This window comes from Hetaerina americana, unplaced genomic scaffold (genome assembly GCF_022747635.1).
Source record: "Hetaerina americana unplaced genomic scaffold, ioHetAmer1.1.p SCAF_2, whole genome shotgun sequence".
In the NCBI taxonomy this organism is placed as follows: Eukaryota; Metazoa; Arthropoda; class Insecta; order Odonata; family Calopterygidae; genus Hetaerina; species Hetaerina americana.
The window spans coordinates 15698241-15770329 of record NW_027286763.1 but is presented as its reverse complement, the minus strand read 5'-3'; positions in this window follow the sequence as shown (position 1 = coordinate 15770329).

Genomic DNA, 72089 nt, shown 5'->3' with positions numbered 1-72089 from the left:
CCAAGTGGACATTAATTGCTTTATGGTCACTCAAGCCCTCATCAGTTGATACACTAATAATACGTTCAGGCGTGTTTGTAAGAAATAGATCCAATATGTTCTTTCCACGGGTGGGCATGCGTACTGCTTGATGGAGGGAGTTTCTTTGAACCAATTTTATCATGGAATTGCAAGATTCGCGATCGCGGGTCCCAGATTTAACGATATTGTTGTCCCAATCTATACCAGGGAGATTAAAGTCGCCACCGATTATGTTTATGCTGTTATTATATTTACGTGTAAAATTGTAAATTTGATCGTTGAGGGTGTGAAGTGTTTTCAAATCTGAGTCTGGAGGTCTGTAGAAAGAGCATAAATTTATGTTCGGTTGATTGGTCCGTATTAAGGTGCACCAAACACTTTCTATGTTATTATTTTCAAATGAAACTTGCCTGCTTTCAAAATGACTTTTAACTGCCACGAAAACCCCTCCTCCGGGTCTTGTATCTCTATCGTGTCGGTAAACTTTGAAATCTATTGGGAAAATTTCTTGGTCATTAATATCATTGCACAGCCAACTCTCTGTGCCTATTACTATATCGGCAGAATGAGTTTGGATTATGTGTTCTAGATCCGCTGATTTGTTCTTGAGGCTTCTGCAATTTATAACTAATTAATTTAGGAGGTAATAAATTAGGATGGCTTTATCCAGGTCCCCTGTTGCCATGCTCGAAGGCACTGGCGAATGCGCGGCTTTAAGGGCCCGTATCGTCATGCTGGAGAGAATGGTGCGGGAGCTTCGATCGGAGATCGCCGGCCGGAGGGCTCCCCTAGGGAGAGATGGTGCTCAGGGTGGGAATACGAAAACCCGCCACGCCCATAGGGGTGCACGGATTCGTCCGAATGCAACACATGGCTGGGCGATTAGAGACCTACCCCGTGTCCCATCTCTCAACGAGGGGGTGTCTCACGTCCGTAGGTCGGACGATTGGAGGGGTCGTCTCTCGGGGATAGGGGAAGGTAACGCTGCGGCGAGGATTGGACTCTGCGGAGGCAGATACCATCCCCGTCTCCAACAGGTACCAGGTGCTGTCGGATGACAGCACCACCGTACCTGCAGCCCCTATCCCTACTCCGAGGGCACTGCCTAGGGTAAGGCATCAGCGGTCGGGGAGGGAGGGAACCGTTATATTAGGTAGTTCAAATGTCCGGCGTATAATGAACCGCTGCGCCGCAGAGTCCAACAGGAGGGAGGTGTTGGATTTCTTGTCGTCCTGGTGTATACCGGGCGGCGGGGTAACCCCAGGCGACGCTGGCGGTGAAGGCGGCCGTCAGTAATACGGGCTGCTCCAAGCTACGCATTGTGGCTCATGTCGGGACAAACGACGCCTCGGAACGTGGATCTGAAGAGATCCTGCGCTCCTTTAAGGAGATGCACTCGGAGGTGAAACGAGTCGAGGCAGAGTTGAAGGTCCCAATTAAATTAAGTATATGTAGTATTGTGCCGCGTGTAGACCGCGGAAGGCTCGTTTGGAGCCGCATTGAGGGTTTAAATCAGAGATTGCTGGGATTTTGCCGGGGAATCGGAGCGGACTTCGTTGATCTGAGGCCCGTCCTCTCATCGTGCCGGGTACCCCTTAATCGCTCCGGGGTCCATTATACTGCCGAGGCATCGCAGTTGGTAGCGCGTAGGTTACACGAACACGTTTCGAGGGTTTAGCATAGCTGGTAGGCAAGAGCGTAGGTCATATATTGGGAAAAATAAAGTAGAATCCAGCGCTTTTTGTCAATTCAGTTCAGGTAATGCCTCTCATATCCCCAAAAAAATTGAACAAACAAATACTTGCGTTAAAACAACATATAACCCACGTAAATTTAATAAAATTGGTGCCTCTACACACATAACAGATAGCAATGCAAGTGAATGTAATTCTTTTGTCTCTGTTCACCACGAATCGTCTCAAAACAGTTTTGTTAGCGTACATAAAACCGAAAAACAAGAAGTTATTAGCCATATTAAAATTATAACATTAAACTGCCGTAGCATTAGAAACAAAATATCGGATATTGAACATATTTTTGTCAGTACAAACGCAGACATAGTAGTTGGAACAGAAAGTTGGCTCACGGGAGATATAGCAAACAATGAGGTTTTTACAAACGGTTTCACAATTTACAGAAGGGACAGACCAAATAGGTTGGGTGGGGGAGTATTCATTGCAGTAAAGTCACATCTTAGTAGCCAACGATATGAATGCGACGTAGATGACATAGAAAGCGTTTGGTGCAACATTAAGGACTACAACGGCAGAAGCCTATACGTGTGTTCATTTTATAGACCCCCAGATTCTAACACAGATGTCCTACACAAGCTCGACGAACAAATATCCACTATCAGCAGCAGACAAAGCAACAGTATTACTATAATCGCTGGTGACACAAAACTACCGTCAATTGACTGGGACAACTACTGCGTAGGAAAATCTGCCAAAAACAGAGATTCATGCCAAGAACTCCTTCATATATTCACAAAACACTCCTTAGAACAAATAGTTAAATCACCAACACGGGGCCAAAGCATACTAGACATCTTTGCGACTTCTATGCCCGAAATCATTACTAACATTGAAATAATAGACGGAATCAGTGACCATAAGGCTATTCTTGTGGAGTTAAAAACGAAGTTCGTCAAAATAAACAAAGAAAAGCGTAAAATATACCTATACAACAAGGCAAATTTTAACGGACTAAGAGAATATCTAAAGATAAAATTACCAGAATACAAGACAAAAACACTGACAACAAATACAGAGAACACTTGGAATTATTTCTTAAATATTTTACGCGAAGGAATGAAGACGTACATCCCGTCCAAACTCAAATGCGACAGTAAGGAACCTAGATGGTACAACGGGGAAGTCAGATCGGCATTAAGAAGTCAAAGAAAGCTACAGTCAAATTTCAAAAAGAGTTTAAAAAGTGACGATATAATTTATGTGAATACAACCAAACAGCTACTAAAAGAATGTCGTAGTAAGACGAAAAGTATTATGCGCACAGCACTACACTCTTTTAAATCTAAAATGCTAAGCGAATATCTTGAGGAAAATCCAAAGTCATTCTGGTCCTATGTTAGGGAAATACAGGGTAAACGTCCCACTGTTCACTCTTTGAAGACGGAAAATGGAAAATCATTACAGATAGCGTGAAAAAGGCAAATATTTTAAACCATTTTTTCCAGAGCGTCTACAACAAAAACACAAAAGCACCAAACGATCCTCCACGCCCACCCGGGGAACACATGAGCGATCTTAAACTGACCAAGCAGGGAATAGTACATATGCTCCGTAGTATCAAAGCACACAAGGCACCTGGTCCGGAAAAAATACCTGCTAGAATATTAAAGGAATTAGCTGACGACATTGCCCCATTTTTACATATTGTTTTTCTAAAATCGATAGAAGAAGGCTCAGTGCCTCGCGACTGGAAGCTAGCCCATATGACTCCCATCTATAAAGTCGGTGATAAAAATAAACCAACCAATTACCGACCCATTTCTTTAACATCGATCTCTTGTGTAATATTGGAACACATTAATGTCACTAACATTATGAAATTTCTTGATAGTAGGAAAATACTAATCCACAACCAGCACGGATTTAGGAAAAGCAGATCTTGCGAAACACAACTTGGTCTCTTCATTCACGATATACTTAGATCGGGAGAAAACAACACCCAAGTCGATGAATTATTCCTGGATTTCAAAAAAGCCTTCGACAAAGTCCCACACAATAAATTGTTACATAAACTTAAATACTATGGAATCAATGAGAAAATAATTAATTGGATTAGAGACTTCTTGTCAAATCGCAAACAAATAGTAGTCATAGATGGGTTGTGCTCAACGGAGAGAGATGTTACTTCGGGCGTCCCCCAGGGAAGTGTAATAGGGCCTCTTCTGTTCTTAATATACATAAATGACTTAAGCACACACGTTAGTAGCAATCTAAGGTTATTTGCTGACCACACGGTAATATACAGGGAAATAAGGAGCCAACTAGATCGCGAGCTACTCTCTAGAGACTTAGACAATATCTCGGAATGGTGCAATAAATGGGGATTAACACTTAATATAGATAAAAGTGCAGTTTTGAAATTTTGGAATAAAGGAAGCGAGGAACAGGATATAAACTACAAAATAGAGGGTTCAGTATTGACTACGGCAAATCAAGTTAAATATTTGGGGGTTGTTCTAACACCACGCCTTTCATGGGGAGCACATATCAGGACAATATGCGGATCAGCTTTAAAGAAACTTGGCTTCATAAAACGGGTGTTGGGGAAATGTAATGAAAAAGTTAAAGAGAGGTGTTATTTTGCTCTAGTTAGACGTCATTTGGAATATGCCGCAAGTATTTGGGATCCGTGGGAGAAAATTTGGCAAAAAGAATTAGATAAAGTCCAGAGAAAATCCGCTAGATTCGTCAAAAATTCTTATGATAAGAGAACAAGTGTGACAGATCTCTTAGGGGATTTAGGCTGGGAACCACTTGAAGTGCGGAGTGAACAAGCGAGGCTTAGACTTTTAGAAAGGTTCAGAACAAACGAGTTTAAATATGACACTGAAGGAATTATAATGGCCCCACACTACTTAGGTAGATCAGACCACAAAGATAAACTAAGGGAGATAGATTCCAAGACAGATAGGTACAAATACTCATTCTTTCCCCGAACAATCAGTAATCATAATAGCAAGAAACCGAAGTCACTTTTGAAATATTAAAAACGTTGAATTTACAAGTCGGAACAAAATTAAACACTATAGAGATGTTAGGTATACTTTCAGGTGCATGTGTATGTTAGTTGGTAGTTTGAGTGTTTGCATGTGTGTGGGGTGTAAGTGTTCATGCATGAATGTATGCCATGTTTTTTTTTATAAATGATTTTGTCGTTATTGCATGCGGTTTTTTTTTTCTTTTTCTTTTCTAAATTATGGGTGGTGTCCTAGCACCCCCCGCCACACGCCCTTGCGGCGGCTTGCGGGGTATTAAGTAGATGTAGATGTAGATCACCTTTCTTCACGGAAGGTAGAAAACTGACCCTTTATTTTGTGTTTCGAAATTTGTATTTTTTATTTTTTACACTTATAGTATCCCTATGTCGGATCACTGCCTCAAAAACAAGACCATAAACCGGAGAAGGAGGCAGATGGGGAGGGTTCAAAAAATCTGGAAAGCATTCGAAAAATTGGAACAGCGTATTAACAGCGGGGGAGCCGAACATTCCACTTGTCGGCGTGACGTTTGATGTGAAAAATGCTGTTCAGGGCTAGAGTTTAGCTTCCTTGTAGGGCACATTTTTGCCACACGGAAATCTTTTATCCGAATGGAACCTCGACTTTTGCTTGCTTTCAATATCCCTACTTCGACTTTTGTTTCCCTTGGTTATTTAATAGATTGGTAAAAGATTAGGTGGAAGTCAATTACAGTACTTAGCGAGATAAGCATTTGAGGCTGTGAAGTAAAAAGATTTTATTCCGCCAGAGGAATAATATACTTCATTTTCACTCCAATAAACCGGAATTTACCGGAAGGAGTGTGGCAACACTCAGAAACCCGAAATAGAAAATTCAGAAACCGAACAGAGAGATATGCTTGTTTGATTGGACCGATTACGACGGTTTAAGGCGTAAGTTGCAGCATTCCTATTGCAGAATTATTTAAGGATTGTAGTCGCAGCAGCCGAAACAGTGAGAGTTTCTGGAGTGCTTTCCTCGACTTCGCGCGGTCTGCCGTAGAAAAGGGCATGACTTGTAAATTGAAAAGAGACTGGGCGGAACCTGGATGTTAACATGTTTCCCTATCCCTCACGAATTAAATACCCTCCCTCTCCCTCATGCTTAACCCTATCCACCTGGTACATGCACCACTTACCACAAATCCTTTTGATGGATCGCGGGGTATTTATGTTGATGCAGATTACATCAGTCAGCGTTTCATGCAGAAAAAAGATATTTTCTGTTATCATTAAGGAATTTAAATACCTTGCGCAATTGTAAATGCTGTCATGATGTCAAATATCAACTTCTCGGCTCTTCTGTACATAAATTAAACATTTTTGGACACATATTCTTACAAACAGTCTTTCGTGTATTAAAAAACCTGCTCTAATGTAGTGAATTTAGATCAAAAATGTGAGTCAATATTCTTTCAAATTTTTGGAATATAGTAAATTGATAAATTTAGCATCATGCGTCTGGATATGCGAGTCTTTCTTGTCATTGCTAACGAGAGGAAAGATAAATTATACCAATTTTTCTTAAAAGTACGTGAGTGCCTTAAAAAGTACGTGAGCGACTTAATGATGCCTCATCCAATTTTATCGGTTAGTCCTTATCTCCAACCCCGCCACTGCCTTGAAATAATATTCATATCTGGGCCATGAACCTTCTTAACATACCACCAGGCCCTAAATTTCCGTGGGCCATCACCAGCTAACCACCATCCAACTTCCTAATTCTCCTCGCCTAGGGAAGAACGCCTTTCTCCGGCATTGGTGGGAGAAGGGCGAGAGAGTTCCCCTGAGACCCTTCTCGAGGGGGTTGACTAGGGTATTCGGTCGCCCTACGGAAAGAGAGATTACCCAATTACGCGCCTCTCCTCCCCAAGGCAGTGGAGAAGGACGAAGGACTCCAGGCCCCATCCCTCACGCCCCCCCCGTCCCGACTACCCTTCAACAATCTCCCCCCTCCCTTCTGTCTAGAAGGAAAAGAGCGCTCCCGAGTAGGCCAAACTCACGAAAGTGTATACTTCCTCAATGTCCTACCCTCTAAGCAGCCACGAGGGCGTGTAGCGAGGGAGATGTGCCGCCAGCTATTAAGGTAATTGGTGAATGGTGGTTAATGGAATTGCCGCAAATGTTTGCGCCAGAAAAATGCGAAACGTCGTTTGTGATGATTCCAATTAATGCATTGTTCGGTCGCTATTTAGCCTCGAAATCTTCCGCTCCGGTTTCGCAGAGATAGATGTAGATATACTTCTATAGATTCATATATAAAAAAGTATATCTACATCTACATAATACCCCGCAAGCCGCTGCCAAGGCGTGTGGCGGGGGGGGGGGGTTAGGTCACCAACCGTAAAAAGGAACCTAACCACATGCAAAATCAACACATACATGCAAAACAATACCCACAGTGGCATATAATTTCATGCAAAAATTCTTTCATTCTACACGCATGCAAATACATATACTATCATCTAACAAATGATGGCAATTTAGGGTGCAGTAAGAAATTTATACATTAATGTGCAATTAGAAAAGTAGGATGACGAAATTCCACTACCACATGGACATGCAACATAAAACGGTCTCCTCCCCAAGAACAGCGATCCACCAAAAATGTGTGTGTGGCAGGGGGTGCAAGCACTATGTGGGATGGGTAAGGGATAAAGGAGAGGAAGGTTTTATAAATGGTCATGGAAACGGGAAAAAATTCACTGAAAACCCCAAAAAGAGTAGAAAACCAATGTACTACAACCTGGCGAAAAATTTAGTTCCACACAAGTGTTAATTTCACCCACTACAAAAGTTCTTTGCTACACTAAAAAGGAGGGGATGAAAAATGAGCTAAAACATATTTAATACGTTTTAGCTCGTTTAATAATTTACTATACGTTAGATTTCTACTATACCAAGAATGGTCATGCAGAACAGGAAAGCAACAGGGGGAAATTTCTATTAATTCATGGCCATGCAACTTATGATCCCAACCCTTGAAGTCACTGGTAGAAAATGTGGCACCCCACTGTTGGCAGCGGGTGGCGTGAAGCATCAACCCCGCGGAGAGGGACGAGAGATGGAAGGGGGAGAGTGAAAATACGAGCATAGTGGGAGTAGGTAAAATTATTCCCTCTGCTTTAACTCGCTTGGTTGGCTTAATATTTCTTATTGTTTGAGCAATGTATGAGATCGCAATTGCACTTGCATTCTTTGCAATGATGGGCTATTCAATCATAGTCTTTCACTTCCCGGGGTACCCGCAAATGGCAGTCCATGACGATTCGTCACGAAAGCTTTCCTCTTTGTCTTTTTTAAATCCAAAATTATTTTCCCCTTCCCAGAGCCCCAAGCGCTAGACGATTCAAGGAGATGTGTAATCAACGCGAAATATCACATTTCCTAAACCCTTTCATTCTAATATTGTGGCCACATCCGTTTGATGAACTCACGTTTGATTTATTGTATCCCCGCAGAATCTTCTGAGGCAAATATTTTTCATTCAACGGCAGCATCAGTACTTCTGCAAGAATGAAGACACACCATCCAAGGATTCTACAAATCGGGTTCCACGGATGGGGGGTGGTTTGCAGGGATGAGGTGTATCGTAGTAGGGGTGGATGGGTCGCCGGACCGGCGATGCATGCCCGGCAATCGCGGGAGAGTGTTCCTTGGAGGCGGCCGAGGTCATTAGCGTCAGGTCAGGAGAGAAAACGAGCAGGCAGAGGGGGACTCCGGAGGGAGGAGGAAGAGCTCAAGACGAATGGTTTGGCGCCTTATTATCTATCCGCCCCCCCACCGAACCCCTACCTGGAATAGGAATATGCCAGACGAGGGTCGCACGAAATAAACTCACTGGCTGAAGCTCGACCGCAAACACATTTTTTGTTGCTCAAAATAGAAATGATAAGACAAATTATATTTCCATTGACACAGATTTATGTACAAAATTAATGCGTTAGTTGTACCTATTGATATAAGGTAAACTTAAGTCGATAGTACATTATAAAAAATCTGATGCTGGCGTTACATTACGGCTGTATAACTGAATGCAAGCGGTATGTACAGTGCCTAGTGTTTTAATCATTACATATGGGGCTCCCTGAAGACTAAATGCACAGACAAAGTAAGGAACGAGGAAGGATATAGAAGATATATCTTAGATAAAGTCCAGAGAAAATCCGTCAGATTCGTTAAAAATTGTTATGATAAGAATACAGGTGTGACAGGTCTCTTAGGGGATTTAGGCTGGGAACCACTTGAAGTACGAAGGGAACAAGCGAGACTTAGACTCTTAGAAAGGTTCAGAACAAACGAGTTTAACTATGACACTGAAGGAATTATAATGGCCCCACACTACTTAGGTAGATCAGACCACAAAGATAAAATAAGGGAGATAGATTCCTGGACAGATAGGTACAAATACTCATTCTTTCCCCGAACAATCAGAAATCATAATAGTAAGAAACCAAAGTCACTTTAGAAATATTAAAAACATTGAATTTACAAGTCGGAACAAAATTAAACACTGCAAAGCTGTTAGGTATACTTTCAGGTGCATGTGTATGTAAGGTGTAGATTGAGTGTTTGCATGTGTGTGGGGTGTAAGTGTTCTTGCATGAATGTACGCCATGTTTTTTTTGTGGATGTATGAATTTGAGGTTCTTGCATGCGGTTTTTTTTTCTTTTCTAAATTACGGGTGGTGTCCTAACACCCCCCGCTACACGCCCTTTCGGCGGCTTGCGGGGTAGATGTAGATGTAGAAGAGATGTCATTCTCTCTCTGGCCCTCAACCTGAGCGGACCTGCCTACTGAGCGCTCCTGGTAACCGGTTTGACCCACCAGAGACTACCTGCCTGCCAGCTTGATTCTTGGTGCTTTTGGTTTTAGTGAAGCGCAGTGTAGTGTCAACGTATACGTTGCTTCGTTTATATAGTTTTCGTTTTGTGTGTGGTTTGTTAACCGTAGTGTGTGGTACATCTACATCTACATAATACCCCGCAAGCCGCCGCAAGGGCGTGTGGCGGGGGGTGTTAGGTCACCAACCGTAAAAAAGAAAAATACCACATGCAAAAAAACAACACGGAAAATTACACCCACAGCAGCGCACACACTCATGCAAAAATCCCTTCATCCAATACTCATGCAAAAACATATACCGCAAAACAACTAAAAAACTGCACCCCATGATGCAGCACGAAAGCCATCCTACAACACGGAAGCCAGGACACAACAAGCAAGAAATTGAAACATCACTACCAATGAAAATGCACCACGAAACACCTTACCCCCAAAGAGTCTGTACAAGGCAGGGAATGCGACCCAACGTTGCAGGTAGCAGGAATTTGCCCCCGAGGAGAGGGACGAGGGATTGAAAGGGAAACTTAAAAACAGATGAACAGAACATCTACATCTACATCTACATCTACATCTACATCTACATCTACTCAATACCCCGCAAGCCGCCGCAAGGGCGTGTGGCGGGGGGTGCTAGGACACCACCCATAATTTAGAAAAGAAAAATAATAAAAAAAAACTCGCATGCAATAACGACAAAATCATATATAAAAAAAAACATGGCATACATTCATGCATGAACACTTACACCCCACACACATGCAAACACTCAAACTACCAACTAACATACACATGCACCTGAAAGTATACCTAACATCTCTATAGTGTTTAATTTTGTTCCGACTGAATGAGACTGAATGTCCCAACATGAATGAGGTCAGTCGGAAAGAATGGGTTATTATAACAAAACACATAAGGTTAGTGGAAGAGCATGCATTTAAATACAACTAATTATTTTTTAGACGCTGAGGGTGGCAAGTAGAATTTTTGCTATCTATAACCCTGCAGTTGCTATCCCGTATTGTCCGTGGGAAGAAGGAGTCATTGAGTCGGCTAGTTCTGGCATCTATTTCCCGAATTTTATATGCATGATCCAAGCGACTAATGTATGTAGGAGTACGAATAATTTGCGAGACCTCGGTGCTGAAACATGCGGATCTAAATTTATTTAATAATTTCAATCTTGCATTGAATCGTCTATCAGCCAATGATTCCCACCCCAAATCCATGCGCATTTCGGTGACGCTTTGCGTTTTATCGTAGGAATTTTTTACAAAACGGGCTGCCCGGCGTTGAACCTTCTCAATTTCCCGAATGAGACCTTTTTCACTCGGATCCCACACGCTGCATGCGTATTCTGAATGAGGCCTTACAAGAGCGTGGTAACAACGTTCCTTGACCTTCGAGTCACTTTTGCCGACAATGCGTCTAATGAATCCCAATTTTTTATATGCTTGACCGCAGACTTTACGTATGTGAGTCCCCCAAGTTAAGTCTTTTGTGAATATGACACCTAGGTATTTTACCGTATCAACTACTGCTAGGTCACCTCCAGCTAATTTGTAAGCAAATCCCGTTGATCTTTTAAAGAAATTTACCACTGAACATTTATTATAATTTAGAGTCAATCCCCAGTTAGAACACCATTTAGTAATGCAATCTAAATCCTGCTCTAGAATAAAACGATCCTCATCCCCAGATATCTCCCGATAGATCACCGTGTCATCCGCGAACATCCTAATTTTACTTTTCACTTCGCGGTTCAAATCGTTAACAAAAATCAAGAAAAGCAACGGCCCGATCACACTTCCCTGAGGTACCCCCGACGTGACTCGAACGCTGTCGGAACTAGCGCCATCAAGGACTACCCTCTGTTCCCGCTCTGAAAGAAAATCTTTAACCCAACTTATGGCGCCCTTGTTTATACCCGCGACCTTTAATTTATGAATGAGTTTACCCTGTGGGACCTTATCAAATGCCTTTTGAAAATCTAAGAAGATGGCATCCACTTGCCTACCTCTCTCACCCGATAAAAGTAAATCATGTGTAAATAATCCTAATTGGGTCTCGCAGGAGCGGGTTTTCCTGAATCCGTGTTGATTGTCACTTAAAAAGTTAATATTGTCAAGGTGTCTCATTATTGAACTGACAATTATGTGCTCTAAGATTTTGCAACAGATAGAAGTGAGAGATATAGGTCTGTAATTACTGGGATCCTCCCTGTCACCACCTTTAAAAATAGGTGTTATTTGCGCGGTTTTCCAAATCTTAGGTACTTTGCACTCTGTGAGGGATTTGTTAAATATAAATTCAAGGTACGGGGCAATGTTTGGAGCTAAATGTTTTATCACCCTAGCTGGTATATTTTCGGGACCCGGGGATTTGTTGGGTTTAATCTCGTTAAGCAATTTTAGAATTCCTTGTTGGTCCACTGTTATTTTTTCCATGGGTGGAGTATGTATTGTTTCTTGGAGATATGCGGTGGCAAAATCATTCGAGAAAACGCTTTGGAAGAATGAATTTAGGATGTTAGCTTTACCCTCACTGTCTGTATGAATTATTTTGCTACAATCCCTTAAGCAAGCCACGGTTTGTTTACTCCCATTTACTTCCCTAACATATGACCAGAAAGCTTTGGGGTCAGTGTCCAAGTGCTCGCAAAGTACTTTGCGTTTAAATTCCAGTAAAGCGCTACGTAATTGTGTTTTGGTTTCAATTTTAGAGGATCATATGTGTCCCATAATTGTTTATTCTCAGGGGATGATGTGTTCACGCCTGCCCTCTTTACCCTAGAGTGTAGCATTCTCTGCTTTCGAAGGGCTTTTCTAACGTCTTTATTGTACCACCTGGGGTCGCGATTTGCTTTAACGTATTTTATAGGTATGAAATCTACGATTCCTTTTTGCATGATATTGACAAATTCTGTCCAAATTTCTTTCACGTTGACATGACTTAAGCGGGTTTTGAACTCGGGTAGTGAAGAGTTTAATTGATTGGCAAAAGATTCAAAGTCTGCCTTATGGTAATTATAAATTTTTCTTTTTCGTTTAATGATCTTTTTTATTTCTATGTCCAAGTGGACATTAATTGCTTTATGGTCACTCAAGCCCTCATCAGTTGATACACTAATAATACGTTCCGGCGTGTTTGTAAGAAATAGATCCAATATGTTCTTTCCACGGGTGGGCATGCGTACTGCTTGATGGAGGGAGTTTCTTTGAACCAATTTTATCATGGAATTGCAAGATTCGCGATCGCGGGTCCCAGATTTAACGATATTGTTGTCCCAATCTATACCAGGGAGATTAAAGTCGCCACCGATTATGTTTATGCTGTTATTATATTTACGTGTAAAATTGTAAATTTGATCGTTGAGGGTGTGAAGTGTTTTCAAATCTGAGTCTGGAGGTCTGTAGAAAGAGCATAAATTTATGTTCGGTTGATTGGTCCGTATTAAGGTGCACCAAACACTTTCTATGTTATTATTTTCAAATGAAACTTGCCTGCTTTCAAAATGACTTTTAACTGCCACGAAAACCCCTCCTCCGGGTCTTGTATCTCTATCGTGTCGGTAAACTTTGAAATCTATTGGGAAAATTTCTTGGTCATTTATGTCATTGCACAGCCAACTCTCTGTGCCTAATACTATATCAGTGGAATGAGTTTGGATTATGTGTTCTAGTTCTAGTGCGGTAGTAGTAATTTATTTAGTGGATTGTGTTGGTTTTGGCCTTCGACTCTGATTGGTGACCGGTGGGTGCTTTCCTTTTTCTTACTATCTTTTTTTTGGTCCTCTGAAAACCAGACCTTACTCAAGCATCGTTTTTTCCACTTAGGCTTCATATTCAATTCCAAATCGTAACCTATTGTTTGAGCTAAATTTAGCTAACCCCTTCTAGAAATTTTTGCATAGTGTATACAGGTTAGCTTTTGTTGGGAACTTGGTAATTAAATTAGGATGGCTTCATCCATGTCCCCTGTTGCCATGCTCGAAGGCACTGGCGAATGCGCGGCTTTAAGGGCCCGTATCGTCATGCTGGAGAGAATGGTGCGGGAGCTTCGATCGGAGATCGCCGGCCGGAGGGCTCCCCTAGGGAGAGATGGTGCTCAGGGTGGGAATACGAAAACCCGCCACGCCCATAGGGGTGCACGGATTCGTCCGAATGCAACACATGGCTGGGCGATTAGAGACCTACCCCGTGTCCCATCTCTCAACGAGGGGGTGTCTCACGTCCGTAGGTCGGACGATTGGAGGGTCGTCTCTCGGGGATAGGGGAAGGTAACGCTGCGGCGAGGATTGGACTCTGCGGAGGCAGATACCATCCCCGTCTCCAACAGGTACCAGGTGCTGTCGGATGACAGCACCACCGTACCTGCAGCCCCTATCCCTACTCCGAGGGCACTGCCTAGGGTAAGGCATCAGCGGTCGGGGAGGGAGGGAACCGTTATATTAGGTAGTTCAAATGTCCGGCGTATAATGAACCCGCTGCGCCGCAGAGTCCAACAGGAGGGAGGTGTTGGATTCTTGTCGTCCTGGTGTATACCGGGCGGCGGGGTACCCCAGGCGACGCTGGCGGTGAAGGCGGCCGTCAGTAATACGGGCTGCTCCAAGCTACGCATTGTGGCTCATGTCGGGACAAACGACGCCTCGGAACGTGGATCTGAAGAGATCCTGCGCTCCTTTAAGGAGATGCACTCGGAGGTGAAACGAGTCGAGGCAGAGTTGAAGGTCCCAATTAAATTAAGTATATGTAGTATTGTGCCGCGTGTAGACCGCGGAAGGCTCGTTTGGAGCCGCATTGAGGGTTTAAATCAGAGATTGCTGGGATTTTGCCGGGGAATCGGAGCGGACTTCGTTGATCTGAGGCCCGTCCTCTCATCGTGCCGGGTACCCCTTAATCGCTCCGGGGTCCATTATACTGCCGAGGCATCGCAGTTGGTAGCGCGTAGGTTACACGAACACGTTTCGAGGGTTTAGCATAGCTGGTAGGCAAGAGCGTAGGTCATATATTGGGAAAAATAAAGTAGAATCCAGCGCTTTTTGTCAATTCAGTTCAGGTAATGCCTCTCATATCCCCAAAAAAATTGAACAAACAAATACTTGCGTTAAAACAACATATAACCCACGTAAATTTAATAAAATTGGTGCCTCTACACACATAACAGATAGCAATGCAAGTGAATGTAATTCTTTTGTCTCTGTTCACCACGAATCGTCTCAAAACAGTTTTGTTAGCGTACATAAAACCGAAAAACAAGAAGTTATTAGCCATATTAAAATTATAACATTAAACTGCCGTAGCATTAGAAACAAAATATCGGATATTGAACATATTTTTGTCAGTACAAACGCAGACATAGTAGTTGGAACAGAAAGTTGGCTCACGGGAGATATAGCAAACAATGAGGTTTTTACAAACGGTTTCACAATTTACAGAAGGGACAGACCAAATAGGTTGGGTGGGGGAGTATTCATTGCAGTAAAGTCACATCTTAGTAGCCAACGATATGAATGCGACGTAGATGACATAGAAAGCGTTTGGTGCAACATTAAGGACTACAACGGCAGAAGCCTATACGTGTGTTCATTTTATAGACCCCCAGATTCTAACACAGATGTCCTACACAAGCTCGACGAACAAATATCCACTATCAGCAGCAGACAAAGCAACAGTATTACTATAATCGCTGGTGACACAAAACTACCGTCAATTGACTGGGACAACTACTGCGTAGGAAAATCTGCCAAAAACAGAGATTCATGCCAAGAACTCCTTCATATATTCACAAAACACTCCTTAGAACAAATAGTTAAATCACCAACACGGGGCCAAAGCATACTAGACATCTTTGCGACTTCTATGCCCGAAATCATTACTAACATTGAAATAATAGACGGAATCAGTGACCATAAGGCTATTCTTGTGGAGTTAAAAACGAAGTTCGTCAAAATAAACAAAGAAAAGCGTAAAATATACCTATACAACAAGGCAAATTTTAACGGACTAAGAGAATATCTAAAGATAAAATTACCAGAATACAAGACAAAAACACTGACAACAAATACAGAGAACACTTGGAATTATTTCTTAAATATTTTACGCGAAGGAATGAAGACGTACATCCCGTCCAAACTCAAATGCGACAGTAAGGAACCTAGATGGTACAACGGGGAAGTCAGATCGGCATTAAGAAGTCAAAGAAAGCTACAGTCAAATTTCAAAAAGAGTTTAAAAAGTGACGATATAATTTATGTGAATACAACCAAACAGCTACTAAAAGAATGTCGTAGTAAGACGAAAAGTATTATGCGCACAGCACTACACTCTTTTAAATCTAAAATGCTAAGCGAATATCTTGAGGAAAATCCAAAGTCATTCTGGTCCTATGTTAGGGAAATACAGGGTAAACGTCCCACTGTTCACTCTTTGAAGACGGAAAATGGAAAATCATTACAGATAGCGTGAAAAAGGCAAATATTTTAAACCATTTTTTCCAGAGCGTCTACAACAAAAACACAAAAGCACCAAACGATCCTCCACGCCCACCCGGGGAACACATGAGCGATCTTAAACTGACCAAGCAGGGAATAGTACATATGCTCCGTAGTATCAAAGCACACAAGGCACCTGGTCCGGAAAAAATACCTGCTAGAATATTAAAGGAATTAGCTGACAACATTGCCCCATTTTTACATATTGTTTTTCTAAAATCGATAGAAGAAGGCTCAGTGCCTCGCGACTGGAAGCTAGCCCATATGACTCCCATCTATAAAGGCGGCGATAGGGATAAACCAACCAATTACCGACCCATTTCTTTAACGTCGATCTCTTGTGTAATATTGGAACACATTAATGTCACTAACATTATGAAATTTCTTGATAGTAGGAAAATACTAATCCACAACCAGCACGGATTTAGGAAAAGCAGATCTTGCGAAACACAACTTGGTCTCTTCATTCACGATATACTTAGATCGGGAGAAAACAACACCCAAGTCGATGAATTATTCCTGGATTTCAAAAAAGCCTTCGACAAAGTCCCACACAATAAATTGTTACATAAACTTAAATACTATGGAATCAATGAGAAAATAATTAATTGGATTAGAGACTTCTTGTCAAATCGCAAACAAATAGTAGTCATAGATGGGTTGTGCTCAACGGAGAGAGATGTTACTTCGGGCGTCCCCCAGGGAAGTGTAATAGGGCCTCTTCTGTTCTTAATATACATAAATGACTTAAGCACACACGTTAGTAGCAATCTAAGGTTATTTGCTGACCACACGGTAATATACAGGGAAATAAGGAGCCAACTAGATCGCGAGCTACTCTCTAGAGACTTAGACAATATCTCGGAATGGTGCAATAAATGGGGATTAACACTTAATATAGATAAAAGTGCAGTTTTGAAATTTTGGAATAAAGGAAGCGAGGAACAGGATATAAACTACAAAATAGAGGGTTCAGTATTGACTACGGCAAATCAAGTTAAATATTTGGGGGTTGTTCTAACACCACGCCTTTCATGGGGAGCACATATCAGGACAATATGCGGATCAGCTTTAAAGAAACTTGGCTTCATAAAACGGGTGTTGGGGAAATGTAATGAAAAAGTTAAAGAGAGGTGTTATTTTGCTCTAGTTAGACGTCATTTGGAATATGCCGCAAGTATTTGGGATCCGTGGGAGAAAATTTGGCAAAAAGAATTAGATAAAGTCCAGAGAAAATCCGCTAGATTCGTCAAAAATTCTTATGATAAGAGAACAAGTGTGACAGATCTCTTAGGGGATTTAGGCTGGGAACCACTTGAAGTGCGGAGTGAACAAGCGAGGCTTAGACTTTTAGAAAGGTTCAGAACAAACGAGTTTAACTATGACACTGAAGGAATTATAATGGCCCCACACTACTTAGGTAGATCAGACCACAAAGATAAACTAAGGGAGATAGATTCCAAGACAGATAGGTACAAATACTCATTCTTTCCCCGAACAATCGGAAATCATAATAGCAAGAAACCGAAGTCTCTTTAGAAATATTAAAAACGTTGAATTTACAAGTCGGAACAAAATTAAACACTATAGAGATGTTAGGTATACTTTCAGGTGCATGGGTATGTTAGTTGGTAGTTTGTGTGTTTGCATGTGTGTGGGGTGTAAGTGTTCATGCATGAATGTATGCCATGTTTTTTTTTATAAATGATTTTGTCGTTATTGCATGCGGTTTTTTTTTCTTTTTCTTTTCTAAATTATGAGTGGTGTCCTAGCACCCCCCGCCACACGCCCTTGCGGCGGCTTGCGGGGTATTAAGTAGATGTAGATGTAGAAGAGCAGAAGAGAATAGGACCATATGGAGAACTCTACGGCAATGAAAAAATAGAAAGATTGGATACAAATTATGGCACAATGGATAGATAATGAATATCACAGAAGGAAAAAATAGAAGAAAAGATTCTACGAGGAGGACCTAGGGACATGTACAAAGGACAAATTAAGGACGCAAAACAGGGAAGGTATCTAGGATTAAGGGAATTAACATTGGCAGTACGCATGCCCACCCGTGGAAAGAACATATTGGATCTATTTCTTACAAACACGCCTGAACGTATTATTAGTGTATCCACTGATGAGGGCTTGAGTGACCATAAAGCAATTAATGTCCACTTGGACATAGAAATGAAAATGATTGTTAAACCAAAAAGAAAAATTTATAATTACCATAAAGCAGACTTTGAATCTTTTGCCAATCAACTAAACTCTTCGCTACCCGAGTTCAAAACCCGCTTAAGCCATGTCAACGTGGAAGAAACTTGGACAGAATTTGTCAATATCATGCAAAAAGGAATAATCTACATCTACATCTACATAATACCCCGCAAGCCGCCGCAAGGGCGTGTGGCGGGGGGTGTTAGGTCACCAACCGTAAAAACGAAAAATACCACATGCAAAAAACAACACGGAAAATTACACCCCAGCAGCGCACACACTCATGCAAAACTCCCTCCATCCAATACTCATGCAAACACATACACCGCAAAACAACAAAAAACTGCACCCCAGGATACAGCACCAAAGCCATCCTAAAACACGCAAGCCAGGACACAACAAGCAAGAATGTGAAACATCACTACCACATGAAAATGCACCACAAAACACTCTACCCCCCAAAGAGACAGTAAAAGGAAGGGAATTCGACCCAACGTTGCAGGTAGCAGGAATTTCCCCCCGCCGGGAGGGAAGAGGGACTGAAAGGGAAACTTAAAAACAGATGAACAGAACACGAATGATGTCATGCGGAAAGAATGGGTTATTACAGCAAAACACATAAGGTTAGTGGAAGAGCATGCATTTAAATACAACTAATTATTTTTTGGACGCTGAGGGTGGCAAGTGGAATTTTTGCTATCTATAACCCTGCAGTTGCTATCCCGTATTGTCCGTGGGAAGAAGGAGTCCTTGAGTCGGCTAGTTCTGGCATCTATTTCCCGAATTTTATATGCATGATCCGAGCGACCAATGTATGTAGGAGTACGAATAATTTGCGAGACCTCGGTGCTGAAACATGCGGATCTAAATTTATTTAATAATTTCAATCTTGCATTGAATCATCTCTCAGCCAATGATTCCCACCCCAAATCCATGAGCATTTCGGTGACGCTTTGCGTTTTATCGTAGGAATTTTTTACAAAACGGGCTGCCCGGCGTTGAACCTTCTCAATTTCCCGAATGAGACCTTTTTCACTCGGATCCCACACGCTGCATGCGTATTCTAAATGAGGCCTTACAAGAGCGTGGTAACAACGTTCCTTGACCTTCGAGTCACTTTTGCCGACAATGCGTCTAATGAATCCCAATTTTTTATATGCTTGACCGCAGACTTTACGTATGTGAGTCCCCCAAGTTAAGTCTTTAGTGAATGTGACACCTAGGTATTTTACCGTATCAACTACTGCTAGGTCACCTCCAGCTAATTTGTAAGCAAATCCCGTTGATCTTTTAAAGAAATTTACCACTGAACATTTATTATAATTTAGAGTCAATCCCCAGTTCGAACACCATTTAGTAATGCACTCTAAATCCTGCTCTAGAATAAAACGATCCTCATCCCCAGATATCTCCCGATAGATCACCGTGTCATCCGCGAACATCCTAATTTTACTTTTCACTTCGCGGTTTAAATCGTTAACAAAAATCAAGAAAAGCAACGGCCCGATTACACATCCCTGAGGTACCCCCGACGTGACTCAAACGCTGTCAGAACCAGCGCCATCAAGGACTACCCTCTGTTCCCGCTCTGAAAGAAAATCTTTAACCCAACTTATGGCGCCCTTGTTTATACCCGCGACCTTTAATTTATGAATGAGTTTACCATGTGGGACCTTATCAAATGCCTTTTGAAAATCTAAGAAGATGGCATCCACTTGCCTACCTCTCTCACCCGATAAAAGTAAATCATGTGTAAATAATCCTAATTGGGTCTCGCAGGAGCGGGTTTTCCTGAATCCGTGTTGATTGTCACTTAAAAAGTTAATATTGTCAAGGTGTCTCATTATTGAACTGACAATTATGTGCTCTAAGATTTTACAACAGATAGAAGTGAGAGATATAGGTCTGTAATTACTGGGATCCTCCCTGTCACCACCTTTAAAAATAGGCGTTATTTGCGCGGTGTTCCAAATCTTAGGTACTTTGCACTCTGTGAGGGATTTGTTAAATATAAATTCAAGGTACGGGGCAATGTTTGGAGCTAAATGTTTTATCACCCTAGCTGGTATATTTTCGGGACCCGGGGATTTGTTGGGTTTAATCTCATTAAGTAATTTTAGAATTCCTTGTTGGTCCACTGTTATTTTTTCCATGGGTGGAGTATGTATTGTTTCTTGGAGATATGCGGTGGCAACATCATTTGAGAAAACGCTTTGGAAGAATGAATTTAAGATGTTAGCTTTACCCTCACTGTCTGTATGAATTATATTGCTACAATCCCTTAAGCAAGCCACGGTTTGTTTACTCCCATTTACTTCCCTAACATATGAGCAGAAAGCCTTGGGGTCAGTGTCCAAGTGCTCGCAAAGTACTTTGCGTTTAAATTCCAGTAAATAGAATCGTAGATTTCATACCTATAAAATACGTTAACGCAAATCGCGACCCCAGGTGGTACAATAAAGACGTTAGAAAAGCCCTTCGAAAGCAGAGAATGCTACACTCTAGGGTAAAGAGGGCAGGCGTGAACACATCATCCCCTGAGAATAAACAATTATGGGACACATATAGATCCTCTAAAATTGAAACTAAAACACAATTACGTAGCGCTTTAAATAAATAGCGCGACCACAATAAAAAAGGTGTTCCAGTGCACCAATATTCAATAACAGGAGACGTATATTCAAATCATCCGTGAGAACTTTTAAAACGATAGGCATATTAATTAAAATACCCAAATGATGTTGAAAAAATATGTACACTGTCAATGCTAATTGTCTCCTGTGCGCATATTGTCGTATCCATATGGATCTCTAATGGTACGAGGAAAAAAACGACATTTTAAATCTCTCCGTTCTAATAGCAATATCCCTGATTATAAGTGCGTATCTGCCATAGTCAGTCAGGGCCTGTAATATGTGTTCAACAATCTCAGGCAAATAACCAGCCTCAAATTTACGAAGTAATTTTAACTTGTATTTCAACCTGGGGTAAATCAGTGGCTACAATCCTAATTCTTCAATAGTGTCGTGACACTGCTGCTTGTTCATTTCAACATTTCACAAACCTAGCTGCTCTACGTTGCACTCGATCTACTTCCAAAATTAAGCCTACCTCATGTGGATCCCAAACACCTGCAGGATTCCCAAGGTGGGGCCTAACTTAAGCAAAATAACAAAGCCCCTTGATCCGTCCATTAAAGTTCCCAAAATTGTAAGATCTAGATGATATCATAGTTTCAGTACTCCATCCCATGAGGAGACGAGCTGTCTGCCCCATCTTACCTGTCGGTGATAGGAGCAATGGCATTTCAGTATTGTCTACTTTTAAACGCAAGTGCCCGACGGTTTACTGGCACTCACAATACGTTCTCCTTGCGGGGCCGATGAGCGAGTTCTCCGGTGGGTGGAGGGTGAAGAGCCGGGAGGCCGAGTGACTGGACGAGATAAAAGGAACGAACGCATCGGGCAGCCTCGCCTCTCTCTCGCCCCATCGCCTGCTCAGCCGCCTCCGACGCGATTTACGTGCGCCCCCGTCCCCTCCTCCGACCGACGTCTCCGCATTTTTTCCTCGATGTCTCAATGCGTCCCGGGACCCGGATCCTCTCCGGTCGCTTACTTAATCCTCCTATTCTCAGTCGCCCATCCAAAGTGATCCTATTTTCGCGCGGGTCACCGATGAGACGAATAGGCGGCATCCACTGACTGCTATTCCACTACGTTCCCGAACAGGGGGTCGGAATATGTATACCATCCTTCACTCTCTCTTTTGAATGCACACTTCTTCAAGAAAAACAGCATTGGATGACAATTGAGCTTCGTTGGTTCCAAGAAGGTGGTCCAAACACTGATCAAAAGTTGGAGGAGCTAATTTCAAATGATAAGAGAAAACATTTGCATTTCCGTAACCGGCGAACAATGAAAATGAATTTCACAGAGGATTGGTTTGGTGACGAAGCGTCACGTTTTTATTAGACACCCTACTTTGGGATATCTCTAAAGTTAAATCTAACCCCTTTTTACCTTTCATTTAAGTATTCTAAGAGTCTTTCTCTAGCTTCGGAGTGTCTTTTCCGCTCGATGTAGAGTGCCAATAGATCACTGCCTAAATAGAACTTCTTGCAGCAGGGAATATAACCTAAGAAGAGGGGAGGATGAGAAGGGGAAATATTGCGTCGGTGAAGGGAAGGGGGGGAGCGGGGGGCAGAGCGAAGATCCCCGGGGTCCGAGATTTTCCCCTACCCCACCGAGAGGATAGGGGAGGTCACCCTTTTCTTCAAGAAACGACCGGCCCGCTGTGGGCCAGGGTAGGAGACGCCTCCCTCCCAGCGGAGTACACGTGTGCCCTTCTCGCCCTTACCCTCCCTCCCGTTGTTAAAAAGAACCCCCCGGGCCACCGTCTTTCGGTCCTTTGGGCCTCGGTCCACAAAAGGAGAGGGCGCTCTCTGCCCCTCCCCCATCGCCGTTAGCCTCAGGTGCAGGTGGATGGCGGGGGTGAGAAGGGACTAGGCCCTCGAAAGGACGGAGCGGGCAAGGAGAGACCTCAGAAACCCTTATTCACTTCACCCCAGGGCCGAGTAGGGATTTCGATTCGTTCACGGCCCTCAACCCCTTCCTTCTCTCGCTTTCCTTCCCTCGCCAGTCTGAGAAATCTGAGACAGCATCCGAGGTACGTCCATGTCAAGAAGAGACCAGTAAAATTTTTAAATGGAGTGTAGTTTTGTGCGGCTCGGAAACGTGGCCAACGAGGAAAGAGAGAATATGACTGGAGATTTTCCAGATGTATGGAGGAGGGTGGAAAAGTGAAGAGAACCAAAATAAAATAAACAAAAAGTGATCAACGGAGCAATGATGAAAAATACTGGACTAGAGTGGTCTTTGTCGAAGTGGAAACTATGAATGGAGGTGGACACGCTGCATGCGTATTCTAAATGAGGCCTTACAAGAGCGTGGTAACAACGTTCCTTGACCTTCGAGTCACTTTTTCCGAAAACGCGTCGAATGAATCCCTATTTTTTATATGCTTGACCGCAGACTTTACGTAAGTGAGACCCCCAAGTTAAGTCTTTTGTGAATGTGACACCTAGGTATTTTACCGTATCAACTACTGCCAGGTCACCTCCAGCTAATTTGTAAGCAAATCCCGTTGATCTTTTAAAGAAATTTACCACTGAACATTTATTATAATTTAGAGTCAATCCCCAGTTAGAACACCATTTAGTAATGCATTCTAAATCCTGCTCTAGAATAAAACGATCCTCATCCCCAGATATCTCCCGATAGATCACCGTGTCATCCGCGAAAATCCTAATTTTACTTTTCACTTCGCGGTTCAAATCGTTAACAAAAATCAAGAAAAGCAACGGCCCGATCACACTTCCCTGAGGTACCCCCGACGTGACTCGAACGCTGTCGGAACCCAATTAGGATTATTTACACATGATTTACTTTTAAGCGTTTAAGCGTTACCGAAATGCTCATGGATTTGGGGTGGGAATCATTAGAAGAGAGACGATTCAATGCAAGACTGAAATTATTAAATAAATTCAGATCCGCATGTTTCAGCACCGAGGTCTCGCAGATTATTCGTACTCCTACATACATTGGTCGCTTGGATCATGCATATAAAATTCGGGAAATAGATGCCAGGACTAGCCGACTCAAGGACTCCTTCTTCCCACGGACAATACGGGATAGCAACTGCAGGGTAATAGATAGCAAAAATTCCACTTGCCACCCTCAGCGTCTAAAAAATAATTAGTTGTATTTAAATGCATGCTCTTCCACTAACCTTATGTGTTTTGTTATAATAACACATTCTTTCCGAATGACCTCATTCGTGTTCTGTTCATCTGTTTTTAAGTTTCCCTTTCAATCCCTCGTCCCTCTCCGCGGGGGCAAATTCTTGCTACCTGCAACGTTGGGTCGCATTCCCTGCCTTTTAAAGACTCTTTGGGGGTAGAGTGTTTCGTGGTGCATTTTCATGTGGTAGTGATGTTTCAATTTCTTGCTTGTTGTGTCCTGGCTTCCGTGTTGGTTTAGGGTGTTGTAGAATGTCTTTCGTGCTGCATCATGGGGTGCAGTTTTTAGTTGTTTTGCGGTATATGTGTTCGCATGAGTATTGGATGAAGGGCATTTTGCATGAGTGTGTGCGCTGCTGTGGGTGTAATTTTCCGTGTTGTTTTTTTGCATGTGGTATTTTTCTTTTTTACGGTTGGTGACCTAACACCCCCCGCCACACGCCCTTGCGGCGGCTTGCGGGGTATTATGTAGATGTAGATGTCATCAGTGGGATTGTGCATGTATGGCTGGTGACCTAACACCACCCGCCAAACGCCATTGCGGCGGCTTGCGAGGTACTACGTAGGTGTAGGTGCAGAGAAATGCAAAATTTAGATAAAGAAATCGGGTTAAATTTCTTATTTGTGCATTGAAAAATCAGTGCGATAGGTTTAGAATGAGAAAAATGTAAATAAAACAAACGTCCCGCGGAATTCTAGGAAGAGGAAAGCTAAGCTAAATGTTAAAATGGGATGCCAAAAGTTACATCATGTGGAACAGTTTACTTATATCGGAAGTGTTTTTGACAAAATGGTCAAAATAGTAGGGACATAAGGCAAATCGCCCAAGGCAAAGAAGCTTTCACAATAATGGAATTATTGACGGGAACACCGAGTAAGGAAGGACAAATGGGTCATTAAAACTTGGTTTGTTTTGAAGCACGGTTTTGTGCGGCGCGGAAACATGGCCATCAAAGGATGATTGGAGGATTTTGAAACGTGGTTGTGGAGCAAGATGACGAAGTGAAATGGAAGGGAAAGAAAACAAATGAGGTAGTGCTAGGCACGGTGGGCGAGGATTGTTCGAAGACAGAAAAAATTGATGTAGAGCGTTTTGATTGGCAATGGGATTTTCACGACTGTGATAGAGAGGAGAATGTTAGGCAAACGAGGAAGGGGCGGGAATAGGATAGGAATGTTCATTGTAATGAACGGAAGGAGGAAGTATACAGAGATAAAGAGGATTCCTGGTGTAACTTTGGATGTCTGGTGGGGTTTTGTTGAGAAAGACAAGGGAATTGTCGCTGTACCGTTTGGTAAGGGTCCAAGTAAAACCTAACTTAACCGATAGATAGCCTATAATAATAATAATAAGGATAATAAATGCAATGTAATTTAGAAAAGGAAATATGCAGGGAAATCCTGGTGATGATTCTCTTTCAAAGTTTCATGTTGAAATCAAATACCCTGTCACCCGCCCACTTGGCGATTTGCAGAATCGACATTAGGGAGAAAAGCACATCATCGACGGAGGGAGAAAAGCGCACTGCTGAAAAATCCCTAGTGAGTCCACATGATCTGCAGAAGAGGCCAATACTATATCTTCAGATTGCTATAACTAACTGCCTCTGATTGCCGTCAAGATCACAACCTTCCCTCCCGCATAAACTAAAGAGCGTAATAATTGCCATTGTATGGGCTTTGACGCTATTAATCACCGAGTTCGAGTGAAAATTAAACCAATTGCATCACTTAATGAGTTCCCGTTGCCTATCGTTATCCGCCCACTAATCTCGACCACCCCCTCCTCCAGCGCAGGCCTCTCCAACCACTTCCTCCCCTCCGAGCGCCTGCCACGAAGTGCTTACTCACGCGAGCGGAAAAAAACGACTAGACAACGAATATGGAGAAAAAATGATGCCTGGTAAATTTAATGGACTGATAAAAGAGCCCACCTAGAGTACGCCGCGGGTGTATGAGATCCTCACGAGAGAGGCTTAGTTTTGTAACCAGGGCGAATGCCAGGTAGAACAGCTAGGTCTGTGATCTACACCTAAATAATACCCCACTAGCCGTCGCTAGGACGTGTGGCAGGGGGCAATAGGTCACCAGCCATTAAACATATGTATAAGTGATAAGTTGATATGAACAAGGTAGCGGTGTCGCGACACAATTGGACGAATTAAGAAGGGAACGCTAGTTGATCGAAGGCTGAAATTCAGCTTACGTTTAATGCATACATTTGAGGCAGTTTATTTATCTGAGGGTGTTAAAGACATTACAGGCCCCAACTTACTACGGTAAATTAGATAACTTACGTAAAATCAGTGAGATAGATAGAAGAACGAATAGATTTAAAAATGTCGTTTTTTCCTCGCAGTATTAAGATATCAAAATAGACACGACAGCAATCGCATTGGAGATAATTAGAATTGGCAGTGTAAATATTTTGTCCCGCCCTGCATGTTCTAGCCAGGTCTGAGAAAAAATTTTTATAAACAAGGTAGCGGTGACACTACACCATTGGAAGAATTAGGATGGGAGCCACCAGTTGATCTACGTAGAGAAGTGTAATTCTGACAAATTATCCCCTTCGCGCCCGCGATCATGCCTATATTGATCTCTAATTTTACATTTTAAATCTATCAGCTGTACCATCTATCACCCTGACTTTATGCTGGTGATCTGATCCAACGTAGTAAATGGGGACCTTAAATATATATTTAATATCCTCGGATGTGACCTTCCTCAAATTTACGCCGGAAATTCCACCTGTATTTCAGTCTACTCATTTTTATGCATGCATGTCAGGAGCCATTACACCCTCCGTCACACCTCCTCCTTCAGGTGGTTTTACGGGATATAATTGAAGATATAAATGTAGTTTATTCTTCAAGGATGGAGCAGGTTTCATCCTCGCGCGCTGTGTAATTTCTCGCGTGTCATGTCTCTCTCTCTCCCCCGAGTGCCAGCCTCAAATACTCTTTTTGTGTGGAGGGCAAGTTGAGGTGGGGATGTGCGGAGCGTGAGAAGGGGGAGAGAGGGATAGATTAAAAATGGACCCCAAGGGTGACGGCTTTACGTTTGGGAGCGACGGAGGGAGGGAGGGAGGCTGTGGTTTAGCGCGGGGGCGGGTGGGGGGGGGGGTCGGTGGCCATTTTCTCTGTTTCGGGAGAGGAGGTGCGGAGCACGGTGGGGGGCAAAGGGGGAGACGGGGTTGTGGTGGTGCGAGAAGGGAAGGATGAGTCAGGCCGCGGAGTTTAAGATGGGTGCCGAAGAGGGGGGGACCAGGGAAGGAGCCCACCCCCCCTGGAGCAATGAGCCCTGGAGACAGTGAACGCGGGAGCGGGCGGGTGTGGGAGTGAGGGGCGTGGGTAAATGGCGGGGGGGGGGTGGAAGGAAGGGGAAGGGAGGGAGGGCGAATGAGCGTGGGGTGAAACTGCGGCCAACCCGTGGGTCCCCCCCCCCTTCGCCCATCAAAGCACAAAATGTAACTATCAAAGAGAGCACGGAATCTGGACGGCCCAGCGCGGAAGTTAAGTGATCCTTAAGTCGTGGGGGTGGGGGTGAGTAAGTGGCAGAGTCAGCGCTAGTACAAAGTTCTGGCTCCTACTGTTGTGGTCTCCAATTTGAATGATGGGAAAAGAACATTTTTGATTTCGATTTTCAGTGATGATGTCGACTGTATTGGTAGTTCATATGCTAAGAATGATTCTAGTTGTATTGGCAGCCGAGACCACAGTGACACGGTGTCATTCCTCCTCTCCTTTCACAATTTGATAAAACAGCAGTAAAAAACATAATTTATAACAAACCTATCTTCAATTAAATGCAACAATTTCAGAGTGTAAAAATAATTCGCCTTACACTCTGAAATTGTTGCATTGAAATTCACATTAGCGGATGATTGGAAAAAAACATCTTCAATTACTTTCATGCCTATTACATTAACACTCTCACACCCCCTTGGCCTCGTGGACTGAAGTCATATCCTTTAAATTCCCACTACAGTTCCCCCTTAATAATCTATGCGGACGTGTTTCTAAAAAAATAGATAAAGTGCACAGAAAATCTGCCGGATTCGTCAAAAATTGTCATAATAAGAAGACGAGTGTGACAGCTCTTTTGAACGAATTAGCCTGAAAGGCGCTTGAGATGCGAAGAGACCAATCCATACTTAGACTTTTAGCAAGGTTCAGAGCACACGAGTTTAACAATGGCACAAAAGGTATTATTATGGCCCCATGCTATTTGGGTAGGTTAGATAGACCAAAAAGATGAGGTAAGGGAGATAGATTCCAGTATAGATAGATACATTTTTTACCCAGGAAATCAGGAATCATAATATTAGGAAAGCAAAGTTAGAATAATAATTGTGGAGACATTAGAATTGCAAGCGAGGACAATATTAAGTAATGCGTAGACATATAGTATATTCGTAGGTACATGTTAAATGCTAGTGTATATATATATATATATATATATATATATATATATATATATATATATATATATATATATATATATATATATATATATGAATCTGGCCGGAAGACTTTGTGAGATCAGTTTTAGTTCCTATTCCGAAAAAGGTAAAGGCCACGTCATGTGAGGACTATAGGACAATTAGTTTGATATCCCACGCAGCTAAGGTTGTTCTCAGGATCATAAACAAAAGGATAGAGAGTAGGGCAAATGATTACTTAGGGGATGATCAGTTTGGGTTTAGGAAGGGGAGAGGTACGCGTGATGCCATTGCAGTAATGAGATTATTAATCGAGAGGAATATAGAACACAACCAGGAGGTATTTGCCTGTTTCGTAGATTTCGAAAAAGCGTTTGATAGAGTGAATTGGGAAAAACTAAGGAGTATATTGCAGAAAATAGGAATAGATTGGAGGGAAAGGAGGCTAATCCGCAACCTGTACATGTCTCAGACTGCTCAGGTGCGGGTGGGAAACGGGGAGTCAGGATGGGCAGTGTTAGGAAGGGGTGTAAGGCAGGGTTGCCCATTATCACCGTTGCTGTTCAACCTGTACGCAGAAGAAATGATCAAAGAGGCATGGGAAGAACTCGAGGTAGGAATGAAAGTGGGCGGGGAATTCGTAAAATCAGTTAGGTTTGCTGATGACCAAGCTTTAGTTTGTCAGTCAGCCAAGGGGCTGCAAGCATTGCTTAGTGAATTGGAAATTCAGTGCGACAGGTATGGGATGAGAATCAATATTAATAAAACAAAGGTTATGCGATTTTCTAGAAAGAAAAAGGGCAAGCTTAACATTAAAATAGGAGGGCAAAAGCTAGAGCAGGTAGAACAGTTTACGTATCTCGGTAGTGTTTTGGACCAACACGGTCAAAGTAGTAGGGACGTAAGGAGAAGAATTGCGCTAGGCAAAGAGGCTTTCACAAGGAGGAGGGAGTTGATGACAGGGACTTTGAGTAAGGATGTTAAGAAAAGACTCGTAAAAACTTTGATATGGAGCGTAGCTATGTACGGAGCGGAAACGTGGTCATTGAAGCAGGAGGATAGACGTAGATTGGAGGCTTTTGAAATGTGGGTGTGGAGAAGAATGGAGAAGGTGAAATGGACAGAGAAGAAAACAAATGAGGAAGTACTTGGTATGGTGGGCGAAGAGAGGGGTTTGTTGGGAGCAATCCTATGGAGGCAGGAAAAGTGGATTAAGGGGGTGTTGACCGGCAGTGGGATGTTGAAGACTGTGATAGAGGGTAGAATGTTGGGCAAAAGAGGAAAGGGAAGGAACAGGATAGGGTTGTTGGACGGGATGAAGGGAGGAAGGAAGTACTCAGAGATGAAGAGGGACCTGATATAGAGTAGGATGATTGATTTTGTGTTTTGTTAGGAGTAATAAAATATTTGTTTGGTAGTTGTGTCAGTCCAAAAACCTACCTTAACCGGTAGATTACTTAAAAAAAAAAAAAAAAAATATATATATATATATATATATATATATATATATTTATTTATTTATTTATTTATTTACAGGTGGGTAAGTTAAAAATTTTATTTGCAATAATATTACACCTAAGCATCGGTGGAAGCGGATTGGCAAGAATTTGCTGGTTCTGCATGTAGTTTTATTCTGTTTTACGGGTGGCGACCTAACATCCCTTGTAGTAATCCTTTGTGACGGCTCGCGGGGAATTTGATAGGCGTAGATATAATGCCTGTCTAGAGATTTAACTATTGAGCATGCATGCCTTGTGACCTAACATCCCCCGCCACACGCTCTTGCAGCGGCTTGCGAGGTATTACGTCGATGAAATGCTGCCAGAGGTGACGAACGGCGTGGTGTCAGCGAGCTACGAGCTAGTTGCCTTTGTCTATAGGCGCACAGCTACATACATCCTCCTTCTCAGTAGTACCCTGCGAAGTGCACTCACTGATCATCCTCCTCCTAGGGTGGAGGGGCTGACCTTAGAAAGTGGACCACGGGATTTGTGGGTCCATTTGGGAGGATGCTAAAAAAGACACGGCGGGGAAGGGGAGCGAGGGGGCGGGGGAGGGATGGACCCTGAAGATGGCGAGGGCTTCGATGAGTTACGTTGGCATCTGGCTCCGAGGGCATGTGTTGCGGAGATCGTGGGTTATATCTCGTTTCAGCATCGTTAATATTCCTCCGAATCCACAGGCAGTCGTCCCTTGCGGTGGGCGGTGGATTTCTATCCTCTCTCTGCCCATCGCTCCCACCCCTCTCAACTCTCCCACATCTCTCCTCGACGCCGCAATCGCTCCCGGACCCCGAAGCGGGGTGAGATTTCCTAGAGTCGTCCGAGTCCACTTTTACCCCTAATTCTATAGATTGCCAATGATAACAGAAAGCCAGATTTTTTCCTCCTCTCCTATCCACATTCCGTCTGAAATTTCCATGTCAGGACTGAAGCAGGATGTTTTCGACGAAGATGGGCGAAATTATATTGGCAGGGCCGAGAATTGTCCAAAATGAGAGTGTTAGACTGACTACAACTACATCTACTTATTACCCCGCAAGCCGCCGCCAGGGCGTGTGGCAGGGTGTGTCAGTAGACCACCTGTAATTAAGAAAGAAAAAAAAACCGCATGCAAAAACCACAAATTTATACCATCCACAAACAAAACATGGCATACATTCATGCAAGAACACTTACACCCCACACACATGCAAACACTCAATCTACATCTTACATACACATGCACCTGAAAGTATACCTACAGCTTTGCAGTGTTTAACTTTGCTCCGACTAGTAAGTGTTAGTAGTGTTAGTGTTAGTGCTAGTAGGTGTTAGCTGATATACGAGTAATAACACAGTAAGCCGAGTAATCCCGGCTTGCGGGAATCGTGTAGATGAAGATGGTTGTCATGGAAATGCTCAAAAGGTTTAGGAAAAGATAAGTAAAACAAAGGTTATGCGGTATAGAGAAAAAGAAAGGCTAAGTTAAACGTTTAAAAGGAGGTCAAAACTAGAGCAGGTGGGAAAGTTTACCTATTTAGGAAGTATGCCTGGCCAAAGTGTTAAAGGTAGCGGGGACATAAGGAAAGGGAGGTTCAGGGAAACAAGTCGACAGTGCAACGGGCAGAAACTTACCACCACTTTAAAAAAAGCTAGTGAATTAAACCACTATTTTCCAAGCGTTTTTAATAATCGTTCAGGGGGAGTAGTCGCTACCCGATCCCATGACCCATTATCATAAATCGTAATATCTCCTCTTGGAATCGAACGCCAACTTTAAGCCATCAGCCCAAGCAAAACGGCACGTCCTGATCAAGTCCCTGCTCGCGTGCGTGTATAAAACGATGGCCTGATAAATAGCTCATTTCTTGGAAATACCATAATATTTAATTCATCTCTAAATGATCGCGCAGCGCGCAGACGCGGGAAAGTATCCAATGTCACTGCCATGGTTAAAAAGGCGACAAAGAAGATCCGTGTAATTGCCCACCCATCTCTCTCACATCCAGCTAATGCAAAATTGTAGAACACATGATCATGACATATCTGGATTCTCAGAATTTTCTCACAAAATAACCTGCATGTTTTCCGAAAGGGTAGACCCAAGTGCATTTTCGTTCATGATATTTTGGTCTCGAGTGAAAATAATGTTCAGGTCGACACTATATTTTTAGATTTAAAAAGGCATTCGACGAAGTCCCCCATAGGAAGTCGCCCCAAAAGTTGGGAAGTTACGGGATTGATAAATGTGTAATAGGCGGAATTAATTACTGATGATGGGGTTGCTTGAGGCAGGACGATGGGCATATATGAGAGGCTTTTGAGACATGGGCGTGGAGAAGGATGGAAGAAGTGAAGTGAACCTAAAGGAAAACAGACGAGGAAGTACTAGGCATGGTGGGGATGGTTTGGGTATTGTTAGATAGATATAGGTCTTTATTTGGGCTAAATTAAGACCTAATGGTCCCTTCTTCCAATGTAGGGAGAAATCAAAAGGAGCAATGAGCGAGGGTTGCAGAGCGTTTCAATAGGGAATGGGAGTTTGAACACTATGAGTATGATAGAGGGGAGAATCTTAGGCAAACGAGGAAGGTGCAGGAATAGGATGGGCACGTTGGAAGCAATGAAGGGATGAATGAAGTACCCACGAATTGAAGATGGGCTTATTTTGATGTATTTTTGGATATCAGGTTGAGTTTTGTTAGGAGAGGCACGTAAATGTGTCGTTGTACCGTTGTTTAGGTTTGTGTCTATTCAAAACCTACATTAACCGGTAGGTTACTAATAACAATAAATCATTAATTGGACCATGTTAATCCCATGCTGTGAAATTCTGTGAAATGGGCAAAGACAGGTTGCAAAAATTATATAGTTTAGGAAAGCAAAACTAGGTTTTTAAACCGGTGTTTTGAAAGAAATAAAATGGGAGCAGGTTGGGCAAACGAGGAAGGCGAAGGAATAGGACCAATATGTTGGATGAAATGACGGGTGGAAAGAATCGAGCGGAATTTAAGAGAGACTTAAGGTAATTTCGATTTCTGGTTGTTTTTTAAGTTAGGAGAAACTGGCAATGACCTTGAGGCTATTCAGAAATGGCGCAAGTAATGGCAATGAGAAACTAATCTTAAAAATATTTTAATGTTAACTACTGCAAACGAAGTTGCCCTACCCAAACTACTCACAGAATTAATAACACTGAACTGTAGATTCCCCCCCGCCACACGCCCTTGCGGCGGCTTGCGGGGTATTATGTAGATGTAGATGAACTAACGAATGTAGAATCTATAGGGAGATAGATTCCAAGACAGATAGGTACAAATACTCATTCTTTCCCCGAACAATCAGAAATCATAATAGCAAGAAACCGAAGTCACTTTAGAAATGTTAAAAACGTTGAATTTACAAGTCGAAACAAAATTAAACACTGCAAAGCTGTTAAGTATACTTTCAGGTGCATATGTATGTAAGGTGTAGATAGAGTGTTTGCATGTGTGTGGGGTGTAAGTGTCCATGCATGAATGTATGCCATGTTTTTTTTATATATGATTTTGTGGTTATTGCATGCGGTTTTTTTTTCTTTTTCTTTTCTAAATTACGGGTGGTGTCCTAGCACCCCCCGTCACACGCCCTTGCGGCGGCTTGCGGGGTATTAAGTAGATGTAGATCTATAAAATATCTTCTCATCACTGTTACCGATTATCTCTCACGGGGTAAACATAGCAGATGATATAGGTGAGGTAATCTGGAAATTGCTGTCCGTCGAACGGGCCAGTGCTTAAAAGGAATAATTTTCCAGTTCTAGGACGATGACACAAGCAATAGGAGACATCAAGGCATTCCCTTCCTCACCCTTATCCCTCACCCATTCCACGTGGTGATTGCACTCCCTGTTTCAGACCTTTATGTTGGATAGCGGCGTATTTATATACATGTAGATTAAGGAAACTCCAACTTAAGTGTAAGAAACCGAAGTCACTTTAGAAATATTGAAAACATTGAATTTGCAAGTCGGAGCAAAGTTAAACACTGCAAAGCTGTTAGGTATACTTTCAGGTGCATGTGTATGTAAGATGTAGATTGAGTGTTTGCATGTTTGTGGGGTATAAGTGTTCTTGCATGAATGAATGGCATGTTTTTTTTGTGGATATATGATTTTATGGTTCTTGCATGCGGTTTTTTTTTCCTTTCTAAATTACGGGTGGTGTCCTAACACCCCCCGCCCTTGCGGCGGCTTGCGGGGTATTAAGTAGATGTAGATGTAGATGAACTTCCCAAAAATTTCAGCATACGGAGTGTCAATGTCAAGTGACTGTATTTACTAACAATCCTGCCTGCACGGTTGACTGGTACCCACACCCACAAGTCCCTTGATTTAGACCAGGGCCCCGTCGCCACAGCAGCATCCCAAATCTTTCCCGCCACCAAGTTCGACTCCCCTTCCCCCTGCGGCTCCATTCTTTTCTCCTCCGCGGCCGGTCGGTCGAGGGCTGGTAGTTCGGCTGAGGGGCGGAGGGACGTTCTGCCGAATAATGAGGTGGAGGGATAGGCCTCGGAAATCTTTCGACCCCTCCTGTACCACTCCTTCTGCCCCCCCTGCCACACAAACGCGCACAAATTGAGCGCGGTCGGATGGGACCGAAGTGCCTGGCCTTTGCCTCGCATCCATCTCCTCCCCCCGCACCATTCCTCTCCCCCCCCTTTCTTCCTTCTCACTAGCCCAAACCCACCGACCGACAACCCTCGCAAGAATCCCTTTTAAAAAAAACTCCCCTCTTCGAGAAAACGGCTTTCTTGGGGAAGAGCGGGTGGGTGGTTAGGGAAGCCAAGCAGGTAGGGCAGGGTAGGGGCTTCATAAAGAATCCGGTTGACGGAGCCCCAAACAAGAAAACGCTCGCTGGTTTTTTGGGCCCTTTGTAATCCCCTCCCTCCTCCCACACCCACTCACCCCCTTATCTCTCTTAAGACGCTCACGATCGAGCGTCCCTTCACCCCCAGCCGCCCACCGAACACCTCCTCCGCCTTTTAATCCACCTTATCTCCTCCAACCGACTCATTCCCATTCCTTCAGACGGCCGAAAACTAGTCAGGGGATCCCTTCCCTACGCTTTTTTTTCCGCTTGGGGAACTCGTTAGATTTCTAAAACTCTCAGCCATTGTGGGCCCGTCCCTAAGTGACTGTCAAAGCTTAGGATAACTTATATGGGGCTGTGTTATCCTTAATTTCTCATGGACGGCGTCTCTGGATGATGACCCAAATGCCATTGGAGGCCAAACCCCGAATGCTCTTATCCTTCGATCGAAAACCTACGACACATCTAGAGTGTGACCTCACGGAGGGAGAGGACGGAAATGGTTTGCCGACGGATCTCATAATATTATTCGTACTGATTCAGTCTGCCGGTGAAATTCTCAATTACAGTTTCCGTTCTCTTCGGTTAGATGCTGCATTTACTCGTCGTCTTAAGTTAAAGGACTACCAGTCGTCGAGGAACCCATTTTCCCTTGCACCGGAAATATTTACATAATGTCCCGCAAGCCGCCGCAAGGGCGTATGACGGGGGGAAACACGGATATCGAGTAAGAAGCCCGGTATAAGAAAGGAGAGATCATGTGAAACGCAGTTGGGACTATTCACACATTATATCTGCAACTCGCGACTGCATTATCCTATTTGGGGGAAAAATAAACAAGCAGCGGAGATACTTTTGGATTTTAAAAAAGACCTTTCAAAAAATCTCACTCGCCAATTTCATACGCAGGTGGCGAGGGAATGGAATATAAGAAAATACAATAAACTGAATACAGTACTTCTTTATTAGCGGCAAAGGTAAAATAGTACTAAGTTATCCCAAGCTATCATCTCGGGGGGTAGAGTGTTTTGGGCTGCATGTTCATGTGGTAGTATTGTTTCACATTCTTGCTTGTTGTGTCCTGGCTAGCGTGTTGTAGGATGGCTTTCGTGCTGCATCCTGGGGTGCAGTTTTTTAGTTGTTTTGCGGTATATGTGTTTGAATGAGTGTTGGATGAAGGGATTTTTGCATGAGTGTGTGCGCTGCTGTGGGTGTAATTTTCCACGTTGTTGTTTTGCATGTGGCATTGTTCCTTTTTACGGTTGGTGACCTAACACCCCATGCCACACGCCCTTGCGGCGGCTTGCGGGGTATTATGTAGATGTAGATGTAGTTAATTACGTAAGAAACATCCGGATTCTCTCAAGATAGCATCGTATCCTCATTTCTTTTTTTGGTTACATTAATGATATCATTTCAAAAAGAAATAAAACTACATGAGTTTTTCTGCCGACGGCACTCCTATGTACCAGGCAATAGCGATGACCAGAGGTCACCACATAAAAAGCAAAGACTTAGAAAACATTTTTCAAAGTATACAGAATGGAGTTCCCCCCATCTACACTCACATAACATACCCCGCAAGCTGCCTTAAGGGCGTGCGGCGAGGGGTGTTAGAGCACCACTCATAAAAAAATCGCATGCAAAATCCACAAATTTACATAGTCCACAAACAAAAATTGTATACAGGCATGCAAAAACCCTTACAATCCACACAGCCCAGGGGAAATATGCCTTGTAAAATGAATTTGCTAAATATACATCCAAAGAAGGACTCAATTTCTGGCGTGATCTCTTTCAGAACTCTTGAGGGAACATTCTATTGTCCGAAGGATTTGTTTGTTTTACTCTGGAGGATTGTTCGATGAATGCGTGGAAGTTTAACACCCCTTGCCACATGTCCATGCGATGGGTTGCGGCTTAATGTGTGGATCTAGATACGAGTTTATATACGATATACAACCTAAAAATAACCGTCGTTTGGAACGCGTGTTGTTTATTCAAACATTTTTCAATGGAAAAGTGGTAAAATATTTTATATATACATACATACCTATATATATATATATATATATATATATATATATATATATATATATATATATATATATATATATATATATATATATATATATATATATATATATATATATATATATATATATATATATATATATATACACACACACACACACACACACACGAGGGTCATCCGGAAAGTAGTACCCGTTCGTGCCGCATGAAGTGCTGACGACGCGAGTAGCCGCTGGACGAGGTCAGATAGCTTCAGTGGCTTGTCTGCCTTCTCTGAGCCAAGTTGCGTGACGCTAGCATTGCCTGTGTTGTTTCTGTGATTGTTTACAATGTTTAAAAAAATTGAGAACGCCGCCAGTTGTGAAGTGAGGGCAGTGATTAAATTCCTCAATGCAAGAAACGTTCGCCCATGTGATATTCATCGCCAATTAAAGGAGGTGTATGGAGACAATGTAATGGACGAGTCGTCTGTTCGGCGGTGGTGTCGCAACTTCAACATGGGGAGGGGGAACACACACGACGATGAGCGTTCGGAGAGACCGTCTGTCATTACAGACCAACTGGTGAGCTCAGTTGACGAATTCGTGAGGAACGATCGGCGCGTCACAATTGATGACATCTGTGAGCATTTTCCCAATGTTTCTCGAACAATTGTTCATGAAATTGTTAAACACCATCTGCATTATGCAAAAATTTGTGCAAGATGGGTCCCTCGCGTATCTCAATGAGCTGGCGGCGAAGGACTATGCAGCAGGAATACAGAAACTTGTCACACGTTATGACAAATGCCTTAATTTGCTTGGAGATTATGTTGAGAAGTAGTTTAAAGTATCCTCTTTCAAATAAAATTTATTCGAACGATTCGGACGAACACGATAGAGGTGGGTGCCAAATACACATTTAAACACGAAATCCCGCCAAACGGCGAATAAATACTCATTTATATAGAAACAGATATAAGGAAAAGGGATAGGAACACATATAAAGGACGAACACGATAGAGGTGGGGAAGGCGGAGACCCACGGATCTCAGGGTAAATTACGTCTCCTCGATAGCTCAAGTGGTTAAGAGCATCCGCCCGGCAAGTGGAAAGATCCGGTGTTCGAGTCCCGGTTGAGGAAATAATTTTACTCTTGTGATCCGTTCGATTCCGCCTTCCCCACCTCTATCGTGTTCGTCCTTTATACGAGGGTCATCCGGAAAGTAGTACCCGTTCGTGAAATAAAGACACAAAAGTAAATATTAACAAACATAAAAAATTTTATTTGAAAGAGGATACTTTAAACTACTTCTCAACATAATCTCCAAGCAAATTAAGGCATTTGTCATAACGTGTGACAAGTTTCTGTATTCCTGCTGCATAGTCCTTCGCCGCCAGCTCATTGAGATACGCGAGGGACCCATCTTGCACAAATTTTTGCATAATGCAGATGGTGTTTAACAATTTCATGAACAATTGTTCGAGAAACATTGGGAAAATGCTCACAGATGTCATCAATTGTGACGCGCCGATCGTTCCTCACGAATTCGTCAACTGAGCTCACCAGTTGGTCTGTAATGACAGACGGTCTCTCCGAACGCTCATCGTCGTGTGTGTTCCCCCTCCCCATGTTGAAGTTGCGACACCACCGCCGAACAGACGACTCGTCCATTACATTGTCTCCATACACCTCCTTTAATTGGCGATGAATATCACATGGGCGAACGTTTCTTGCATTGAGGAATTTAATCACTGCCCTCACTTCACAACTGGCGGCGTTCTCAATTTTTTTAAACATTGTAAACAATCACAGAAACAACACAGGCAATGCTAGCGTCACGCAACTTGGCTCAGAGAAGGCAGACAAGCCACTGAAGCTATCTGACCTCGTCCAGCGGCTACTCGCGTCGTCAGCACTTCGTGCGGCACGAACGGGTACTACTTTCCGGATGACTCTCGTGTGTGTGTGTGTGTGTGTGTGTGTATATATATATATATATATATATATATATATATATATATATATATATATATATATATATATATATATATATATATATATATATATTCCTTATTTTTACATGAGCTGGGCTTTTGCGGATTCACTTCCGGTGCGGCGTATTTCATATCCAGAATTGACAATGTTACTAAAACATGTTTGGTGGCCATGCTGATTACGCAATTCGGTCCCATCCGGAAGAATCTCAAATTTAGGGGTTTTTTGTACCGTTCCTTTTTTTCATGCGGCATATCGACCCGAAGCGACCACCACCCTCCCCTCCCAAATGTAAACCACACTTTTACTGCGGTGAAATGCCCTTCCTCGAAGCGCATCTTCGCCTTGAATCATTCTTGTGGGAGGAGAGAGGATGGGCGGGGAGTGACGTCCGCAACCACTCCGACGACCCCTCTAACCTTTCCCTCCCTCGTCCTTCTCTGCACTCCCCTTCCCTCTGGCTCTAAATCGCCGACACTCCCTTAAAAGAAACCTGCACTTGGTGACTTTGAACCCTTTGAAAACTTACACTCGAAAGAGGCCCAATTCTCTCGTAGTTTTTTATCTGACGTTGTCACTTTCATAATTTTCTTACTATTATTAACCATAGATAGATAGTACCGCGCAATCCAAAACTATGATGTGAGTGGTAACACTTTAGTTTTGTGCGGTAGAAATTTAACTTTATTATAACGTATAATGAAGTTGTTACACAACAACAGTATCTTTCGGCGCCTTACGTTAAGAGTAGGCTAATGCCGACGCCGGGTTTCTCTCCACCCTTCATTCTTTCCTGTCCATCCCCTATGGCGCAAATGACCTCAGCTGTCGGTCGCCTCCCTTAAATACTACTACTACAGTATATTTCGCGTAGGAGATTATAAGAATATTCAACAGCATTGCCAATGGAAATGCTCTGCATCCATCGTTCCTTCTTCTTTTGGATTTCCCCCAACGATGGACTCTCCTCCAGCACCTTGCCTATCACTTACTCGTTTATTTTCTTTTATGTCCATTTCACCTTCTACATCCTTCTCCACATGCATATTTAAAAATCCTCCAATCTAAGCCTATCATCTTGATTCAATGACCATGCTTCCGCGCCATACAAAACTACGCTCCATAGCCAAAGTTTGACGAACCATTTCTTAACATCCTAACTCAACGTCCCTCTCATCAACTCCCTTTTTCTTGTGAAAGCCTCTTTGCCTAGAGCAATTCTTCTCCTTACGTCCCTACTACTTTGACCGTGTTGGTCCAAAGCACTTCCGAGATACGTAAACTGTTCTACCTGCTCTAGTTTTTGCCCTCCTATTTTAATGTTTAGCTTAGCCTTTTTCCTTATAGAAAATCGAATAACCTTTGTTTTATTAATATTGATTGTCATCCCATATCTATCGCACTGAGTTTCCAATGCACTCAGCAATGCTTGACACCCCTTGGCTGACTGACACACTGAAGCTTGGTCATCAGCAAACCTAACTGATTTTACGAATTTCCCGCCCACTTTCATCCCTACATACAGTTCTTCCCATGCCTCTTTAATTATTTCCTCTGCATACAGGTTGAACAGCAACGGTGATAATGGGCAACCCTGCCTTACACCTCTTCCTAACACTGCGCGTCCGGACTCCCAGTTCCCCACTCGCACCTGAGAGACAAGTACAGGTTGCGGATTAGCCTCCTTTCCCTCCAATCTATTCCTATCATCTTGTTCAGTCATTAATCATAAGATTTGTTTGCTTCAGCCCTCTATTCTTTCCTATCCCTTGCAAATTCCTTTATATGCTGGTAGATATTTATTTCCCCACTTCCATCTTCATTGGTCCCGTACGTCTCGATTGCACCTTGCCCTCATCATACGCTGGAAACTAAAAAAAATAATTTCAAATCGCTGTCAACTTGACCCCCCCCCCGCCGTGTGTCAGAGTAAGATGTACGAGATGCACACGCAGTGCACCCAAGAGAGAGATACCCTCAAAAGCAGTAGTATCACACTCGGCAGCTCACGTCAGGCGAGGCGCAGCGGGTGGCAGTGTGGGGGGTGGGGCAGGTGGGTGGGGGCCAAGCCTTGTGTGCTTGAAGTGCGGGGGGGTTGGTGCCGAGGGTGGGAAGGGGGGGCATTTTGTCTCGCGTAAGGGTGGAGGCAGGGTGGGTGGCGCGAAAGCGAGAGGGGCACCGCCGGCGACCTCAGGGGGGGGGGGGTGCGATCCCCGTGGGAAAGGGCTCCCTTGCCAGCCCTTCGGCCGTGCCTATGGATAGAGGGGAGGCGGGGGGGGGCGAGGACCCGTTTCTTGCGGGGGGGGGGGGACCCGTGGGTAGGATTTCCCTGCTCCGGCTTTTCTTTCGGTCGTCTGGAAAGCCATTTGGACCCATTTGGCGGCACCACGACGCCTTTTCGGAGGTTCGCCGAGGACAAAAAATAAAAACGAATTAAAAAACGTGTCTTTTCTTCACCGGACCCTTAACACATTTTGCACGGAGATTATAGAGAAAAACAAACAAGAATTAACTGCTTCGACAGATATTCGACTGCCTTTAAGCCCTCCGGTTTCAATTTACCACATTTTAATGGATGAATGAGAGAATTACTTACTAAAGAGATCCTCTGTTGAGGAGAGACAAACTGAATTTAACGGTTAACCGACAAATTCAATCGGAACAACCGCCCAGATCGTTGAGTCCAGTCCTGATGCAAGGAGCGCCATTTTAAAGAGACACAGTGATTTTATTTGGTAATGGCGGTTTCTCTGTCGCTCAATCATCGGGCGGTATTTTAGTTTATGACGTCGTAGAGTCGGCGATACTAATTAAAACATTGTGGAATATAACAAGCATATTTGCGGTGGCTATCGTACTGGCTTCCCACTCAGAGAGCCCGGGTTCAAATCCCGGCGGTGATGAACATTATTCACTGGTATCTCGATCCCTACTTGAGGTGCTTTGTGGAAGGCACTTTGAGTGAGTACGCTGTCCGTCGGATGGGACGTTAAACTGCGGACCCCATGGCGCCTTTCGTAAAGAGTAGGCTAATGCCGACGCCGGGTTTCTCTCCACCCTTCATCCTTTCCTGTCCATCCCTAATGGCGCAAATCACCTGACCTGTCGGTCGCCTCCCCTAAATACTAATACTAATAACAAGCATATTCCTGCCGCCAGTATATTTAGGAATCCCACTAGGCATTGAGTGCCCATTTTATTAAATGCAGTCAGCTGCACTGATGAACTTAATTATATATTGTTTATTTCTCATTCTCGAGACGTAGGAATCTGTGGTCTTCCTAGCCTTGGGAACTGCTGAAGCCGGTCTGTCTTGTGTAGCCACTGTCTTGACTGCGAGTATCTCAAGGGCCGAGTTTATTTTCGATAACTCATGATTAAAGAGAGGCCTCACGAGCTCGCGATTTTTCGGTTGGATAGGTGAGAGGGTTTTTCTATTAACGTCATTGTCAATTTAATTGTCAAACTGATCGATCGAATTTAATTAATGGAATTTGGTTTTATGTTGTGAAATATTTCCTTTTTTTAGTTGCTCTTTCCTGACTCAGGGGAGGTTTTTGATGGACCCTGGCAACACGCAACCGTGTACCTTAGCCTTAAATAACACGAAACTATATAACCTTAAATCACATACAAAATAACTCATTCTTTAGCTTCGCACACTTTTAGTTGCAGGTAATTTCATCCAAAATGCCCATTCTTTTTTGAATATACGAATCCTGTTATTGAATACATCTACATCTACATAATACCCCGCAAGCCGCCGCAAGGGCGTGTGGCGGGGGATATTGTTGCATGCAAGAACCTTTCGTGTGATTAACTTCTTTGAGTCCAAGATTAAACTAATATTTGTGTAGAGGTGACATGATTGGGATTGTGCATGCATGGCTGGTGACCTAACACCACCCGCCACACGTCCTTGCGGGATATTGTGTGGATGTAGATGGATTCTTTAGTTTTCTCTTCCTCGCTTTCCCAGCCTTCTTCCTCTATTATATTTGCCTTCAGCAATCCATTCCCCTCAGTATCTCATGCGCCAAATTGTCCTGCCACCTTCTGAGTTTCTCCCAACAGCCGCCTCTCTTGCCTTGCCCATGCCTAGATTTTGATCGATGGGTTTCCTGGCCGTCCAACTTACTTTCTCCATTCTTTTCCTTGCTCACATCTCGAAGGCCTCAAATCTACTCTTATCCTCCTGCCTCAGTGGACGATTTCTGAACCAAACAAAACGATAATCCATATTAAAGTTTTCACAAGTGTTTCCATTAAGTCTTTACTTGCGATGCCTGAATGCTTTTCACCGGACGCAATTATTCTTTGTATTTCCTCACCGCTCTGCTCACTCTCATTCAAAACTTGCCAAATAGGTTAACGGTCTCACTTGTTCTAGTTTATGTCTCCCAACTTGAATGATTATCTTAGGGGTTTTCAATTCTTTCTCACCTTCCGCTACTTATGATTAATTCTCATCCCATAACCATCACACTGATTTTGTAATTCTCTAATTATGTTCCATGTCATCAAAACAAATAATTAAAGCTTTTTAATGTTTATAAACCTTTATATTAGCTTGTCAATAGTTTCGAATTTGATCAAGATACCTTAATGATGACAGTCAATTGTCGAAATCGGAAGTACCGTAATAAAACAAGTGGAAAATTACCAAGAATTAATTATATGTTCCTGTAATAGGAATTACTAAGTCAGTGACATGTGGCTTTGAACAGAAACAGTTCAGCAGGGTGATGAGACCATTCCCTAGTTTTTCTGGAGCAAAAAATTGAGGGACTTGAATCGTGGGCTGGCGAGTGGGGAAAGGATAAGGGGAGGAGGAAGGGTTACGACGAATACTGCTCTCGAGAGAGAGGAAGGAGGGGGCGGGCGGGAAACGGGAGGGGTGGAGAGACGAGGGAGGGGAACGTAGTCTCGGCGCCAAACCGTCCGTCAACATTTCCTGTTGCGCATCCCAAACCCCCAACCCTCTCCCCGGGCAGGGGTCGACAGAGAAAGCGACGGTGCATGGGAAGGAAGGAGCCGAGAGGGGGAAGGAGGGTTCCCCGAATGCGCCTTTCCAAGGCCTTCCTGCGTGATTCGACTCGCTGCCGGTCTGTGCTCTCAAAACAGAAGAGATAGAGGCGGCGCCAACTGAACTGCGGACCATAAGCAGTGTGGAGGGCTGCACGATATAGCAATGCACCGAATGCCAAATGCAATATTCATGTCATACCGTAATATGATATGGTGCCGGTGGGAAACACGATCCCATTGTAGAATTATTTGATATCACTCGATATTTTCATTTGAACATACTATCATGTGAACGCAGTATAATGTCTCTCCTGGGTGAAACACATATGGGGAATGTGTGGACAAGCTAACAAAAAATTAGAATTTGTTAGAAGAGTACAGGGTAAACGTGATAAAAAGTCAAAGAGAAATGTTATATTTCGCTCGTTCAGCCTCATTCAAAATATGCTGCAAGTATGTCCGTATAGTGATCCTTGCGAATTTGGATAAATTGCCGAATGGTATCGCGTGCAGCGTAACTGAGCTAGAGTTGTAAGATGCGGTTATGATAAACTGAGAAGCGTATCAAAATTGTTAGACTAGGTTGGGATCACCCGCGCGGAACGAAAGTTAAACAGATTTAATCTTATGCAGATATTGGATGGATATCTCTGGAGCGATGGTTTTGAAAATGTATTATTAGCACCATCGTACTACGGTAGGAGGGATCGTGACAATAAAGTGAGAGAGATAAAGGGTAGAATAGAAAGATTGAGTAGGCCATTTTTCCCTCGAAAGATAAGGGATCACAAAAACGTTGTTCGACTGCGCAGGGAGGGAAAGTACTCGTATTGTGGGTAAGAAGTAGTCTGGTGTGTAATCACTCCCTGCCACATAATACTACGTAAAGACAAAATAATGTGACACCAAGTGCTATCGTTGATTCATATCGCATGAGGATATGCATATTCATCCATCGCACTGTATAAGAGAAAGATAATTTGGAGCATGTATCCTTCCTCACCTTGGACTCCACTCCTAAAACCACTGCATAGCATCGTTCCTCATCCGGCTTAGGCCAATGGAAACGTGATCAGCAGCGAATAGTTATTCGTCTCCGAACACAATCTATGAAAATACGCCAATTGTGAGGCATGTTCAGCAAGTTCCACAACCATTTTCCTCATTGATAAAAACCCAATTACCACTTACTAAATGCTTCTAAACCCTTTTTCCATCCAAATAAAGTAAAAAATATCTTCTCAATTTGCGTGTTCTTGTTAGGAAATGTGAGAACTTCGAATTTCTAGAAACGTGAGAATAGATAGAAATATGGCTTTCTATACGTTATTAAGAGATAGGTATGCATCTATGAGGAAAAATTATATCATGTACATCATTGAATTATTAAAAAAAATGAAGAATGATAAAAACTATGGTACGATCGGTTTGAGCAAGTTTCAACGTCTGACCCCTTCCGAAATTTCCCAGGCCATGAAACCTATCGTATCACAAAACATCTTTCATAAATTTTTACGAAGTATCTACTATATCCTATCCTCCGGTGGAGATTTCAAAGGTTGAGCCTGAAACCATTGAATTGGTAAGCGAAATCCACAGAGGCGATCGAGGCGTCATCGCATCTTCATACCGGCTATGATCCTCAACGGGAGGGGGGCGCTCGGGGGCCTTCGGTTGAGAGGCCACGACACGCTTCCTGGTGGACTAAAAAAATCAGCGCAGGAAGGCCTCACGAAGGGGGGGGGAGGGAAAAGAGACATGTGAAACCCTCGCAGGATAAACAACAGGACAAAAAGCGCGACATTGGGAAGCGGGGAATATAGTTTTCAAGTGCGTGTGAGGGGGCGGAGGGAAGGGCACGGGAGAGGAAAGGGAAGAGGAAGCAGGCGGGGGGTTTAAGTGGATACCCGACTCCGAAAGCGGCTCGGGGCCTCGCCCATGCGTGAAAGGGCGGCCGAGGGGAGAAGGGTTTTCGGGAACAGGTGCTGAGGGTGTATGGAGGGCGGGATTCCCTGAGAGCGGGGGAGGGGAGGTGGAGGCCTTTAATTAACCCCTTACGACGCTGCTTCCGAATTCCCACAGCCCCCCCCCCCTCGCCCGCTACTCGCGACAAATTCTTCCTTGTTAGAAGATTTCCGAAAAACAATTATTACCAATAGGAGCGGGATCCCCTCATCACCCCGGGCAGAAATGAAGCACCCCCAGATCGAACTGCCGAGGCGACGAGTTCTTGGAGCGGTAGCGCAGATATTTATCCCAGAGATACGATGAAAATATCACCGACCTTATCGAGCGAGTCGCCTGCACATGATTGATCACAATCCTTTTCATTTTCAATTTATTTGCACTAGCATGTACTTTACGTCGAATCCTACTAGCCACTAAGAGGGCGTGTGGTTGATATTTTTGAGTTAATAACCCTTCGGATAATTGGTGATTATTCGAATTTTTCAATGGCCATACCTTCTTAACGTTCTCAAATGCTGTGGGTGTCTCCAATGGCACAGAGGAAGGATTTCTTTATGCGCGCTCCTTCTGGAGCCATTATCAATGCAATGCGGGGCTAACATTATTCTATCTGTGCCTCCGTTAGACTCGAATGATTCGAATCAATCCAAATGTTTCATTTGCAGTTACTCTATCGCTGAGCCATTGGGTAAGCTTTGTCCATCCAAAACTTACCTACATCTACATCTACACATCTACATAATACCCCGAAAGCCGCCGCAAGGGCGTGTGGCGGGGAGTGTTAAGTCACCATCCGTAAAAGTGAAAAAAACCACATGCAAAATCAACACATCCATGCAAACCTATACCCACAGTTGCGTATACATTCATTCAAAAATCCTCTCGTTCTGCACGTATGCAAATACATATACTATCATCTAACAAATAATTGCACCTTAGTATGCAGTAATAAAGTTATCCAGTAACGTGCCAGCTAGAATTTGAAAAGTAAGAAGGGGAAATTCCAGTACCACATGTACATGCAGCATATAATACCTACCACCACATAGTGCCCTGCAAGCTGCCACAAATGAGTGTGGCAGGGATGCCAAGTCACTACCCTTAAAACAGAATTAAAACACATGCAAAACTAAAAAAATCATGCAAATTCACACGCATATATCCATTCAAATGCGTATTTATTCTGGTAAAAACAGAATGGTTTGAAGCGTCACATTGTGGAAGCGATTCATATCGAAAAAGAAATAATTAGCTATCCCACATATATTTTATTAAACACCTATATATGGTGTACAGTAAAATATATGTGGAACAACTAAGTATATATTTTCCGACAGGTAAAAACAATTTAACTTACACATATGCAAATACATATACTATCAGTTAACACACATATGCACCTACGAATATACCATATGTCTGGGCAGTGTTTCATCTAGTCCTCGCTGGTAAATCGAATGTCTTTATTATTTCTACAAGGACTTTGATTTCTTAATATTCATATTGATTCATAATTTTCCGCGGAAAGAACGAATATTTGTGTCAATCTGTACTGGAGTCTATCTCCCTCGTCTTATACTATATATCCAAATAGTGTGGGACCATAATAATTCTTTTAGTGTCATCATTAAACTCGTTTGTTCCGAAAATACATTGGGTCGCATTCTCTGCCTTTCACAGTCTCTTTGGGGGGGGGGGGGGGCGTTTTGTGTTGCATGTTCATGTGGTGGTGGAGTTTCGCATTCTTGCTTGTTGTGTCCTGGCTTGCGTGTTGTTGGATGGCTTTCGTGCTGCATCCTGGGGTGCAGTTATCTGTTGGTTCATGGTATATATATTTGCATGAGTGCGTGCGCTGCTGTGGGTGTAGTTTTCCATGTTGTTGTTCTTCCATTTGGTATTGTTATCTTTTACGGGTGGTGACCTAACACCCCCCGCCACACGCCCTTGCGGTGGCTTCCGGGGTATTGTGTAGATGTAGATGAAACTTTCTTAAAGTCTACGTTTCGCTTGTTCTCTTCGTACTTCAAGTGGCTCCCAGCCTAAATCCCCTAAGAGACCTGTCACACTTGTGTTCTTATTGTAACAATTTTTAACGAATCTAGCGGATTTTCTCTGGACTTAATCTAATTATTTTGTTCAAATTTTCTCCCAAGGATCCCAAATACTTGCGGCATATTCCAAATGAGGTCTAACTAGTTCTAATTCCCATTCCTTGCATCAATCTAACATTTTGTCCCTAACGAGTAGCCCGTATGATGCTGCAGTCCTAATTTCCCGTGTTGTCTGAAATAGTCTAAGGTTGCTCCTAAGGCGTGAGTTTTAGTCATTATAGTATATTGAGGATACTATAGTCCCTATTGCACTTCCCGGAGGGAAACCCTAAGTTAGTTTCCAATCCATTGTATCACCTCTTTGATATCATTTAATTTCAATTTGTGTATCGGTTTATTGTGTGGAGCTTTATCGAAGGTTGTTTTGAAATCCAAAAATACTAAGTCAAGGGTAAAGATCCCTGACAAGAAAATAATCCCTAGGGAGACGACATTCAGGTTTTCAGGGGCAAGGGTTGTTTGAGTCACAGATTGTTGGGCCGAGAAAAGAGAGCAAATTTTCTGTGCATAAATATTATTCAATGCCTCAAGTGAACAAAAATAACAAAGTTCTATCAGAAAAATAAAATTTCAGCATAATTGGGAGTGTATTTGAGAGAAGGCATTTGGTAGTGAGGCAGGGGTATTCGGCTTGGGAAAAAGGAATGACTGTGGGAAGGAAAAATAGTTCTGCTGGAGACAGAATATAATGAAAACGACTTTTAGGCTAGGCAGCTATAGCTGCCTTTGAAGTTGTTCTGAAAAGTTTAACGCAAAATATCTATTCTTCCCACGGACAATACGGGATAGCAACTGCAGGGTTATAGATAGTAAAAATTCCACTTGCCACCCTCAGCGTCTAAAAAATAATTAGTTCTATTTAAATGCATGCTCTTCCAATAACCTTATGTGTTTTGCTATAATAACCCATTCTTTCCGAATGACCTCATTCGTGTTCCGTTCATCTGTTTTTAAGTCTCCCTTTCAATCCCTCGTCCCTCCCCGCGGGGGGGAAATTCCTGCTACCTGCAACATTGGGTCGCATTCCCTGCCTTTTAGAGACTCTTTGGGGGTAGAGTGTTTTGTGGTGCATTTTCATGTGGTGTTTCAATTTCTTGCTTGTTGTGTCCTGGCTTCCGTGTTGTAGGATGGCTTTCGTGCTGCATCACGGGGTGAAGTTTTTAGTTGTTTTGCGGTGTATGTGTTTGCATAAGTATTGGATGAAGGGATTTTTGCATGAGTGTGTTCGCTGCTGTGGGTGTAATTTTCCGTGTTGTTTTTTTGCATGTGGTATTTTTCCTTTTTACGGTTGGTGACCTAACACCCCCCCGCCACACGCCCTTGCGGCGGCTTGCGGGGTATTATGTAGATGTAGATACCCATTTCATTAATATACCATTAAATAGTAATCACAATTTTATAATCAATTACCAAATGCTTTCGGAAAGTGAAATCCCCTGTGCTTCAAAATCGGAATAAAAAAAATTCGATACATAGATTCCAAAAAAGTTTGATTAAAAATGTCATTTTATAAAGGCAAACAGACCCGATAAAGAAGATTGTCAATTCATTGGGACAATTAATTATTAATATTAATGGTACTTGCGTAACCTTCGCATAAATGCTAAAGGCACTTGAGCGAAAGAGATTTGCCTTCCCTGCGAAATACATGTATCCATATGTTTCTTCTCTGTACCGGAAACTGCAGACAGTATAATATCTAGTGTTGTTTAACCGGACAATAATTTTAGGGTGTTTTCATGCTGAGTTTATGTGTAACGTCACATTAAGAAGATTTTATTTACCACATGCCATTATTCCGTCTATCTGCCGATTGCGCCAGTAAAATAGAGGCCACGAGTCTGGGTGGAGGGCTGCATTGTAGCCGAGTGGCGGCGTTTGGAGGGTTGGGGTGCCGCTACCGCTAAACATTTCTGCGCTCTCTTACTTCCTTCCTTCCACAACTACCTCAACGCTCAACATTTTTTCATGTCTTGAAGGCCCAAAGAAAAGCGGAATTATGCAGCTTGAAGATTTGGAAGCCTTGCGTAGAGAATTGTTTCTTTTCCTAAATCACTGGAATCTCACATGAAAATTAGTTAGTTTCTTGCTCGCTTGATTTTCCTACTAGTGGTAATGGTTAAGGCTTCATGCATTTGAAATTCATTATTTTTATGTGGAATATATGAACAGTAGTAGGGGAGGCGGCAGAAAACTAAGGTAACTTGCGACAGTAGTGATAGGTGGGTAATTTGGTAGGTGTTGGGTGTTCACGGATTGGAGGAAGGATAGAGAGTAACCCGGCGTCGGCATTAGTGTACTCTTCATGATAGATGGTGCCAAGGTATCAACAATTTAACGTCCCATCCTAACGGACAGCGTAATCTTCTTAAGATATTTACAAAAATACACGTTCTTTTCCCGGACAAGCAGAAATCGTAATAGGAAGAAACCAAAGTCACTATAGAAATATTAAAGACATTCCATTTACAAATCAGGACAAGATTAAACGCTCGTAGACATAATGTATAATTATCTGCATCTACTCAATATCCCGCAAGCCGCGGCAAGGGCGTGTTGCGGGGTGTGTTAGGACACCACCCGTATTTTAGAAAGGAATGTATTTAGAAATAAAAGTATTCGTAGGCGGATGTGTATATTAGTGGATAGTATAGGCATAAGCATGTGCATAAGTTGTAAGTATTTTCGCATGAATATCGCATTCGCCTCTGGGGGTGTAGATACGCATGAATTCCACCCCTTGTCACGCACCTAACTGGTAGTTTGCACGGTATATTGTGCGTGAAAAGAACGAGGTGGGAATTATGATCATTTCTTTGGATCCGTAGTCGCCGTTACGGGGTACCCAGGGCTCCATTCTCCCTGATTTTCTAGCCGCGCTCTCCCTAACCCCAGACCCACGACGCGCTGTTGAACGAGTGAGTGGGAGTGGAATGGGGAGGGGGGAGAGAGGTGAGTGTTGGTAGGAGGCAGTGGCGTACACCGGGAGATCCCGGTGTCGGTGGCGTCATGTATTACGCACGCCAGCCAGGTGCGTGCGTGTCGATTTGCCACTGCCCACGCCTCGGTCACAATGGGGTGGAAGGATTCAGGGGGAGGAGGATGGCGGAGGCGGTAGTGGTCCCCCACTCACCCTTTCACCCTTTTATGAGCAATTCGGCGAGGGAGGTGTGTGAGAGGGTGGGAGGGGGGGGGGGAAGAAGAATGTAAAAAAGAAAGGCCGCTATTTGAAAACCCTGGATGGACCCGGAACATGCATGGGATTCCTCGCCCCTCACCCTCTGCCGCACACCCACCCTCTCCCACGCAACCGTCAAACCGAAAATCCCTCCCCTCGTTTTCAGCCAGAGCTCCCGCTGCTTCCCTTCTGGCGAACATCCCCCTGCCCCCGTACCGCCCCCTTCCCGCCCCCCGACTCCACTCCCGGAGACGGCAGCCGCAGGCAGAAGAAGGAGGTGCCGGGGTGGAAGAAGAAGAAGGAGCCGAAGGGGGGGGAGGCTGGTTGGCGGCTGCCTTCACCCCCGCGGCAGCTGTATTCCCACGCTCTGGCCCGACCTCCCCTCCGCCCCCACCGCCCCCGAGAGGGTCCCCCATCCCCACATGCACTGCGCACGCACACACACACGCACACAAAGCAGTCGAGTCTCACCACCGCCTGCCTCTAATGCTCTCAGTTGAACGCCCCTCTTTTCCTTCCTTTGCCACATTGGACCCTCCTCCCCACCCCCTCTCTCTCTCTCTCTCTCTTCAAATTCTCTCATCTCTCGATCCCCCCTCCTTGGGACCCAACCCCTAGGGGCGGGGGGATGGGGATGATCCCCTAGGGGTGGGAGATCACCTACAACTACATGTGAACGGTGGTGTATTGGCATAAAATATTTCATAGGGTATTCATATCGTGTGGGTTAGCTGGAAATAAGTTAAAATCCAGTGGACGGGTTGCCGAAAAATACAATGAAAACACAGAAAATATGGAGCAAAAAACACAAATGAAATTGTTAACATTGGTGAAAAATTCCAATAAGAAATAAGATACCGAGAAATATTTTTAATTTGAAAAAATAATTTCAATTCAGGTAATTTAATCAAACAATCCTTTTCTTACATGATGTATTTTAGACATGTATGTATGTGTGAGTGTCCTCAGTTACATCTACATAATACCCCGCAAGCCGCCGCAAGGGCGTCTGGCGGGGGGTGTTATGTCACCAACCGTAAAAAGGAAAAATACCACATGCAAAAAACAACACGGAAAATTACACCCACAGCAGCGCACACACTCATGCAAAAGCACACACTCATGCAAAATGCAGTTACATTGTAATGTCCTCACGTACGAGTAAATGTATATTGCCATTAATGTATTAGGTCATATTTATGCGTAAAGGTCTGGTTCCCAAACACCTGTCCCCACCAGTCCTCGCGGAGCCCTGCGGGGCATTGTGTAAATAAATATACTGTTGGAATGCATTTAATAAAAACGCCATTAATTCCTTTTTCATGGTTGATGACCGAATAAAAAAACACCACATGCCCTCGTGGAATCCTGCATGGCAAGATCGATGCAGACGCAACAGAAATATGGGATAAAACCTAAATCTGGGTAAAAAAAACCCTGGGCATAGGGTTTCGTATTTGTTTCACATTTAAAAAAAGGAACAGTAGAAAGATTGCGCGGCACACAAAATAAGTGTTTTCTTAACGGATCGAATCGAATATAAATATAGTATTCATGTGCCCAATATTTGGTTTCTTATTTCCTCAAAGTTAGAAAGTAAATTTTGCTTTGTAGAGACATCAAATAGTTTTCTTCGCAGGAGAAACATTCGGAAGGAATGTCGTTCAGCATTGGCCATGGTGACTAACTAACCCTGAATGCGCTGAGGGGATGCGGTTCGAGCACTGATAGCGGGAGTGACACGAGAGGAAGAACGGGAAAGCAAAGTCATTTGCTCCATATGGTTTCTGTTCTCGGCACTTACTCCAAAACGTTTGTATCAGAGACAAATGAAATTAGAGCCTTTGCCGGAAAACAAATATTTAGTGTCCACCAACACTAGCTACATGGAAACATGGGCAAATAATACGATGGCGTTCTCGTTTCCGACTGAAATTCAAAAGCAGTAATCTCTCTTAATTTAATAAGTTAAATTTCTTAATCATTCACATCGTGCAATTTCGTGGGAGGCCTGATAAATAAAATGAATGTCGTGTTTCTGCTTTTACGGGCTTATGTGTTAAGATTGTAACAAAAGACAAGATATCAGGCAAATCTTTCTTTTCGACTTGGAGGGTATCACCACAGTTTTCAATTGACTGCTTCTGAAACTTTTGTGACGTTGTTCATTAGTTATTTATGATAATCCTTAGGCATATGGAAGATATTAAAAATAATGATCATTTACAAATATTACATCTACATAATCTACATCTACATAATACCCCGCAAGCCGCCGCAAGGGCGTGTGGCGGGGGGTGTTTGGTCACCAAACGTAAAAGGAAAAATACCACATGCAAAAAAAACAACACGGAAAATCACACCCACAGCAGCGAACACACTCATGCAAAAATCCCTTCATCCAATACTCATGCAAACACATATACCGCAAAACAACTAAAAAACTGCACCCCATGATGCAGCACGAAAGCCATCCTACAACACGGAACCTAGGACACAACAAGCAAGAAATTGAAACATCACTACCACATGAAAATGCACCACAAAACACTCTACCCCCAAAGAGTCTGTAAAGGGAATGGAATGCGACCCAACGTTGCAGGTAGCAGGAATTTCCCCCCGCGGAGAGGGACGAGGGATTGAAAGGGAGACTTAAAAACAGATGAACGGAACACGAATGAGGTCATTCGGAAAGAATGGGTTATTATAGCAAAACACATAAGGTTAATGGAAGAGCATGCATTTAAATACAACTAATTATTTTTTAGACGCTGAGGGTGGCAAGTGGAATTTTTGCTATCTATAACCCTGCAGTTGCTATCCCGTATTGTCCGTGGGAAGAAGGAGTCCTTGAGTCGGCTAGTTCTGGCATCTATTTCCCGAATTTTATATGCATGATCCAAGCGACCAATGTATGTAGGAGTACGAATAATTTGCGAGACCTCGGTGCTGAAACATGCGGATATAAATTTATTTAATAATTTCAATCTTGCATTGAATCGTCTTTCAGCCAATGATTCCCACCCCAAATCCATGAGCATTTTGGTGACGCTTTGCGTTTTATCGTAGGAATTTTTTACAAAACGGGCTGCCCGGCGTTGAACCTTCTCAATTTACCGAATGAGACCTTTTTCACTCGGGTCCCACACGCTGCATGCGTATTCTAAATGAGGCCTTACAAGAGCGTGGTAACAACAAGGATGGCATTCGTGCTGCATCATGGGGTGCAGTTTTTTAGTTGTTTTGCGGTATATGTGTTTGCATGAGTATTGGATGAAGGGATTTTTGCATGAGTGTGTGCGCTGTTGTGGGTGTAATTTTCCACGTTGTTGTTTTGCGTGTGGTATTGTTCCTTTTTACGGTTGGTGACCTAACACCCCCCGCCACACGCCCTTGCGGCGGCTTGCGGGGTATTATGTAGATGTAGATGTAGATGAACAACGTTCCTTGACCTTCGAGTCACTTCTGCCGACAATGCGTCTAATTAATCCCAATTTTTTATATGCTTGACCGCAGACTTTACGTATGTGAGTCCCCCAAATTAAGTCTTTTGTGAATGTGACACCTAGGTATTTTACCGTATCAACTACTGCTAGGTCACCTCCAGCTAATTTGTAAGCACATCCCGTTGATCTTTTAAAGAAATTTACCACTGAACATTTATTATAATTTAGAGTCAATCCCCAGTATTCCCAGTCAATCCCAGTATTACATCGGACATTGAGGGATCCGGGTTCGAATCCCAATCAAGGCGAATGACTTTCACACTCTGAAATTGTTGCACTGATATTTGCAAATAGTTGGCAAATTTATCCTTCTTTAGAAAAGGGTGCAGAAATAGTGGGACAAAATTATTTTGTTAAATACCACAATATGCGGATCAGCTCTAAAGAAACTTGGCTTCATAAAACGGGTGGTGGGGAAATGCAATGAGAAAGTTAAGAGAGGTGTTATTTTGCTCTAGTTAGACCTCATTTGGAATATGCCGCAAGTATTTGGATCCTTGGGAGAAAATTTGGCGAAAAGAATTAGATAAAGTCCAGAGAAAATCCGCTAGATTCGTTAAAAATTCTTATGATAAGAACACAAGTGTGACAGGTCTCTTAGGGGATTTAGGCTGGGAACCACTTGAAGTGCGGAGAGAAGAAGCGAGGCTTAGACTTTTAGAAAGGTTCAGAACAAACGAGTTTAACTATGACACTGAAGGAATTATAATGGCCCCACACTACGTAGCTAGATCAGACCACAAAGATAAAATAAGGGAGATAGATTCCAGGACAGATAGGTACAAATACTCATTCTTTCCCCGAACAATCAGAAATCATAATAGTAAGAAACCGAAGTCACTTTAGAAATATTGAAAACATTGAATTTACAAGTCGGATAAAGTTAAACACTGCAAAGCTGTTAGGTATACTTTCAGGTGCATGTGTATGTAAGGTGTATATTGAGTGTTTGCATGTGTGTGGGGTGTAAGTGTTCTTGCATGAATGTATGCCATGTTTTTTTTGTGAATGTATGAATTTGTGGTTCTTGCATGCGTTTTTTTTCCTTTTCTAAATTACGAGTGGTGTCCTAACACCCCCCGCCACACGCCCTTTCGGCGGCTTGCGGGGTATTAAGTAGATGTAGAGGTAGATGTAGGTGTGAATTTCTTTCCCATTGAGGTTTTATTCGTTCTTATAGTATTTAACTGGTAGTGACCTAACACCCCCGCGACACACACTATTAGGTGGTATTATTTTTTTAACTCTGCCTCTAATTTTCTACGGGATCAGAAATCAGTATCTCATTTTGCCATTTGAAATAAGACTAATTTTTAAATACGGCAATTTCGCAAAAACTTCATTTCCCAAATTTTAGCTTCGTGAATGTTAATTATTTTGAAAGCAAACTTAAAATTGATTGTTGAAATTCCTCAATCAAAAGGAAATACAGTTTCCGTCTTGAAAGCAAAGAGTCAATATCTCTTGCAGCATTGCGCCGGTCCCGGTGGCGGCAGGATAACGTCCTCGTGCCAACCTAAAGGTCGCGGGTTCGATTCCCGCCAAGGTGGTTATTCCTCCACCTAGGGCTTGGGTGTATGTAATTGTCAAATTTATATATCAAAGTCCGATGGAAAGGTCGAAGTGCTGTTTTTGGACTAATTCAAAATAGATAAATAAACATTGGCGTATTAGCATCTTCAATCGGGAAAAATATATGCATTCGTAGGTATGTAATATTTACGCAAAATGTAAAAGTTGCGCATCATAGAGCTAGGAAAGAAGCATTTGTGTCTCATTGAATAAAAAAATCTTGAAATCAAGCGGCCGGTGGCTACTTGAAGATGGCTTCCTGACTTAACTAATTTAACATAAAATATTAATAAACTGAATAGGATATTGAATAAAAATAAGGGAAATGAACGATCAACAGAGCACATTAATTTTATAACTTAAACATGATGTATAGAAAATCGTCCTGTTTCGTGACGAATCATTGAATGAAATAACTGAATGTTTCACATTATTATTGAACGGCCTACGTTGGAGAAACTCGAAGATAACGTGCGAAACAGAAAATGTTAAATGACTGGAAATCATACGAATGTAACGTGTAATCAGAAAAGTAATACTTCATCTACATCTACATCTACATAATACCCCGCAAGCCGCCGCAAGGGCGTGTGGCGGGGGATGTTAGGTCACCAACCGTAAAAAGGAAAAATACCACATGCCAAAAAAAAAAACACGGAAAATTACACCCACAGTAGCGCACACACTCATGCAAAAATCCCTTCATCCAATACTCATGCAAACACATATACCGCAAAACAACTAAAAAACTGCACCCCATGATGCAGCACGAAAGCCATCCTACAACACGGAAGCCAGGACACAACAAGCAAGAAATTGAAACACCACATGAAAATTCACCACGAAACACTCTACCCCCAAAGAGTCTCTAAAAGGCAGGGAACGCGACCCAACGTTGAACGTTGCAGGTGGCAGGAATTTGCCCCCGCGGAGAGGGACGAGGGACTGAAAGGGAAACTTAAAAACAGATGAACAGGGCACTAATAAGGTAATTCAGATTCTTGCAAGTGGTACATCTACTTCTACATCTACTTAATACCCCGCAAGCCGCCGCAAGGGCGTGTGGCGGGGGGTGCTAGGACACCACCCATAATTTAGAAAAGAAAAAGAAAAAAAAAACCGCATGCAATAACGACAAAATCATATATATATAAAAAAAAAAACATGGCATACATTCATGCATGAACACTTACACCCCACACACATGCAAACACTCAAACTACCAACTAACATACACATGCACCTGAAAGTATACCTAACATCTCTATAGTGTTTAATTTTGTTCCGACTTGTAAATTCAACGTTTTTAATATTTCTAAAGTGACTTCGGTTTCTTGCTATTATGATTACTGATTGTTCGGGGAAAGAATGAGTATTTGTACCTATCTGTCTTGGAATCTATCTCCCTTAGTTTATCTTTGTGGCCTGATCTACCTAAGTAGTGTGGGGCCATTATAATTCCTTCAGTGTCATATTTAAACTCGTTTGTTCTGAACCTTTCTAAAAGTCTAAGCCTCGCTTGTTCTCTCCGCACTTCAAGTGGTTCCCAGCCTAAATCCCCTAAGAGACCTGTCACACTTGTGTTTTTATCATAACAATTTTTAACGAATCTAGCGGATTTTCTCTGGACTTTATCTAATTCTTTTTGCCAAATTTTCTCCCACGGATCCCAAATACTTGCGGCATATTCCAAATGAGGTCTAACTAGAGCAAAATAACACCTCTCTTTAACTTTTTCATTACATTTCCCCACCACCCGTTTTATGAAGCCAAGTTTCTTTAAAGCTGATCCGCATATTGTCCTGATATGTGCTCCCCATGAAAGGCGTGGTGTTAGAACAACCCCCAAATATTTAACTTGATTTGCCGTAGTCAATACTGAACCCTCTATTTTGTAGTTTATATCCTGATCCTCGCTTCCTTTATTCCAAAATTTCAAAACTGCACATTTATCTATATTAAGTGTTAATCCCCATTTATTGCACCATTCCGAGATATTGTCTAAGTCTCTAGAGAGTAGCTCGCGATCTAGTTGGCTCCTTATTTCCCTGTATATCACCGTGTCGTCAGCAAATAACCTTAGATTGCTACTAACGTGTGTGCTTAAGTCATTTATGTATATTAAGAACAGAAGAGGCCCTATTACACTTCCCTGGGGGACGCCCGAAGTAACATCTCTCTCCGTTGAGCACAACCCATCTATGACTACTATTTGTTTGCGGTTTGACAAGAAGTCTCTAATCCAATTAATTATTTTCTCATTGATCCCATAGTATTTAAGTTTATGTAACAATTTGTTGTGTGGGACTTTGTCGAAGGCTTTTTTGAAATCCAGGAATACTGCATCGACTTGGGTGTTGTTTTCTCCCGATCTAAGTATATCGTGAATGAAGAGACCAAGTTGTGTTTCGCAAGATCTGCTTTTCCTAAATCCGTGCTGGTTGTGGATTAGTATTTTCCTACTATCAAGAAATTTCATAATGTTAGTGACAATAATGTGTTCCAATATTTTACAAGAGATCGACGTTAAAGAAATGGGTCGGTAATTGGTTGGTTTATCCCTATCGCCGCCTTTATAGATGGGAGTTATATGGGCTAGCTTCCAGTCACGAGGCACTGAGCCTTCTTCTATCGATTTTAGAAAAACAATATGTAAAAATGGGGCAATGTCGTCAGCTAATTCCTTTAATATTCTAGCAGGTATTTCTTCCGGACCAGGTGCCTTGTGTGCTTTGATACTACGGAACAGATGTACTATTCCCTGCTTGGTCAGTGTAAGATCGCTCATGTGTTCCCCGGGTGGGTGTGGAGGATCGTTTGGTGCTTTTGTGTTTTTGTTGTAGACGCTCTGGAAAAAATGGTTTAAAATATTTGCCTTTTTCACGCTATCTGTAATGATTTCTCCATTTTCCGTCTTCAAAGAGTGAACAGTGGGACGTTTACCCTGTATTTCCCTAACATAGGACCAGAATGACTTTGGATTTTCCTCAAGATATTCGCTTAGCATTTTAGATTTAAAAGAGTGTAGTGCTGTGCGCATAATACTTTTCGTCTTACTACGACATTCTTTTAGTAGCTGTTTGGTTGTATTCACATAAATTATATCGTCACTTTTTAAACTCTTTTTGAATTTTGACTGTAGCTTTCTTTGCCTTCTTAATGCCGATCTGACTTCCCCGTTGTACCATCTAGGTTCCTTACTGTCGCATTTGAGTTTGGACGGGATGTACGTCTTCATTCCTTCGCGTAAAATATTTAAGAAATAATTCCAAGTGTTCTCTGTATTTGTTGTCAGTGTTTTTGTCTTGTATTCTGGTAATTTTATCTTTAAATATTCTCTTAGTCCGTTAAAATTTGCCTTGTTGTATAGGTATATTTTACGCTTTTCTTTGTTTATTTTGACGAACTTCGTTTTTAACTCCACAAGAATAGCCTTATGGTCACTGATTCCGTCTATTATTTCAATGTTAGTAATGATTTCGGGCATAGAAGTCGCAAAGATGTCTAGTATGCTTTGGCCCCGTGTTGGTGATTTAACTATTTGTTCTAAGGAGTGTTTTGTGAATATATGAAGGAGTTCTTGGCATGAATCTCTGTTTTTGGCAGATTTTCCTACGCAGTAGTTGTCCCAGTCAATTGACGGTAGATTTGTGTCACCAGCGATTATAGTAATACTGTTGCTTTGTCTGCTGCTGATAGTGGATATTTGTTCGTCGAGTTTGTGTAGGACATCTGTGTTAGAATCTGGGGGTCTATAAAATGAACACACGTATAGGCTTCTGCCGTTGTAGTCCTTAATGTTGCACCAAACGCTTTCTATGTCATCTACGTCGCATTCATATCGTTGGCTACTAAGATGTGACTTTACTGCAATGAATACTCCCCCACCCAACCTATTTGGTCTGTCCCTTCTGTAAATTGTGAAACCGTTTGGAAAAACCTCATTGTTTGCTATATCTCCCGTGAGCCAACTTTCTGTTCCAACTACTATGTCTGCGTTTGTACTGACAAAAATATGTTCAATATCCGATATTTTGTTCCTAATGCTACGGCAGTTTAATGTTATAATTTTAATATGGCTAATAACTTCTTGTTTTTCGGTTTTATGTACGCTAACAAAACTGTTTTGAGACGATTCGTGGTGAACAGAGACAAAAGAATTACATTCACTTGCATTGCTATCTGTTATGTATGTAGAGGCACCAATTTTATTAAATTTACGTGGGTTATATGTTGTTTTAACGCAAGTATTTGTTTGTTCAATTTTTTTGGGGATATGAGAGGCATTACCTGAACTGAATTGACAAAAAGCGCTGGATTCTACTTTATTTTTCCCAATATATGACCTACGCTCTTGCCTACCAGCTATGCTAAACCCTCGAAACGTGTTCGTGTAACCTACGCGCTACCAACTGCGATGCCTCGGCAGTATAATGGACCCCGGAGCGATTAAGGGGTACCCGGCACGATGAGAGGACGGGCCTCAGATCAACGAAGTCCGCTCCGATTCCCCGGCAAAATCCCAGCAATCTCTGATTTAAACCCTCAATGCGGCTCCAAACGAGCCTTCCGCGGTCTACACGCGGCACAATACTACATATACTTAATTTAATTGGGACCTTCAACTCTGCCTCGACTCGTTTCACCTCCGAGTGCATCTCCTTAAAGGAGCGCAGGATCTCTTCAGATCCACGTTCCGAGGCGTCGTTTGTCCCGACATGAGCCACAATGCGTAGCTTGGAGCAGCCCGTATTACTGACGGCCGCCTTCACCGCCAGCGTCGCCTGGGGTACCCCGCCGCCCGGTATACACCAGGACGACAAGAATCCAACACCTCCCTCCTGTTGGACTCGAGTCCAAACCTCTCCGCAGCGTTACCTTCCCCTTGCCCCGAGAGACGACCCTCCAATCGTCCGACCTACGGACGTGAGACACTCCCTCGTTGAGAGATGGGACACGGGGTAGGTCTCTAATCGCCCAGGCACGTGTTGCATTCGGACGAATCCGTGCACCCCTATGGGCGTGGCGGGTTTTCGTATTCCCACCCTGAGCACCATCTCTCCCGAGGGGAGCCCTCCGGCCGGCGATCTCCGATCGAAGCTCCCGCACCATTCTCTCCAGCATGACGATACGAGCCCTTAAAGCCGCGCATTCGCCAGTGCCTTCGAGCATGGCAACAGGGGACCTGGATGAAGCCATCCTAATTTAATTACCAAGTTCCCAACAAAAGCTAACCTGTATACACTATGCTAAAATTTCTAGAAGGGGTTAGCTAAATTTAGCTCAAACAATAAGTTACGATTTGGAATTGAATATGAAGCCTAAGTGGAAAAAACGATGCTTGAGTAAGGTCTGGTTTTCAGAGGACCAAAAAAAAGATAGTAAGAAAAAGGAAAGCACTCACCGGTCACCAATCAGAGTCGAAGGACAAAAACCACCACAATCCACTAAATAAATTACTACTACCACACACTACGGTTAACAAACCACACACAAAACGAAAACTATATAAACGAAGCAACGTATACGTTGACACTACACTGCACTTCACTAAAACCAAAAGCACCAAGAATCAAGCTGGCAGGCAGGTAGTCTCTGGTGGGTCAAACCGGTTACCAGGAGCGCTCAGTAGGCAGGTCCGCTCAGGTTGAGGGCCAGAGAGAGAATGATACTTCGAGTGCCTTATTATATTAGCGGGCGAGACTAATTATGTAGTAATTGGTATGCTCGATACTGCCAAGAAAATTCACATATCACAATGGTAATTAAGGGGGGCGGTGTAATAAGTCCTTTACCTGTGCGGTCTGTGGTTTATCATGAAGATCTGTACCCGAAAAATCATATAGCTTTAGTGAAGCCCAGGATACCCAGGGTTAACACCCGGAATCGAACCCGGGCCCTGCGGTCCGTAAAACATCGCTTTACCCGATTTGCTACCACGCCCCGCGGATGCCAATACTTACTGAAAACTGTTAGAACATTTTACTCTTAAGACTTTAATCATCAGGAGAAGCGGGAAACAATATTTCCCAATTAATCTCTCCGAAAAGATGATGAGCGTCTCGTGTTCTCTGGGTGCACTTTTCATGCCAAACCTAATGAGTTCAGAAACGTCGTGGAGGCGTCGCGAAATTAGCGCCCGGAGTCGACTGCGCAGGAAGGGGCGAGAGGGAGGGAGAGAAGGCGGAAGGAAATAAATATATCGTCCGCCCTTAACCACCGCGGCCTCATGCAGCGCCGCCCGAGGGGAACTAACTATGAGTTGACGACTAAGAAGTCTTCCTCGCAGCGCCAACCGAGTGACTCCGGAAATCAACGCCAGAGGCACGATTCTTTCGAAAATTTCGCGATGAACCGATGTGTAACAGCGACCTTGACACTTTATCCGCAGGTTAGCGTAAACGCTTCAGAAAATGCAATAATGCAGTTTTTTTCAAGTATTAATTTGATTGCGGTATTATTATTTCATGCATAGTGCGTGACTTGCTCTGTTGGTGCGCTGTGCATGCCTGGTTTGGATAAATCCCCTGTCACACACCTTTCCGATGGCTTTCAGGTTATAATGCAGTTACATATGTACATAAGGTGTCATTGTAGGCTTAGCTTTTTTATTTGTTACAAATACTAAACAATTATACTGTTCAATGAATTAACATCGACAAAAGCATTTATGTAGTGTATGGGAATGGAGTGAAAAAGGCCTCATTCGGGAAATTGAGAAGGTTCAACACCGGGGAGCCCGTTTCGTTAAAAGCTCCTACGATCAAATGAAAAGCGTCACTGAAATACTTATGGAGTTGGGGTGGGAATCATTAGAAGAGAGACGATTCAATGCTTGGTTGAACTTACTAAATAAATTCAGATCCGCATGTTTCAGCTCCGGAGTCTCGCAAATTATTCGCCCTCTTACATACATTGGTCGCTTTGATCATGCATATAAAATTCGGAACACATTGCCATGGTTTAGTACACGCGAGTAGGCATTCGGTCAGGCCCTGGTGATTTGTTTGGGCTGGCGTCTTTAAGTTGGCGTTCGATTCCAAGGGAAGAGATTGCAATTATAGACCTAGGGTCATAGAAGCGATCGGGTAGCGACTCGAATAGTTTCGGCAAGCAATTATTAAAAACGCTTTGAAAATAGTGTAACTAGTTAGGAAAATGAAAATTACATTCCCTCTTAAGGTTCATGGTTTTACGATTATATTTACATATTTTTTTTGCAGGTTCCCCTTACCTTTCCCCATCCATTTGAAAAACCCTAACCCCCTCATCCCTTACCCTTTCCTCCTGGTGGTGCACCCCCTGCCACACACCTTTTTGGGGGCTTGCAGGGTATTGATGTAGATGTAGATGTTAAGCTACTCAATGGCTGGCGACCTAACGTCACCACGCAACGTGCCCTTGGGAAGGGTGCTTTGGTGACGTGCAATTAAATTTGTATGTCTATTTTACGTATTTCTTACCTTTTAAGCAGAGCCGAAATAGAGTGAGCATGGCAATATGGAAGACAAGAAAAATAGCCAACATTAAGTGTACCTAGGCATGGTACACTCCAATTCACCTCTAGAGGTTTTGGGGCAGTGGTTGCGTACACAACAGGCGTCGGTATTGGGTCTAGAAAATCGCTGAGGGGGAGTGATTTTCATATTTTAACAGAAATAATTTTATAACCCTTTTCTTCCTAGAAAAAATCTGAAGGTAAGTTTTACATTTGAAACCTATTCCAATAATCTAGAGACCGCAACGGATCCTGCATAAGCTAATTAAACTCTCGGAAGATGAAAGTACTGGCAGGCATGTGTCATAAGCAATATTAATGATTAATTTTATTATATATATCCATACAAATTGCAACCTTATACATACTATGATTTTATTAATATTACCATAAAAACCATAAACACAGGTATAAACCCGAAGATCGGTTTGGTAGGTGCCGGTAGACAAACTTTTTGTGATAGGAATTACGTATTAAGATACAGTAGGAATGTTTGAAAGTTAACTTAAGTATGAAATAGATATTGAAATATACCGGAAGGTTTAAGATTCGATATTTATATGGCTTACAGGCATAAAACCGCTCGCCAGAAAGACACCAAGGCAACAATGAAGGTGCGACAAGCAGGGCAGCCGGTCGAGTCAAGTTCACTCTTCCGTGGCAGCGTTATTAAATGCGAAGGAATGAAGGTAAGCGTTCGCCCCCATCGCCCTCGGCTGACCACGCAAGGTGTTGATGTGTGCGATAGGAGGAGTGAGAGGCGATTATGACGGAGTACCTCCCACCGTCTACGTGTTTTCCCCCGTCCAATACCACCGTCGGCGTGAAACCGATGTGTCGCTGGATTTTCATAATTTGTGTTTGCGTTTGTGTACACGTCTACATGTTATAATATACACGTCATTTTAAGGCCGTCAAAGACATTTACTTGTGTTTTTTTATGAATATAACAATTTAGACACTGTAATGTAACTTCGTGTAAGTAACATAATCTACTATTAAATTAGCGATTTTCTTCACTTATTGAATTTGTAACTCTTCTTAGGGAAAACTAGACATCAGAATTATATTCTTATCGAACGTTGTAAGGATGCCCAATGAGTGCAGAAGTACCTACAGTATACCTCTACTTTAATTGAAGAGAGTTTGCCATTATTCAATCATGAAATGCATGCAGCATCAAAACGTCAATATTTTGCTGACACGTCTTTATTTATTTATAAAAATTCTGTGGCCTATGATCTGTTAAGCCCAAATCATTTTAAATGCTGATATTTTGGCGAATGCCATTGTGACAACCTGATTGTCCCCTAAAGGTTGCCGATCTCACGCGAAAAAGTTTTTCTGAGTTTCGGGATCGAGAAGGGGAACTCAAAATGAAATACCACTTGCGTATTTTCCAAATCTACATCCATTTACATGGTACCCTGCAAGTCACCGCTAGGGTGGGTGGCTCACACCAGACTAATACTTGCATCCCTTGCCTTTTTTTGTAAATTATAAATAAGTACAGATATGACTTCATAATCTTCACATGCCATTCCCTCATGGGGTAATCAGTTGAAATTAGGGCTGAATTTAAGTTATATCATGGTAACTATCTCTTTTTCGCTAATTTCGTCCGTACCACCCTGGCTTAGCACATTTCTTTCTCCTCCACCACATTCTTACGTTGTTCCATGCATGATTGTCCGAAATTCCCACTTAAGATATGTTTATCGTCAATAACGCACTAGAACATTTCAATATGAAAATAATTTGAATGAATGTTTTAAAACTGAAGATAAAGAAAATATGGACTATATTACGAACAAGCCAAAATAATTTCAATGAAATGATTTAACTATCGATGAAGATAAAACCAGATTTGCCTACTTCTAACAAAAATCTATTTTAAAACCAATGTCTCCACCCTTTAAAAGACATCAGAATATGATATTATAGGGAGTTTTAAATTCTAGGGATTAATCTCGGATCCCAATTTAAACTGAAATCCTCAGCCTGAATCCATGCGTGAAAAATTAAATAAAATATTGTTCGCAATTCGAGTAACAAACGAGGCCTCCGCTAAAACAGCAGCCCTGATCCTCCTCGACGCTAATATATATATATATATATATATATATATATATATATATATATATATATATATATATATATATATATATAGATCAAGACCTCGCAAGCCAAAACAAAGGCCACGTACACCAAAACTCATTCGGAAAAACACAGTGTCCACCCCCCGATATGCATCGCTTCCACAAAGTAACAATTTCAGGCCACCCCCATCAGTGAACGACATTGAGGCCCGGATGCTGATAGGCCATACAGATGTAAATAAATGCCATTTTAAGTGTTTTTAATTCTATAGGGTTATCGGATGTGGGAAGGGACGCTAGGACGGAAACATTGTAGCACTGGTTGAAAGGGGTATTAGGATGGGAAGCATGTTTAGGGATGGGGAGACCCGCGGACGGGGAGGAGGGATTGCACGAGGCGCGGTGGTTATTAATCCTAATGTTAAGTGGTGTGGAACATTGGCCTATGTAAAAGTCCTTTTACATTCATTAAGTTCTGTAATCTATTTCCTGTGATTGTGTTTTCCAAATCTCAACATTTTTTAAAATTCCTGTTTCCCCGAAAAAGATTGCGGCCAAGAGCATTCATCACAACCGTTAATTTCACAGCCATTAACATCTTCCTTCCAACCTATATATTTATATAATTCCATAACCATTACTTTGAAAAAATCAATTAGAATAGAAGTTGTTGCTCGACCCTTTTTAGATTATCCTAACGACATCATGCATCGGAATTTGATTTGCTAGTATTTCTAAAAGAGCGATATGCGCAAAAGAAGATTTATTTATATATAGATCTGTGGTTGTCAAAGGCATATTACAGGCCCCCACCTACTATGGTATATCAGATCACGTACTTAAAATAAGGGAGATAGAAAATAGAACGCTTTGACTTAAAATGTAATTTTTTCCTCATTCGATTAGAGATCAAAATAGATCTGACTGCAAGCGCGGGATACATAATTAGCATTGGCAGTATATTCATTTTTCGTCGATATCTGGCACGTTATTTTTTATTAAATAGACCCATCTTTTTAACACTTCTCCCGCATGATTTGAATACACGTATCCTTTTATTGACAATTGTTTCATGTAAGTACCTTATTTATTGTGATTAACTTTGTTCCAGCGCATGATCAAACTAATATTTGTGTAGAGCTGTCATGATTGAGATTGTGCATGCATGATTGGTGACCTAACACGTTGTTTGCGGCGGCTTGCGAGGCATTATGTAGATGAAGATTGGTTCGGAAGTTGAGGTTGGAGCTAGTGCACTAAGACACTGAGAGCTCACATGTATGCATTCAGTGACACAGGTGGCAAATAATTGTCCTCCCGGCATCTCCTGCGGTTCCCCATGGAGTTTCTGTCTCCCTGGAAATACGAAGCTTGACAAATTAAAAAAAAAACTTTGGGAGATGCCGAAAGCTCCTTGAAGACCCCAAAATTTTGGATTGTAATAGGACGCTTTGGTAGCGAAGGCTAAAAGCTAAAGCACTTAGCCGTACATCATCTACATCTACATAATACTCCGCAAGCCGCCGCAAGGGCGTGTGGCGGGGAGTGTTGGGTCACCAACCGTAAAAAGGAACAATACCACATGCACAACAACAACATGGAGAATTACACCCACGGCAGCGCACACACGCATGCAAAAATCCCTTCATCCAACACTCATGCAAACACATATACCACAAACCAACAAACAACTGCACCCCAGGATGCAGCACGAAAGCCATCCAATAACACGCAAACATCGAGGGATCCGTGTTCGAATCCCGGTAAAGGCGAATGATTTTTTACTCTATGAAATTGTGGAATTACGAAGCTTGAGTTAAGATGTGGGAATCAACCGCTTTTAATCCTGGGACATTAAGGAAAGTAGTCTAACCCGCGCGTATACTATTCCACCTCCCAGTTATTTCCTCTACATCTACATAATACCCCAAAAGCCTCCTCAAGGATGTGTGGCCGTGGGTGTTAGGTCGCCACCCTTAAAAGAGAATGAAACCACCATTCCTGCAATATCATGCTTAATAATTGATGCTATTGCCAATAATAGGTTGTGAACACATATTTCCGCCCTCTGTTTCAATATGCAACTAAAAATATTCTGAAATTTACGTCGATCCATATCCAAGGTCATTCGTTTCTAAGCGCTTTGTTTTAAAGTCGCCAAGATTCTTTAGTTACTTCTTGGAACATGAAACTGAGCTCTGACTGTCGCGCTTCGTTTGAAAAGGATGAACCCACGGCTGAACAAACGGCAGCCGGCCCATTCGTAAATATAATTAGCTCAAGATTAATTTGTTTTTCCGCCTTATCGGCGTTTGTGCGAAAAATACGAGCGAGTGTGTCGCAAGGTTGCAGCTATCGTAGTGACCAGAGCTGGTTGGAAGGCAATCAAAGTTCCCCCGATTACATCCGAGCACTTGAGTTCAAGCCGAGACTCCACATTAGGAGCATTAAGTTGATGGGATTTCGTCAGCTCCGGCAATCGCATTGACGGGGTCAACGATTCGACCGAAGAAATATCGCAGACGTCCTGCGAGAGTAAGATCAAACGCGACATGCTTGAAGATGCCCCTCGTGTGTACTAGTCAAACTATAAAATCGTTTTACATTTGCGAAACAAACAGTAAGTGGAGTCAAGACTTGACAACTTTCGATGGAACAGCCTTCAGAGGATCGCCCTTTGCCCATTGGCTCTCTCTCATGCCGGGGATCTCGCGAAAGCAGTCCTCAACAGCCGAAATAGCATCTGTTTACTTCAGTTCTATCACTATTGGCGCATTGTTTTACGTAGAAAAACATTTACACTCTGCTAGCTCGCACGATTTTGAAAGGGGCTGATTTCCATGACCAACCCTGCTCGAATGACAGTCATTTATTGGGTCCCGGGATGCATACATCTACATCTACATCCTGTCCATGTGGTAGTGAACTTTCGCCTAACTACTTCTCAAATTACACGTTATTGGATAAATCTCTTACTGCATCCTAAGGTGCTATTATTTGTTAGATACATTTGTTAGTACATGTATTTGCATGCGAGCCAAATAAAAGGATTTTTGCATGAATGTTTTTGCCGCTGTGGGTATAGTTTTTCATGTCGAAATTACATGTCGTTGTGTTCCTTTTTATGGGTGGTGACCTAGCACCCTCCGCCACACCCCCTTGCGGCGGTTTGCGGGGGATTTATTAGATGTAGATGTACAACTCTGGATGGTGAATATATAGAGAAGTCTAAATAATAACAAATGAACATTAACTTCCTTATTCGATTTTTTTATAGTAATAATTACAATTTACGATACCACCTCATACAACCATTCACGTAATGTAGATAGCGATAACTATAAGTACATGCACTGCCGTACCTAAGCGTGATATATTTCTCTGCGTATAAGATATGAGCTGTTAGTAACAAGGATGATAATAAATTAACGTTGCAAGGAATAAGGACAGCACAATAGACTACTTTAATGAAAATAGAAGAATTCCTCTAGCGCGGTCGCTTGAAGTTATTCTGATCCCTTATCGATCGTGGGAAAAATTACTTCTTCCCTCTATCGGGTTCACACTTGATCCCTCTTATCTTATTTCCACGATCTCTCGTAAAGAGATGTTATCCTTCCAATTTATGTAAGAGATTTAATCTGTAATTTAACCTACGCTGCACACGATCTAATTCCGAGGTAAAAATAAAACTTCCTGAGGATCCCATTAACTAGCCGTATATTCTAAAGGAGGCTAAACTAGCGAAAGATAACATTGTTCTTTAACTTTCTCGTCGCATTTCCCCAAGACTCATCCAATAAAACCAGATGTAGATGCAGTAAGAGGCAGAATTCGCGAAACTGATGATCGCCAGGGCTTTAGCAGGATACGCGAAAAAATGCACCCCGAAGGTGCTGTCACCCGTGCGGCATCATGGACATCTCCGTGGAACATGAATCCGTCTCCGCGGACGTGGCCGACCCCTGGAAGTGAGGGCGATTGGCCGGCAGGAGTCGGCCACACCCTTGATCGAAGGGAATATCGTCTCCTCCCCAAAGTTGCGCCAGCCAACTGACGACGTTCCCGCCTCCCAGGACCGGCGCCGGCGCAGTCCAGTCGCCACCTCCCGGCGGCGACATGGGGGAGGAGGGCGGCGGGAGGAGGCCACGCTGGCATAGGGTCGCCGCGGCGCAGGCGTCATCTGATCCCTCACGCCCGATTGATTCGCTGCCGTGGCAAAGGGGACCGCCACGCCATCCATCCCCAAGGTGGCGTGGCGTGGGGCGCGTATGCTTTCGCACGGGGATCGAACGCATGGTACCCTGAAACCCCTTCGAAATTTTAGTTACAATTTTTTTTCATGAAAATAATTGAAAAAATTTAGTGATGGTTATTACAAGTGCAAGCACCACGATATTTAAGGGAGATATATTTGATTTGTATAAAAAGTATCGGGAAAAGTTTCGTAAAACTAGATTTATCTCATATATTGCTACAATGCCTCAAAATCCTTCTAAGTATTCTTTCCATTCTTCCCTTTGGCGTCGACACAGAGTTTTGCAAGAGGCTTTTTCACGGCTCGAAGGCTCCTTGTTACGCGGATCCCGCAAGGTCCTTAAGGTACGCGTGCAAGCTTCTTTGACGGCACTTAGGACCTCATGTTGCGGTCCTTTGAGGGAGGATTCCACTTTCGGGAGTAGGAAGTAATCTATTGGTGCCAAGTTGAGACTCTAAGGGGGTTGGGGAATCGTCGTTGTAGAAGGTCTTTCATCTACATCTACATCTACTCAATACCCCGCAGGCTGCCGCAAGGGCGTGTGGCGGGGGTGTTAGGACACCACCCGTAATTTAGAAAGAAAACAAAAAACCGCATGCAAAAGCCACAAATTTATGCAGTCCACAAACAAAACATGGCATACATTCATGCAAGAACACTTACACCCCACACACCCATGCAAACACTCAATCTACATATTGCATACACATGCACCTTACAGTATACCTAACAGCTTTGCAGTGTTTAACTTTGTTTTATTTATTTATTCAGCATAAGTCCGAAAACAGCACATTTTGGCCTTTACATCGAACTATTAGCAACGATTACAATGTCACATTTACAAACACCCAAGCCCTAGATGGAGGGAAACTCACCCAGGCGGGAATCGAACCCGCGACCCTTGGAATGGCAGACGAGGACGTTACCCCGCCGCCACCGGGGCCGGCCAGCTTTGCTCCGACTTGTAAATTCAATGTTTTCAATATTTCTGAAGTGACTTCGGTTTCCTACTACGAGGGTCATCCGGAAAGTAGTACCCGTTCGTGAAATAAAGACACAAAAGTAAATATTAACAAACATAAAAAATTTTATTTGAAAGAGGATACTTTAAACTACTTCTCAACATAATCTCCAAGCAAATTAAGGCATTTGTCATAACGTGTGACAAGTTTCTGTATTCCTGCTGCATAGTCCTTCGCCGCCAGCTCATTGAGATACAGGGTCACTCCTTCTTTAAGTTCTTCATCGCTGTCAAATCTTTTTCCTGCCAAAAAGTTCAATTTTAATGTATTTAACTCCTGCATTTTAATGTAATTAACTCCGTTAAAAGTTACTGTTGCGGCATCTCCCGCAGTTTCTTTGGAATTTGTCAAAGGGAAAACACCATACGTGTTTAAAGTTGGCTTTAACCTCGTGGACAGTGGCGCCTCGCGCACGACTACGAATGCATGTGACATTGTATGTACGGTATTTCGTCATAACATCTAGTTCCTTTAAAAGCCCCAAAATTTCAGAGTTTAAGAGGACGCCTCGGTAGCTTAAGTGGCTAAAGCACTCGACCGGATATTGAGGGATCTGGGTTCGAGTCCCAGTCAAGGCGAATGATTTTTACGCTCTGAAATTGTTGCATTAAAATGCACATTAGCGGATGACTCCGTTAAAAGTTACTGTTGCGGCATCTCCCGCAGTTTCTTTGGAATTTGTCAAAGGGAAAACACCATACGTGTTTAAAGTTGGCTTTAACCTCGTGGACAGTGGCGCCTCGCGCACGACTACGAATGCATGTGACATTGTATGTACGGTATTTCGTCATAACATCTAGTTCCTTTAAAAGCCCCAAAATTTCAGAGTTTAAGAGGACGCCTCGGTAGCTTAAGTGGCTAAAGCACTCGACCGGATATTGAGGGATCTGGGTTCGAGTCCCAGTCAAGGCGAATGATTTTTACGCTCTGAAATTGTTGCATTAAA